Source organism: Notothenia rossii, assembly GCF_949606895.1.
Source record: "Notothenia rossii genome assembly, chromosome: 1".
NCBI lineage: Eukaryota > Metazoa > Chordata > Actinopteri > Perciformes > Nototheniidae > Notothenia > Notothenia rossii.
In genome coordinates this window covers 31,328,373-31,400,461 of record NC_136912.1, presented here as the reverse complement: position 1 = coordinate 31,400,461, position 72,089 = coordinate 31,328,373, and the positions used below count along the sequence as shown (strand labels likewise).

Genomic DNA, 72,089 nt, shown 5'->3' with positions numbered 1-72,089 from the left:
TATAAAACGAAAAAAGCGATCATGAAAATGTTTCCAATAAATGAAGAAAATTATTTTTGAACACTTTGTTGTTCAGATATATCACATATTTGTAACTAAATGATACATGAATTGAAACAAAACACGGTATAAACTGAGGAGTGACTCCCGTGAGGTTCATGTATTTTCTTCACTCCGCTGGGAAACAACTCTCATGTCAAGAAGCATCAGATCAGTGCATGCACTGCATCGTCCAATCAGTGAGCGATACACAGTCAGGGGGCGGGGCGAGTGTCTGAGGATTTCATCGGAGGATGGTCTGGTGGTTCCTCGATTATCGCTCCTCCATTATCACTCCTCGATCCTTGATCCTCCGGCAAAAATAAGGCCACTGGGACGCTACTCAAGATGGCGCAGACAGATCAACTTCCGGTGAGACCGAGACAGAGGAAATGAAAAATAAAGAGGCTTCTCAATTCTTAAATTTCCCCTCCTCGACTCCCCTCCTCAACTCCTATCCTCGAGACTTAGTCCCGCCCACAGGAGATGCGAGCGGAGGACTGAGGAGGGGAACCGAGGAGAGAGGAGGGGAAGCAGCAGGCAGTTAGAGAAATGAGAACTCCTCTCCTCTGAGCGGTCATTTTAAAGAGACGTCCATTAATGATGACAGGAGGCACAGCAGCACTCTGTCTGATGGACAGGTGTGTTGGGTATGCCTGTTATACTGAGTGATATATATTATACACACTGCTCTGCTTTCTGCACGGACTATCGGCTACGCGATGAAAGCAGTTTCTAAAATAATATCCAGGGGATGCATACAGAGCTGTCGTTGGCTGAGATAAGTCCGGCCGTGCGTCACGCCTCCGCCGTTCCCGGAAATGCATCAGCGGAGGAGCCGTGGAGGACCCATCAGTGTCTCCTCGGTTATAGCTCCTCCAGAGAGCCTCCTCGACGCTCGATCCTCGGTCTTCGATGTGCATTTAGAGAAATTAGATGTCCTTCAAAATGGCGCGCTGAAATTCATTTCCGGGTCACTACCGGAGGACCGAGGAGTCGAGGAGGGGACATTTGAGTATTGAGAAGCCTCTTTTATGTCAGTGTTGTATCTACAGCTTGTTTCCACTGCCCCCTAGTGGGAAAAACATAAATGCATTTGCTTTCTTTCTGGAAGGCCAATGAGGAATTAGATTCTTCCTCTCGCGCCTGAATGCTAAATAAGTAGCTACATTCAGGAAACGGTTAGGTTAGACTAGCCAAAGTGACTTCTTCCGACATCTGATTAAAAAAATTATTTTTAGCGCCACCCTCTCATCCTTTGATTGTTACTTCTGGTCCCAACATTTCTAGGTGCAGATGGCCAACAACCAAGATGGTGATGACCAAAATCCAAAATTCAAGGCTTCATAATTTAACTGTACAAACCAATTGGTTGTTCAGTCGTTGCAGTAAATACATTGACTCTAATTACCAACATCTTCCTTTGCTGTTGTCTCAATAAATCTTGCTAAACATTTTGTACTGATCCCTCCTTATTGAAATTCTATCAATATCCATTTGTTTCTCTATCTGCCATTGCAAGCGACTCTATAAACACTTAGCTCTATACCCATTGGACACCCAGTGTCTTATTTCTGTGTTTGTATGGAGTTCAGCACAGCGGGGCATTATTTCAAATGTTGCATGGTTGCTTGTAGATACAACTAAGTATCTCAGCTTTGATTGTTCACGCTAAATATATTAATGTCTCCAAATGAATGTGCTAATGAATATTTTTTGCTGGTAAAAGCTGCATACAGCACATTGAAATTCTGACAGCGTTCCATCCATGTGTCTTTCTCTTGCACCAAAGGCCGCCTACACTAGCTTACCTATTCCCACTGTGTCATCTCTTCATCCTCAGGCTAACCAACAGTGGAGGTCAGTGAGGATTTCTCTCTCTCTCTCTCTCTCTCTCACACACACACACACACACACACACACACACACACACACACACACACACACACACACACACACACACACACACACACACACACACACACACACACACACACACACACACACACACACACACACACACACACACACACACTATCTACCCCTTTTTATTCTCTCATTTTAACAGTCTCTGTGCAGCACATCCACATCTACACAGCTCTCCTAAAAGTATGCACTGCACACCTATCAAATTAAATTAACACAAAAATATCCCTCTTACGTTATCACTTGACTGACTATTCACCCACTTAATTAATCATAATCAGAAAAGGTATCCGCCTAATCAAAACATGTGTGTTGTATCTGGCATAATCCTCAGTATCCTCATATGCTCAGCATAGTGTGAAGGGTGAGACGAGGAGACGTTAATTTGGGTTTTGCTTCTTGTTTCATTATCCTCAATCACTATGAAACATGACATGAGACTACAGCTATAGATTCCATAGCTCGTTTGATCAGACAGTGCTGACAGATGCATGAATTACTGGCTCCGAGTCCAGAAACGACGGCTTGTTTGTTTGGTTAATGTGTGTGGTGTCGCTGTGCCTTGAAGCCAACTAATATAAACCTCATTAGAAAAGTGTTTTCATATTCGCTGGCTGTGTAGAACATAGATAACCGAGGCAGTGCACACATTTCACACAACATTTCTGGGAAGCCATGCGAGATATGCAGCGCAGTTGAATATAATGAATAATTTGGCTTCCTAAATTAGTCAAAACTTTGATTTAAAACCACACGCTTCACACAAAAAACTATTAATTTGGCACATCACTATGCTGTGTTTGTATTAAGTCAGGCCCACACCTGGTCTGAAGGGCAGCTTTAATGACTGCTCGGGCATTAATCGATACTAGTAGTGCTGCAAGCTGATGTTAAATATTTAGCATTCAAAGCTTGTCCCAGTGATGTACTAAGGAAAGGTCTTAGTATATAGAAGCCTTGTTCAAGCTTCCTCCAGAGTGTCAGCAACCATGCCCACCTCTTTTGTCCTCGTCCACACCGTGACTTTGTTCAAGGACTTTTACAACTCCGGTATGACCAACTTCTCCGCACACCAGATTTCCCTTTGTCTCCCTCCTCCTCCCCTTTCGTCAGGCTCCGTTGATCGTACAGATGACAGTATGGACTTCGGCACCAGTGTATCAGAACCAAGAGATGAGGAGAGCAATGAGGGAAGGGGGAGGAGATAGGAGACAAACCAGATGGATATAGAGAGAGAGATATGGAGAAAGAGTGTCACTCCTTCCCAGAGCCTTTTTAATACCATAATGTCTGCTTTTACTGCCGTGCCCACATTTTGTACAGCCCCTAGGTTAGAAGCTATGGAGAACTTACTACGCAGGCCTGAGTGCTCAATGATCCACAATAACTTTTAGCATAGCAGGAGAGGCAGAGATACCTCGCAAAGATCAGAAAGGGCCAAAGTGAGGAGGGTTCACCTGGTTGACCCCGTGCAGAAAGGAGGGAAGGAAACAGGCGGCATGTAGAGGAGGGCAGTATCACACACGTGTTCAAGGAGAGATTAGGAGGCCGATTTCATACTTGGTGTCAAGCGGTGTTAAGATTCACAGAGAGAAAGATGTGTTTCGGAAGTCAATGCTTACAGTATGTCGTGTCTTGGTAAAACTGGAATAAATATTTTTAGCTAGCCTCTCTAAAGTGTGACCTTCAATCTACATTGTTTAAAGATTAAAGGTCATGTTGTATGGATTCAAATGTTACCTTATTTACACAAGTCTAAAAATGTGTCCAAACTGCGAAAGCAAATCATTGATTTTATTGGGTGAGATGCTATAACACTAGTAAGTTCCAAGGCCTATCTGATACACATCCAATTTAATTCATGTGTCCCCGTAAAACATGAAGCATGAAGCTTAGTGATGATGTAGCTACTTGACCTCGCTGTGGTTTACTGTACAGTACAATAGACCTGCAAAACGGGAACAAATCTGTAAACATATTGTCACTTCTTAAGTGCAAATTCTACACATCCAGCAAACCCAGGGCAATGTTAGCTTTCATTTGAACACATGTTCACTCTCGGTTTCTGGTCTTCACCAACTCCTGAGGAAAAATCTGTCTCTTTAGCTGCTAAATATGTCCACCAACTAACCTTGTCTTTGACCATTTATGCTGCTACTGTAAATAGCGTATGAACAGTGAGTGGACAAAACATTAAAGGGGACATATGCAACTTTTAAGGATCATCCTAGTAATTTTGGGTTTCTAGAACACGTTTACAAGTTTTTATGTAGTTGTTGTTTTTTTTACAATTATTTATGTTATACTCTGCCTGAGAATACACACAATCTATGGAGATTACACATATTTGCCCTTATATGGTGCAACTTCTGGAAAAGTGATTCTTAACTCTAATAAGCCTGCATGTGACATCGTAAGAGGTTATAGGAATCTGATTGGCTTGTTGATTCCCATTTTTTGTACAACAAACATTTTTACTGGATTTTCCTATTTCCCAGTTTGGGTTGGTATGCACTACAGAGGATTGACACATACTTGCATAGATTTTTTTAAATGTCGTATATTATGTCTCCTTTAAAGCTGCTGACCAAACATCTAAAAACAATGAGCTGCTAGTTGTTAAAAAGCTATTCTAGCTGTGGATATGCAGAGTCTTGTGATCTGTAGGATCATAACTACGAGCAAGGTTAATATACATTTCATATACAAATATTTATGCAGTTTTTGTGTAATAATCAATAAGTTAGTGCAGTTTGATGGAGCAGATATGTGCCTTTTACACCCTAGGCAGAGCAGGGTTATATAAAACACAGCTTATATGATATCATCCTTCATTTTAGGCTCCTCATGCCATCAAAGGTTAGCTCTGTCAAGACTGTTTGCTATTCCTCAAAAGTACAAAATGACATGTGTTGGCTCTTAGGGAAAATATGCTTTGCCTCTACGAGAAAACACAATGACCGCGGTGATTAATTGAAATAAACTGATTCTGAAATATTGCTGTTATAAAGGCTGGTGTGACTCAGCCGTATGAGTACAGCAATATTCTTCTTCTGATTTGCAGTATGAATGATGCAAGACTTGTAATGCCTTCTTTGCACTTTTGATCTCTCCGATTAAATTATTGGGGCCGCAGCCACCTCAGCTGTCATCACATCTGACATACAGTAAGTAGGCATTAGGTTTCATAAAAGGCTGAAATGACACACCCCTTGCTCTGATAGAAGCTGGCACTTACAGTCCGTCTGGGTAGTGTCTACACACACACACACCAGCTCCCACAAAAAGCAGCAAGTAGATACTATTACAAATCATCCGCGCAGCTGCCAGTCTTCTCATCCTCACCTATGAATATTAAATTCCTCCTCTTTGGCCTGCTCATCAAACGTCTGTTATAAGCGGCCACAGAAGGTGTGCTGCGCCCCTCTCCGCCTCCTTCCTCCTCTGCCCTCCTCTCGGCCGATGCATTATGACTGGTAGAGGTGACTCAGGCTGGGCAGAAAGCCACTGGAGTGTGGGGTGACATGAATGGAGGGGGTTATTTTAGGTGACACACTGATGAAAAACGAAGCCACAGACGAAGGACTAGTCATAATGCTGTATCGAATTTGGATAAGACTTTCTAGTAATTTGCATTTAAGGGCCTGTTCACACCAACGTTGTTAAAGGGGCCCTATGATGCTCATTTTCAGAAATTTGAAATCTCATCATGTGATACAGATTTTTGCCGTTTTCTTGTGAATGTGGAAATGTCTCATAACACAACAACTGCTTCACATTATCTGGTTTAAAAGGCTTCCACTAATCCACACTTTGATGGGTAATTCTTATAAGCCCTTAAGGACCCTGGAATCACAGACTGTGCTTCAGAAGTGTTGGTAATGACAGCGATGGATACATGTTGTGAAACAGCTGGTTGCATAATATCAAAGTAGAATGACAGTAAATGTTGTCTTGTCTGAAAACAAAATTCCCAGACAGTTTTATCAAGAAATATAAATAAGTATAGAAAATAGAAAACAATGACTCATGCTTACAGCAGGCTGAAGTCTGTTATGAACTTAGCGATGGAGCTGCTGACCCTGATGTGTGTTGTTGTTCTGTCATTCCTCAGGTCGCTTCAGACAGACGCTGAGCTCAGTGGCTCAAACTAATTGGCTGCTGCTCATCAACACAAAATGTCAGGAGAGGAGCCAGCGTCATGTCACAGATCCTGACAAAAGGCGGTGTATTGAACGACAAGCTCTCAGATAACAGCCCTCAGCTTCAGAGGAGTGGACACAGGGTAGAAGGGAGGTAGCCCCTCTAGGGCAAGATCCACATAAGCAACATAAGACAGCGCCATCTCAAATGTTTGAGAAAAGAGAGAAAAGGAAAACACTTACAATGCTGAGGATAAAATAATGATGGGCAAAGCTTAGGATCACAAGTTCACGTTTTAAGGCTAAAAAAAATTGAATAATGAAAAAGAAAATAGCTGAATTTATTTTTAAAAGACCTAAAAGGCAAAGATATTTGAAGCATCTTATTTTCAAGGGAAGTTATTTTAACAAGAAACATTACTATAATTATTATCATTACAAGAATTTTCATTGGATTCTTGTGAATGCCATGTGAAATGTTTTGTTAATTTACCTAATTAAGATTCACTGGCTCACGCACAACAGCATGCTCAGCAGCAGTAAACAATGTCAACATGTCCCATGAGTATAAGCCATTGTCACACCTTCAGAGCCTCATGAGAGGCGTGACTGTTTATTGCAACAACAAAAAAATACAGGTTTGTTTTCCTTTGTTTTTTTTTAATGCCAAGTGTCCAATTGTTACCATCCCGTATGCCAATAGCTCAGTGAGCACTGCCAGGGGTCTATATAAATGTCTCTTTTGCTGTTCTTTCACCTAACTAAAATATGTCAAAAATAGGCCACATCAAATCATTCCAAGGGAGATATATGAAGGGTTCCCCAGTTTATTGTTTTTATTGTATGGGTCCTTGGCTGAAAAGTAATTGGGCACCTCTGGTTTAGAAAACCCCAAGAAAGAAAATCATGTGAAACAGAGGTTATAGTAGAGGGGCGGTTTTAAAACTGTAAATAAAAGGTAAGCACTTCTCAAGAATAACAGAAACAGAAACAATACTATTTTTATTATGATAAAAATATGTTGTTAGCTTATTTTTGAGAGGCATGACAATGGCCAACGGCAGGGTCTTGAGCAGCTTAAGCAAATATGCTAGCACGTTCCTGGTTTGACATTAGTATTCAATAAAAAGTGTCCATGTAGCCTACTGAAGGTGTGGCTCCTTGCCAGCTTCACTGAAAGTTAGCTAACACACAGCTATTTTTATTTTCATCTCAATCTTTTTAGAGCTAGCTTGTAAACAATCTCATATATTTCTCTCCTAAATACTAGCAAACACGTTCAGACTAACCAAGTGTGGGCTAACAAGCAACCACAAAATGCTAAAATTAATATATGATTTACTTACATTCCCAAAACAGCCAAGAAACACAACTTCAATGTGATGCTCAAGTTGCTCTCTAACTGGATTTGCTGTAATTTGCTAATACGTTAGCAACAATAAAATTGTTCCTTTGAGTGTATTTTAGAAGTATTTTGTATTATTTCTGGCCCTTGTGGTCAGAAATTGACAATTTCTAAAATGACATAGCTTGAAAGAAATGTGTAGCCTAATAGCTAGCATTAACAAAACTATCTATAGATCCCTAAGCCTTGCTAGGTCAGCATCAAAATGAAGGGGCACAAACTGAAGCCACTGCTTTTTGTTTCACTGCAACAACATGTCAAAATGTCTGCAGTGAAAATTCCAGTTGCATCTTTTATTCAATATGAAATTACTGTGGTTGTTACATTGCTGATGAATGCCATATTGGCATATATATAGTTTAGGCCACACTTACCTGATCTAAACGTTAATTTAGAGAAGCTTTGATTTTCATCTGATGCTGTATCTTCAGCAAACTACTGAACTAAGAAAATGGTATAATGATTTTGGGCTTAGTTAATTAAAATCGTTGCTGTCTGCTGACACATTTTACATTATGGACAGCAAAGAACCGATGTGAGGCAAAGCTCTCAAAACAGAGTGCAGAGAGATAAAAAGGTAAACTTTGTGCATATAAGAACAGCTAGATTTAGGCTTAAAACAATTGCATTGGCCCATTTTAAACAACCTTTCTTCAACCTCTCTTCATCAACTATCAGCGGGTCCTGGGCCCTACATGTACTCAAAAACATGTTATACTATATGACTCAATCTGATATCTACAGATTTTCAACAGGTAGTCCACTTTTTTTTAAATGAAGAACTGAATGTGTATGAGTCCTACACTTTAAGACTTTAAGGATTTACATTTCTTAACATTTTATGATATACTGTATATAAATGCCTTAAGTTACACTGCCCCCCTGAGGCAACATTACACAACCGTTCATTTCCTTTGAGTCAAACTTCACTCATATTCTGACCAGATGACAAATACACCCCACTTCCTTTCTCCTCCCTCTCCCCCAAACTAATTACCTCACCCTAAGTGTGGTCTAATTGGAAGATCTTTCAACTCAGTAAATAGTCAGTGGCCTTTTATCTTTCAGCTAAATCAGCCTCAACTGTGAACTGATGAATTAACTACCAAAAATAATTGGGGTCCAAAGTTTTCTCTGTCATTAAACAGCTCAGCCGTTATGAAATTACCATGCTGTCTTTTAAAGTCTGTGCCAAAGATGATCCTTTGTTGATAAGTTTTGTTAATTTTCCCTTCTGTGGATGTAAGTGTTCTTAAATGTAATGTTGCTCTATAAAAACACTTGGCAGACTTCATTTGACAGCTCAAAAAACACAAACTTTGTCTACCCTGGGTTAAAAATAAAAACAATATTCAGTTGCCAGTTACTTTGGCATTAGGGCAGGTATATCTAGATACTTTCCAAGGTTTGACATAATTAATTGTGCTTCTTTTATAGCAAGCAACGATGTTTTGAAATCTGTAATCAAAAAGCTCCACCTTCCTGCCGTTGCTACGTCTTTCAAACGGTAACAACGGACTATTTTTCTTAGCGGATGCATGTCAATTTAAATCAATACATACTACTATTTTTTAAATCAATAAAAACATTTTCTAAATCCATAAAAGCATTTAAATTAATATTGGGAGTCATGTCGTTACTTTGTTGAGAACGTGGCCATGTAATAAGCGGGATAATGTGCAGCGACTTGGTCATTATGGGTATAAGAACACCCGACAGGCAGATCAGGATCTTGATCGGCATGAAGGTGTTCTTTTACCCATAATGACCAAGTCGCTGCACATTATCCCTTACATAAAACTTTGCACAAGTCACAAGGTTTGATAATAATAGAGAATTAAATGGAACTAAGGCATTTCCTGCCTTGCCAGAGCGATTATGGAGCGTGAACTTCTGACAAACTAAAATTATGAAGAAAGGTTTAAACTTGCAGCGGGATTACTGCTGCTTTTGTTCTGCGTGTAGAAAGGACCCACGTGATAAGGCTGCTGATAAGTCATAATCACATGGTTCCCACGGTTATTTTAAGGAAATTAGAAAAGTTCTCCTATATAACTCTCAGTGCCATGTAAAACACTATTACATTTAAAAATGGGTTACAGTTTGGACAGGAGAAGTAAGGATGTCCTTTTAGTAGAAGGCTAGGAGAAAGTTAAATCGTCACTTAGTAAACAGTAATTGAGAATACATTCTTATAATTATTTCTTTGCAGTAGCTGCAGGACCTTTTGAAAAAATATTCATGAAATGTATAAGCTGATGAGGATTCATAGATTAATTTTGAAGCTCTGTTTATAAACAAACATAAGCGAGATATATTTTGTGAAATTGTGGGTATTATCAGCCCGACAGGTGAATTTAATCATTGGTGTTCTATCCCGGAGAGGATTTACAAAAGAAGGATGAAAAAAGTTGACAAAACACACAGTAGACTCTCTGTACAGAAAATTACAAAGCCAGAAAGAGGAATCTAACACTGATCAGTTGTGCCGGGATCTCATGGTCGCTGTAGATAATTGCAGACCTTTTTTACAAAGGCAGTACAAAGGCGACGCACTAGCAGCACACAGCAAAGCAGTGAAGTGACTCAACTATCATCAGTGCTATCTTGTATTTTGTAAAAACATGAACAAGGAATAAGCAGCAAATTTCAATAGTCTAATTTCATATTCATATAAAACCACACCATTTAAGTAGTAAGAGGGCCCAAAGAGCTATCATTTCAAAGTACTCTGGATGATAGTTTGAGCTAAAGCAGATGGAAGAGTGGCTGGTGAGTACTGGGATGTAGTATGTACATTGTACCTTCTTACAATGTGTATTTTTCAACTCCCTCGTCATACTGAAATGGAGAACTTTACTTCTTTACATACAAAGCGAAATGACATGCAAATGTAGCAGTCCTGCTCAAACTGGTGGCAGAAGCGAGAGGTGACTTTGTATCATCTGGACAGGCCATGTTTAGTTGATTAATTACTTTGCTCCAGTTTTATATTTAGGTAAGCGTGACACAGACCTTTTGGCACAAACACTGTACTCTTAACTATGCACGAGGGATATTTCTCCTTACTAGATATGCTAATTCCCGCTATGTTTAGCTAATGAGAGGACAGGAGAAAGAAACTCACCAGGCTTTGAGAGACAGAAGCCGCTGACTGACTCGCTAAGAGGTTGTACACTCCTACTTTCTTAGGTTTACTGCCATCTTGGAAAAAACGTCTTTAACGTCTTTATTTGAACATCTTCTTTAATTATTTTAGGGGCTGTCCAAATCCTCTTCAAGACATTGGTACTGGCCTACCATGCTGCGAGAGGACCGGGTTCTTCCTACATCCAGGACATGGTTAAACCATACACTTCAGCATGTGCACTTTGCTCTGCAGCAGTGATACAGCTTGCTATTCCCCTGGGAGATGGACCCAGAAACCCCTCAACAAAAACACGCCTGTTTGCTATTCAGGCTCCATAACGGTGGAACGGGCTCCCCATTGATATCAGATCAGCAAAAAGTCTACATATCTTCCGTCTTAAACTGCAAACACACCGGTTTGGCTTGTATCTTGGCAAATATATGAAGAGTTTAGCCAATTTGAAACTAGTGCACAAGCAATGGGTTTGGTGATGGTTTGGCTTATTTGAAGGAAAGTATCTGCATTTGTATTGTTGTTCTGAGTTTGTATCTTTATGGTTTATTGCTCTTTGGATAAGAACACCAGGCTAAATGATATGTATTGTAATGTAATGTGACCCAGTAATAACATTTTTTTAAAGTAGGCTACTAGTTGCTGAAATATATTTAATATGTCACACAAAACCCTTAAAAGCTGTGATCCCTGGAGGTTGAGGCTTTCCCTATCTTATATCATTAATATACTATCTTTATCTATCATCCTTAAAGAAAATGCTTAAGAAGGGAAACACCAAAGTCCAATGAACGTGCCTCAGAAGCAGCTGAGTGTGCAGAGGAGCTTGCAGGCAAACAGAAACAGATTGTGTGCATTGAGCAGCGAGTGAGATGGATGCAGCACCAGAAGGTTCAAAAACACTGGCTGAATAATGCGTGCTTCCTGAGAGCTGGCGCTAAATATCAATTATGAACAGCAAGCTGGTAATTACCAATTGATTTCCCTGCAATCGTATGAGAGTAATTTCTGAATAGAAATGTACAAAAGGTTGGAGGAATCAGTTTATAGTCAATGACTTGACTTGATTGCTTCCATCTTGTAATGTCTCTAATTAACCTTGAATGTAATAAATGTTGCAAGGGATGAAAGAATAACTATGAAAGTTATTATTGTCTGTCTTTACCTCCGCCTAAGGGAGACATACCTGTCCTGAACAAAAGATAATACATACATGTTACCTTGTTGAACAACTTAGTTTGTACTAAATCACTCAAATCTGTTATATTTCAGCATAACAATCTCAAAACCTAGAAGTATAACATATTTTGGATATTTTCTGACAATCAGTCGGAGATCTGTTGGCTGTTTTTAATATTAAAGCAGCAATTTCTTTATATGTATATATCATTTGACTTTTTACCTTCAGTTTGAAACTGTTTTGTTCCACCTTGAAATCATCCTGGAAGGAGTGGGATCAAACCTGGTCATTTATTTCTATAGAAGGGCATCTAAAGAGAAAGATTTCACAAAAGCAAAAATTAGATGCAGAAATTATAATATTTATACAAGAGGTCAAATGATATGAAATCAAACCCCATTTTTAAACTCTTTATCGTATTCATTTTTTTTTACAAAAAATACCCAAACAACGTATTTAGATTTAATTATGTTAATTCCATGGTGGTTAAGTGGTAGTGGCAGAGTCCACAGACTTCCCCAAATATAATCAAAATGTAATGAATTACTACGTGGCCCTGAAGTGCAAGACACCACAGCATTTCAGAAAACACAACAGCATTTCAGAAAACACTACAGCATTTCACAAAACGCCAAAGCATTTCACAAAACACTACAGCATTTCACATAACGCCAAAGCATTTCACAAAACACCACAGCATTTCACAAAACACAACAGCATTTCACATAACACAACAGCATTTCACATAACACTACAGCATTTCACAACACAAGAGCATTTCAGAAAACACCACAGCATTTCAGAAAACACAACAGCATTTCAGAAAACACTACAGCATTTCAGAAAACACAACAGCATTTCAGAAAACACTACAGCATTTCAGAAAACACAACAGCATTTCAGAAAACACCACAGCATTTCAGAAAACACAACAGCATTTCACAACACAAGAGCATTTCAGAAAACACTACATTTCACAAAACGCCACAGCATTTCACAAAACACAACAGCATTTCACATAACACTACAGCATTTCACAACACAAGAGCATTTCACAAAACACTACAGAATTTCACAAAACGCCACAGCATTTCACAAAACAACACAGCATTTCACAACACAAGAGCATTTCAGAAAACACTACATTTCACAAAACGCCACAGCATTTCACTAAACGCCGCAGCATTTCACTAAACGCCACAGCATTTCACATTGGACGGAAAGGGTATTCCTTTAGGGAGAACACTTCTTGTTTGTGACTGGACAGAGCCAGCCAGAGAAGCACTGCTGTGATTGGTTGTTTTTGCTGCCAGTCAAGAAATTATGCTTCGTGATTGGTCAGCACCCGACAGCGCAACATGTCCCAACCAGAGCTCTGGTCCCAACCATACTGTATATAATATTATTTTACTGTAACTTTGGAAGTTGTGTTACCAATGCTTACTGTTTATTTCCTATGGGTAAATTGTGTACTTTTACTCCACTACATTTACTTAATAGTATACCTTTAGTTACTTTGCAGATCTGGATTAATGGTGTGAAATATTATCAACACTTAAATCAGACTCTAGTTACACCTGGGCCCCGTCTCAGGTCGGTTAAATTAAATCCTTGCTTCCCTCACTTGCGTCGTTTCCCTGTGTTTAGTCCGTCCCTCCAGGGAAGCATGGAGGGATGGAAGGAAACCAAGAGAAGCAGGGAAATGAGTTTTAAGAGCAATGGGACGTCCTTTTCTCCGGAGCGTCCCGTGAAGCGACGTCCGTTTGTGATGACGCCGCACAGCTGTTTGTCTGACAGCAGCTCTGTCCCCGTTATTTTCACAAACACCCCTGCCACACATTTACTGACACAAACATGTGTATCATCTGTTGTAGACCCCAATAAATAAAATCAAATAGGAACTCATTCTCAAAAAAGATAAACGCCATTCTTAAAATGTATAAACGAACAATAGTTTGATTAATATTGATTAGAGTGCACAATAGAAATACAATAATTGAGAGAAGAAAAAGATATATATTATCTATCAAAACCCAGTTAGATTAACATTCATTGGATTGCACACTTTGTTTGTTTGTGTGGATATGTAGCACATTAACATTTTAATAGCACTTAATGACTGACTGAGTGGAAATGACAGTAAATGAAAATATAAAACGAAAAAAGCGATCATGAAAATGTTCCAATAAATGAATAAAATGATTTTTGACCACTTTGTTGTTCAGGTATATCACATATTTGTAACTAAATTAAACATGAATTGAAACAAAACACAGTTTAAACTGAGGAGTGACTCTCGTGAGTTTCATTTATTTTCTTCACTCCGCTGGGGTACTGCTCTCATGTCAAGAACAAGAAGCATGAGATCAGTGCATGCACTGCATCGTCCAATCAGTGAGCGATACACAGTAAGGGGACGGGGCGAGTATCTGAGGATTTCATCGGAGGATGGACTGGTGTGGTACCTCGATTATAACTCCTCCATTATCGCTCCTCGCTCCTCAATCCTCGTTCCTCCGGCAGTATTAAGAGCCATGGGACGGTACTCAAGATGGCGCAGACAAATCAACTTCCGGTGAGACCGAGGACCGAGAAGCGAGGAAATGAAAATAGTCGACCTGAGACAGGGCCCTGGAGTAAATTCACAATCTGCCCTGCAGTCAGTGGCGGCCGGCCCATAGGGGCGCTAGGGGCGCCGCCCCACCTCTTCCCACATACAAAAAAGAATATTAAAATAAAAATGTTTAATGAACAAGGTAAATATCATACAATTGGTATCAGTAAAATGTATAATCTACAATAAAATCTTGTTTAAAATTGTGTTACGATGTCTAAAGTTACTGATCAGTCACATGTTTCCTGCCTGGCCTTGCCCTTGGCATTAGTTTATCATTACGGGGCGCTGCCCCCGAGCCAAACAGCAGCAACCAGCACGTTGCAAAAGTCTCAATAGTAAACTGTGCCGCCGAAAAATAATTTCAGCCAATCAGCGCCGTCAAATATTTTGGTCACGAGAGCGCTAACGTTGGCGCCCACGTTGCTTACGTGCGTTGACGTGAGTTGTTTTTTAGACTAGTGAGGAACTGGGGTAGTATCAGTGTAGGCGGAGCCGTGACGTCATCCTCAATGAGCTCCCCAGAAAAACAACACAGCTGTTAGCTCTTAGCACTCAGAGCTCACAGCTCTTCATATCTGTTCAGAAACTAGACAAAAGTTAAACAAGTACAAACCACATACTGTCTGTGTCATGGCGAATATAGTCGCTGGTTTATTTATGTCTGTATAGACCGTTGTTGTGTGTGGACGGTTGGAGCATTTACAACGTTAGCTTAGCCAAATCTCCATTAGAAAACACGCATTTTAAAAGGTTTTTCGCCTGCCGTCTGTCTGCAGACTTGTCAAAGCATTAATTCATGGTTTTTACTATCCGGTATCAGTATGTTGTTACTTCGGCATCATTTTGAAACGTGTATTACAATTAAATCACGGTCAAATATGTTCATCTTGTTGTAGTTGTAGCCCCCTTGACAGCGATTCTCTCTCTAGTTTAGACTGCGGTCAAGCTAGCCTCCACTCGGAAAACCTAGTCAAGCCAGCTCTCACGTGATATTGCGGTGCGCGAATATCCTATGCATTACGGTAGAGTAAAAAAAAAAAAATCCTCCCTCTGTGTTTAGATGAGAATAAAACGAAAACTGTCCAGTATCAAAGACTCATTTCACTTCGGGGTGATAGCAGGACATCCCATCTAGTCACTCAGGAAAAATCAGGACATTCTGATGTAGAGTTTCAAAATAAAAGACCTTTGAAATCTCAATTGTATGAGTTATCATCCATGTTTTTAGATGAGAATAAAACAAAAACTGTCCAGTATCATAGATCCATCTCACTCCAGGGTGATAGCAGGACACCCCATGTAGTCACTCAGAAAAAATCAGGACATTCTGATGTACAGTTTCAAAATAAAATACCTTTGGGGACAGGGATGATAGCTCATATATGAGACTTCAAAGGTCTTTTATTTTGAAACTCTTCATCAGAATGTCCTGATTTTTTCTGAGTGACTACATGGGGTGTCCTGCTATCACCCTGGAGTGAGATGGATCTATGATACTGGACAGTTTTTGTTTTATTCTCATCTAAAAACAGGGATGATAGCTCATACAATAGAGATTTCAAAGGTCTTTTATTTTGAAACTCGACATCAGAAGGTCCTGATTTTTTCTGAGTGACTAGATGGGATGTCCTGCTATCACCCTGAAGTGAAATGAGTCTTTGATACTGGACAGTTTTTGTTTTATTCTCATCTAAATACAGAGGGATGATTTTTTTTGACTCTACCGTAATGCATATGATATTCACGCACCGCAATCTCACGTGAGGTGGCTTGACTAGGTTTTTCCGAGTGGAGGCTGTCTTGACCAGAGTTAGTTTAGCATACTCAGCCCGACTCAGCCTGGTTGTTCCTGGCCCTAGAACCACGATTTTATGGGGCCATTACATCACCAGAAGTCCCAATTTAAGGGGTCATTTCTCCCCCCAAAAATGTGTATAATAATATTTTACACCAGCCGCCACTGCCTGCAGTATACAGTCATTAAAACTACCTGCACTTTTACCAGCTTTGATAACACTTTAATGATCAATCATTATAATCAGAACATATTATTCTGAAATGGGCCAATTTGCATTATTAGTAGGCTACTTTTACTTTTGGTACTTTAAGTATATTTTGATGCTAATACTTGACTAGCACTTTTGAATGCAGGACTTTTACTTGTAACAGAGTATTCCTAAACTCTGGTACTTCTACTTTTACTCAAGTACATGATACTTCCTCCACCTCTGCAGTCAATGCATCAGAGGAAGTACAACTAAGTGTATATAAAGGCTATTTGAAACATTAACATTATCAGTGCAGGGGTTGACGTATTGACAATGAAACGAAGCTCACAAATATAGTAATACTGCACAGTTCATTCAAAGGTGTTGGACCTGATGAAGAATCAGAAGCCATTACTGTCGTCTCTCTTAGTTCCCGCCTTTGTGTCCCATATTTATTTGTTGTGTATTTCGCGAAGGTCGTCTCAGCTTCACCCGTCTGTTGGAGTTCGTTCGCAGGCGTCGCGAGTTGTTTTCTCCTTCTTATCTGCAGTGCACCCCCCACACAGCCCCGGGAGCACCCCACCTCAATATGAGCGTTATGTGTCCTGTTATCCCGATATTGTACGTTTAGTCGCCCAAGTAAAATTAGTTTGAACTCATGGAATCTCATAAGCAACATTAAATGCATAACCGTACTGAATGTCAGTTTAATCGGCTTCCTCCAATCAGAGAGAAGCTGGAGTGACGTCACTTTCACCTATGCTCAGGTGTGCTTTAATGGTGCCTCAGAAGAAATAAGAATGCAACCAAAACCACATTTGAATTTGAAATATTAACTTAAGTTTTTTTCTTCGTCTTTCTATATTTTTTTTAAACCTTTTTTGTACCCGTGTACCCCTAATGTCAACATGTTACGTGTGTAAAATGTATGATGTTCATTTATTTTATATTTTCCTTAATATATATATATAATTATTTTTAATCAAATGTTGGCTCAGCTTGTACACAAAGAAGGAGCACATTTTTAATAATGGAAATGCCATATTGTGTGTTTTTGCCCCAAAAAGACTTTCATTAATTTAGTTTAGGACATTATGTGAAGGTTAATCTTGTCGGTACAAATAAGATACCATCTTGTACCTAATACGAGATTCATTTAGATTTTGTCCAACATTGCTCCCACAAATAATTGATTTCCACCTTTCCCTTCAGGGCGTCCGGAACATAATCTATTATATTTTTCAACTTACTTTTCATACTGAAATGTGTTAAAAAGAAACACAAAACACCCAAGATGCCAACATATATTAAAGCAGTGTGGGAAATAACTTCCTTCTGGAGGGCACATTGGGATTTTAGCCTTTGCAGACCATTTAAATGCACAAAAACGCATATAACACACTACAGGAAAGGGAAATCCCCAAGAAGCATAATAAGGCCCCTTTAACTCAGAGGATAGACAATTATTACAAGGTTTTTTTCATGCCTTAAGGTACACTGCCCCCTAGAGGTAAACCAATAAAACATTCAATTTCACAACCTTCCATATCTTTATTCATTATCTCAACATTTTTTTTACAGATTCTGCTCAAATATGACAAATAACCCCCCCGCCCCCCCTTAATAAAGACTAATTGGAATATCTTCTAGTTAATAGTCAGTGGCCTTTTCATCTTTCAGGAACACAACTGAGAGCCGATTAATTAAATACAGAAGAATTATTGGGGACCATCATTTTCACAGTGCATTACAAAGCTCAGCGGTAGGAGCTTATGATATTCTGTCGTAGCTCTCTACGGTATGTGGATGTCAGTCTTCTTGAAATTAAGGAAGTTCTTTTTAAAAAAAAAAACACACACCATTTGAAAAAAAAAACACTTCTGAGAGGCATTCCCCAGCACACAAACTAAGTAATCATTCACATCTGATTAGACATTATGTTAATAAATTAATCAACTATCTGTTATCTGCTATAGTGCCCTACCAACCCGCCCTACCAACCCACCCACCCACAGAAAAAAACAAAATTCTCTATTCAAACCCAAATTTCCAGCATCTATCGACCACCGCTTTCCTGAGCTGAAACGGACAAAAAGTCGACCTTGCGTCACGCTAAACAACATATAAGAGGTGGAGTGCATGGCAGTAACTCGTGTTTTCTTTTTAAAATATATATAACATGACGGACAATGGTATGAAGCTTGTCCACGTCTTTTGCTGTCTTTTGAGGATAGTTAACAGTTACACAATCCCATGTTTGTGATGGAATTATTTAAGTCAATTCAGCTCGATTGAGTTTATTGACAACGGGGTCAAATAAGGGTCAATAAGCATAATTAGAGTAAATGAAATTTGAAAATGAATACAAGGGTTTATTTCTAGATGGAGATCTCACAATCCTTTCACAGGCTCTAAATTATATTGACCTTTTTTTGTCCTATAAAAAGGTAATATTAAAGTAGACAGTTTAAATATCCTCTTTGTCACCGCAGTGTGTAAATACCCCTGTGTTTCGTCTGAATTGACCCAAACGCTGATAGGTGACAAGTGACCATCCCTGGTGTCCTAAACTCTGTTAAGACTGATATCAAAAGCATTCAAGTGCCTTCAAAACATAAGCAAATGATTTTCGTTGACCTAGATAAATTACAAAGGTATAAAAATGGCTCATATTCTATCACAAATATTAACAATTTTCTTTAGACAATGAGTGCTGTGGAAACAATGGAGGAAAACAACCTGTAAAACTTCAGTCCAGTGAATCTGATGTGCGTCGAGTGGTTTTTGTTGGTCTTCACACGGGGTCAAATCACATCTTTAGCGCACCCAATATTTCTCTAGCATCCTGGGGTATTTATCTTGTGAACTGGGATCAACTGTGAGCCAACAGTTAGTAAACAGGCAGTAACCATGGTTGCAAGTGTAATATTTAGTGGGCAAAGATGTGGTCTGAGGTGAGCCGTGGTTCGGTCCTTATGTGCGCCGGGCCTTCTGTCTCTTGGCCTGACGTTTGGCTTCGTCCAGAGCAGCGTTGTCCGCGCTGACCTGGGACATGCTCCTTACTCCCTGGATACGGTTCACCAGCTGTAGCAGGAGGGGGATTACCTGCAACGAGAGAGCAAAACATGTTCTTACTTGAAAAATGTAAAACGCACAGTAAGTATTTTTTTGTATAGCAGTCTTCTGGTTAGGATGACTTCAGTGTTTATCGTTCAGGAGGTTTTCTACCGGAAGCCGTATTGTTTGCAGAGGTCTTCTCTCCAAACAAACAGACTCAGCTTTTGAATATGGTAAAAAAATATGAATAAAGCAGTGTCAACTTAGAAATCAGTGTTTCTCTCATGCAGTTTGGTGGACTACGAATGTTTGGTAAGCTTGTTTTTCTGATAACTTAAGATCAAGACGACAGATGATTGAAATATTTTATCATGTTAAAATGTATTGTTAAGAAAGACCAAGCACATTGTCTCTGGAGTTGAAGTATGGGTTACATTTTTTATCGTATACCTCAATATCAGTATTGCGACAATAGGGTTGACAATTGGTGCTTTCATACATTTATAAAACAAAAATCATTTGATTGTAGAACGAGAAATAGACTATAAAACCACAAAGCGATACATGAGTTATATGGCCCCGCCCTAATGCAGGAGGAGGCAGGGGCGGACTGGCCATCTGTAGAATCTGGAGAATCACAGAACGGCCGGTCGCCAAGGGCCGTTGAAGGCCGGCTCGGTTCGCTGACGGCCGGCACGGCCTTTAAACGGCATCATTGAAGTTGCGCTGACAAGCGACAGAGGTCCACCGTTTCCCCGCAGCGAGGCTCCCCCCCCCTGTTGACAGTTCATTAGCACCCCGCCCCTGGGAGGAGGTGAAGAGGAATAAGTACCTTCTCGTGGTTGTATGCTGCCAACAGGAGCAGCAGGGTGAGGGGCAGAGCGATGTACGAGCCCTGGGCTACATCCTGGTCAGGCACTTTACGCTGTGGGGAAGCACAAACACACAATCTGAGATGAGACAAATACAAGAGAAACTGTGACACCATATAAGGGCAGACGAAGGAGAAAACTAATTAAATGAAGGGGAGGAGGGGGAATATTCTGAGTAAAAGCTTGGAATAAAGTTGGTTATTTAAATCTCTGAAAGTAAAGTTGTTTTTTACAAGAAGGAACAACATATATTTTTTATTCATCTCCAATAAACTTATCTTTTATTAATGAATCTTATCTCTAAAATGTTAAGTATTTTCTCTGAATATTACCCCCCAGGAATATATCTCGCTACATAATAATAGTCAGGTATCCGGTAGTTAAAAACTGGATATTTTTATACAACAAAAAACCCAAGTTTAAATACTCCGCAAGTAAAAAATGTCTCCTTACAGTGGGGTTGAAGGTGAGTGTGATGTGCTTGTGGTAACCGTTGGAGGTGAAGGTGACCTGAGGCAGAGTGAAGTCAAACTGGAAGCGGGACAGCGTGGAGTGCAGTATCAGCACGTAGCTCTGTGGAGGAGGAGAGGAGACTTTGTAACAAACAATAACAACAACAGCAGCAGCATGTCCTCGGTCTATTCAGTTCAGACAAATATACAAACATGTCAACATTAAGAAGACTGAGAAGACTTAAGAAATATCAGATTTGAGGTTTTAGCACCAAAAAACGATCTTGAAAATGTTCATGATTAGATCGTTTTTTCAATATACCGTAATTTTCAGACTATAAGCCGCGCCTTTTTCCCGATTTTTCGACCCTGCGGCTTATATAACGGTGTGGCTAATCTAAGGATTTTTACAGGTTACAGTCCACCACCTTTAACTCTATGGGCTCTATGGCCGGTCCGCGGACCCCCACCTTTAAGCGGCGGGCTCCAGCAGGAAAAGCTTGAGGCCGGAAAAGAGTGAGACAGGTAGCGCGCAAAAGTAAAAGTGGAACCGAGAGTGGTACGAGAGACAGAACGAGAGCAACACAGACAGACATTACGAGAGCGAGACAGTTTGTCCCCGTACCACTGGTTGAAAACCACTGCTGTAGATCACTGCCGGTACGTGCGCTGGGAGCGCACCGTTTAAGTTTGAAAGTTGAAAAGTTTGTGTGTCTGAAACGCTATGTGATACAGTACAGTTTACACAGCACAGTACATGTTCTGTAGCTACTATTGCACTAAATGGTAACACTTGAATACGTTATGCAAATATGCAACTTGTTTGTTGAAATGTTAATAAATGGGAGCTTCCTCAAACAGCCATCTCTTTCCCGACAATCCCCTCTGTGCACGAACTCTTACATATGGTAATTAAACATTAAAACACCTGCGGCCTATAGTCCAGTGCGGCTTATATATGTACACATCATTCAATTTAGCTGCTGCGGCTTATATTCAGGTGCGCCTTATAGTCCGAAAATTACGGTAGTTATTCTTGAAGCCAACACTGTTGCGGTTGTATAACCATGCGTTAATACATTCGGGAGTCACAACCCCTTTGAGATGACTGGTTTGACTATCAGAATTTGATAATTTTGCTCCAATAAGGTTTTGAATAGTCTACAGGACTGTCTCAGAAAATTAGAATATTGTGATAAAGTTCTTTATTTTCTGTAATGCAATTAAAAAAACAAAAATGTCATACATTCTGGATTCATTACAAATCAACTGAAATATTGCAAGCCTTTTATTATTTTAATATTGCTGATTATGGCATACAGCTTAAGAAAACTCAAAAATCCTATCTCAAAAAATTAGAATAGTTCCTCAGACCAAGTAAAAAAAAAAGATTTATAACAGCAAAACACAATCAAACATTTTAAAATGTCCATTAATGCACTCAGTACTTGGTTGGGAATCCTTTTGCACGGATTACTGCATCAATGCGGCGTGGCATGGAGGCAATCAGCCTGTGGCATTGCTGAGGTGTTATGGATGGCCAGGATGCTTCAATAGCGGCCTTTAGCTCATTAGCATTGTTGGGTCTGGTGTCTTTCAGCTTCTTCTTCACAATACCCCACATATTCTCTATGGGGTTCAGGTCAGGGGAATTTGCAGGCCAATCGAGGACAGTAATGCCATGGTCAGTACACCAGTTACTGGTGGTTTTGGCACTGTGGGCAGGTGCCAGATCATGCTGGAAAATGAATTCCTCATCTCCATAGAGCTTTTCAGCAGACGGAAGCATGTAGTGCTCTAAAATCTCTTGGTACACAGCTGCATTTACTCTGGGCTTGATGAAACACAGTGGACCAACACCAGCAGCTGACATGGCTCCCCAAACCATCGCTGACTGTGGGAACTTCACACTGGATTTCAAGCAACTTGGATTTTGCTCCTCTCCAGCCTTTCTCCAGACTCTGGCGCCTTGACTTCCAAATGAAATACAAAACTTGCTTTCGTCTGAAAAGAGGACTTTGGACCACTGTGCAACTGTCCAGTGCTTCTTTTCCTTAGCCCAAGTCAGACGCCTCTTCCGTTGTCTTGAGTTCAGAAGTGGCTTGACCATGGGAATACGGCTATTGTAGCCCGTTTCCCGGACACGTCTGTGAACAGTGACTTTTGATACCTGGACTCCAGCTTCAGTCCACTGTCTTTGAAGCTCCCCCAAATTCTGGAAGCGACTCTTCTTCACAATGCTGTTAAGGCTGCGGTCATCTCTCTTGGTTGTGCAGCGTTTCCTGCCACATTTCCCCCTTCCAACAGACTTTTTGTGGATGTGCTTTGAAACTGCACTCTGTGAACAGCTTGCTCTTTGAGAAATTTCTTTTTGTGTCTTACCCTCCTGATGGAGGGTGTCAATGACGGTCCTCTGGACAGCAGTCAGATCAGCAGTCTTCCCCATACTTGTGATTTAGTTTACTGAACCAAGCTGAGTGTTTTTCAAGGCTCAGGAAACCCTTGCAGGTGTTTCGAGTTAATTAGACGATTCAAGTGATTCGTTGAACACCCTACTAGTATACTTTTTCATGATATTCTAATATTTAGAGATAGGATATTTGAGTTTTCTTAAGCTGTATGCCATAATCAGCAATATTAAAATAATAAAAGGCTTGCAATATTTCAGTTGATTTGTAATGAATCCAGAATGTATGACATTTTTGTTTTTTTAATTGCATTACATAAAATAAAGAACTTTATCACAATATTCTAATTTTCTGAGACAGTCCTGTATGAGAGGAGCACTATTAAATGTATCCCCAATCCAATTAGCATAGGGCTAACTGGAAGTAAGCCGACTAAGTTGGCAGAAATCTCTTCTTTGGATTTGGCAAGTCATTTTGGCCAACAGAAAGTGTTGTATATTTTTTTCATTGACCTATTCTGGTTAAAACAATACAAACAATTTTTAAAAACCCTATAACATTTATTTCATTCACTTAAATATTTTTTTTTACACATTCATTGTTTTTTTTCTTCTTTATATTGTATTCATTTACCCACTGCTGCATAACCAAGTGCCCCACTAGGGACAAATTAAGTTATTTGTTTTTTCAGAGTTCAGTCCTAAGAAGAAGAATATTAAAACTGTAATGTACTACAAACATTGATCCAGCCCTAATTTGACCTAAGAGCAGAAACACAAGCATACCTCTCCATCTCTGTCCAGCGGAGGGAAGTTGAAGAAGAGGGACTGTCCTAGAGAGATGCTGTTGATCGGGTTGTCCATGTTGTCACTCTTGTAAAGCTTCACCTGGATAAATAGAATGGGGGTAAAAAAGAAAAACGTCAAGAACTGTAACTGCACATTCCTGTCATTCATGAGCCTTGGAGGGGAGTTGCCCATATGTTCAATAAAAATTACCAAAATGCATTAGCCGCTTTCACACCAAGTACTTTGCCGTACTTAGTGCCCAGCACTTAGTGCCCCATGGAACTAAGTACAGACCGCGCTCACACCGGAATAAGTTCCCTGAGGGAAGATTAAGCAAATGAAGCCGCTGACGTCACTTCGTCTTCTTCTGCTTTGAGTTTACTGGCAGGCCGCAAACCACTTCATGGCGTATACTGGCACCCGAAGTCCCCGGCCGGAAGACACCGGAGTTGGAGACTGGCTTCAGTAGAAATTGGTACTTTTTTCTCCCCAGGATAGTACCACCTCTCTAGCAGGCACTACAAATGGGGGTAAAAGTTCTCTGAACTAAGTTCACTTTTTGGTGTGAACGCAAAATTCCAGGCACTATCGGAACTAAACGGAAAAAGTACGGGTCAAAGTGCTCCGGTGTGAAAGCGCCTATTGAGAAGATAAGCCCAGCAGTGCTACCGATAGTGTTGCGAGGTGTTCAGGGGACGTGTGGACGTTTCCACTGAGGTCAAACTGATTGATTTGTCTGAAGGCGATGATGTTGACCCCTTCAATGTCATTGCTGCCGACCTGAGGGGGAAACAGAGCTTAAATCAGATACAACCTTAGAAAATGCCAAATGTTAACTGTGGATATAACTTAGCACAAGTCACAAGGTTTGATAATAATAGAGAATTAAATGGAACTAAGGCATTTCCTGCCTTGCCAGAGCAATTACAGAGCCTGAACTTCTGACAAACTAAATTATAAAGAGAGGTTTAAACTTGCAGCGGGTTTACTGCAAGAAACACAAAAATAAAGCCCCATGTTTTCCAATCAGTTTCAAGTACAACTAATCAAAAAAATGCAGTTTATTTCAACTACCCTAAAGCCGTCAGTTATTGCAAGAACACAAAACATTATTTTTTCATGAATCAGTGATTCTAAACATTTAAAAAACGTACAAAAAAACAGTTTGCAGCTGTTAATGAGCTCCTGAACATCACCAATGACCCATTATTGTATCCTGACCAGATTATTTCTACTGTGTACCTTAGGATGGTAAATACAAATTATTGAGTATTACAAACAGTTGTGCTTACAAGCCTTTAACACTTTAGCCTCTCACCTCTACTGCTCTGTATTGTGGTAAGGCCCTCTCTATGTGGTCGTTGCCTTCAGCTCGCAGCTGAATGAGATATTTGCAACCCGGCTGAAAGAAACAAAACATTATAGTTAGAACACAGTGAAAAGGCTTGAAAGAAATAGCGTCTGTACAGCATTTCAGACATTAAATCAGTCAGTTACACCTGCTCAAATGGGGCATACACATTGTGTTAACAAGATTAGCTCACTTTTTGAGAACCTAAGTGTGTTCATTTCGTACTCACCAGCAGACCCCTGAGTCTGAAGCGCCCCTCTTGATCGGTGACGGTGTCCTCGCTGTAGATGCTACAGTCTGCCTGTCCCACCGCCTCCACGGCAACGTCTCTCTCTGCGTCCCCGCTCAGAGACTGCACGGCTCCGTAGCAGCTGAGGACGTATAAACACTCATTAGACTTATGCTGTGGACATGATAGGCTCCTATTATAAACAGCATCGAGGCACATGTGCATACCTGTAAGCAGTCTTGATGCCAGTGATATCGATACTGAGGTTCTGACCCTCCTCCACTGCGATCATCTGAGACGCCGGCTCAAAGCGGAACTCCTTCATCATGGGCTTGAAGTAGTACTGACCGGGACTCTGAGGAGAGGGAAGCAGAAAAATAAACACATTAGATAGAGATCCCGTCAACTAGCAGACTGTGAGAGCAGATTAACACACTGCTGGATCCCTACCAGGTTATTGAAGGTGAGCAGGCCGGTGTCCTGAGTCAGCAGGTTGGAGCGAAACTGTCCCCCACTCAGAGACAGTAGGACACCTGAAAGGGGAATACCGTCCTCTGATCTGATCTGCAGCACAGAGGGAAGGAGAGGACAGGTTATAGATCTCACTTCAATTAACTAACTGATCGATTTCTTCAGCACTTTATATTTATACCATATGAGTTTAAATGAATGATAGAAATTTGACATTTTTGGAATGTTAGAAGTTTTAGATGTGGTTGACCTAGTCATAAAACCAATACATTGGTTCAAAGTCAATGCCAAATTTGTTGCAACTGGTAGGTACACAGTTTTTTTCTTCTCAGCATCCTACTGTAGGTAACTAATGGTTTTCCATCGACACGGTAAAATCCCAAAAGAAAATAAGCCAATTACAAAGGACAACAAAATGTTTTATTTAAAGAGCAACTTCCAGGTTAAAGACACCTGTGAATAAATGTGTAGGAAAATGATGAATACACTAGATTTTCCCAAAAATATACAGAAATATACACTACAGTGACATCTGACGTCGTTTTTTAAGAAATGTTCACTTCCGCATAAAAAAGCCTCGGCACGTGACCTCCCGCGTGTGACGTAACACGGGGGACACAAGGGGGAGAGCGGCCGGTGTAACGTATTAATAAACATGGATCCCAATGCTAGTTTCGACACAGAAGAAGTTGAACATGAATATTCGAATGCATATGACGGACCACAACCTTATAATTATGAGCCTGCTAGGCGTCCAAGAGACCAGGAGCAGCCAAGGATTAGAAGAAATAACGGCCATCGGAGAGAAATTGAGCTGTGGTGTGAGGAGAACCAGTGGAGAACTGGGCAGCTATCTTGGTGAGTGACCGGTGTTAGCTACAGAATGTTAGCTAACGTCAGTCACATCACAACATTGTGAAGTTAGCTATCATATATCAGGCTATAACTAAAGTAGTATTGATAATATAGTAACGTTACTGGCAGGACTGTTGATACTGATCCATAACAGAAACTAATGCACAAGTATCAGCCGTATCTCGCGTTACCTAATGCAACTCCACACTACGGTGCTGTGTACCGGAGGGGAGACGCGAGATACGGCCGATACTTGACGATCTGGCGGAGAAAGGTTGTGGAGCCTCCGTTGATATGTCGTTGTAACAGCTTGATGGAAAGCAGGTGTGTAGTCGGGGAGGGTGCACAGCTGATTGCAGCAGGTGAGTGGAGGTTGAGCCGGGAGCCTGGAGTGACAGCCACCACGCACACACAAACAACACAGGCAGGGGGAAACAAACAAACACAAAGGAGACGGCTGGAGCAGTACAGCCACCACAGCGTTACCTAATGCAACTCCACACTACGTCTTACGGTGCCGTGCACCGGAGGGGAGAGAGAGAGAGAGCAGCGAAGGGGGGGAGAGAGATGTAATACGGTTTCCTGATAAAGCTGTGGAGAGTATGTGCTGCAGGGAGGTGGATGCACAACGCGCCCAGGAACGAAAGCTAGCTCCGGTCCTTTTCCCGTGAGGGAAACTGTGGACTCGATGTCCTGACAGGCTGGTATTTGTGCAACCTGCACAAACACAATACTGCACCATGATTACAAATGGTGAAATACAATTTAAAACTACCGAAAAATACCAGCTCCTTAAAACACAACCGCTCTACTCAACGCAACTCCACTATACCCGCGGTCAGAGAGCGGAGATGTGTCCCCTGCGTGATGTAATATGACGCGTTTGACGTATGACCTTAAAAAAATGCAGTTTTTAAGAGCAGAGCTCAAAATTGCTCCTTTCCCTCTGAATTCTTGCCCTTATGTCTCGTAAAACATATCAACTCCTACATTCACTTTTTTAATTGTAATTTTCAAGCAAGTTTAAGGATAAATGTAGAAAAAAAACAACCTGCAAGATGCTCTTTAAGCTTACAGATGATGATACAAAAATAGATATTAGGGAGGGAATTACAGCCTGTTGAACCTCCTAACAAAAGAATAACAATATTCAAACTTATCTAAAGAGTGTATGTTGAAGTACATTGGATTTACTGTCGTCTTTACAATTGTGAAATATAAATACAATTAAAATGTACCTTGAAGGTGACTCCAGCCAGAGCGAACGCCTTGAAGTCTCCCACGGTTCTCTCCACAGGACTCAGGACGAAGCCTTCTTTGCTGGCACTGATGTCATACTGCCGGTTGCTGTGGAGCGGACCCACACTGAGGAGAGAGGGGAGCACAGCGCTGGTTAGGACTGCAGGTCTAGGATATATTCTATAAGGTCACAATACTTCAAGGCCATCTATGCCACTTAGTTTACGGACATAACTGATACTCTTTTATTATTAGCCATGGTTTTGTACTGGTTTTTTCCCCGTTTCATTTTTTTTTTACCCGCTATTGAACTTTTGCTGTAACACTGTACATTTCCCCGCTGTGGGACTAATAAAGGATTTCTGATTAAGGTTGAACAGTAATAATGCATCGTTTGGTTCTCAGACCTGTATGCTCCCATCTCATTGGTTCCCACAGTAATGAGTGGTGCAGCGGCTCCTTTCTCAGTGATGGAAATCTCCACACCCTGCAGCTCTGGAGACACTTTGCCCGCCAGGAAGAGCCCGGCTCGCCCTGCGATGTCCACCAGACGACCCGGACAAGACTCTGTGGAGGGAGAGGAAGTGACATTTAGGTATTACAGAATTTGGGATGTTATTCATCGGTTTTCCGCCTGATGAGTTATAGTTAAATAGACATTCACTGTGTGTGTGTGTGTGTGTGTGTGTGTGTGTGTGTGTGTGTGTGTGTGTGTGTGTGTGTGTGACCTTACCTCCAGTAATGGTGGCCTCTACCTCTGGAGGATAGAACAGCAGTTCCTTGGATGAGGGAGTCACTGTGATCTTTTCTCCAGCCCTGCACAGATCAACAGAATATATAAGCTCACTGCATCAACGCTTCACAATAGATTCCTGCCTGACCAATCGCAATAGCTCATGTGCCATCTACTATTTGCCAGAATACGAAGAGTGATTACGTATTAACCCCAAAGTTAGCATTGCAAGGGCTCCCTCGACAAAAAGCAATGGGATTTTCCATTAACTTTTGGAGTGTTGCAAAAAATAAGATCTGTGGCAAACACACGTTTATGATACTTGCATGTTCCTTCAGCACGATAATGTCCACATTCTGATAAAACTTTAATGATTTTTTAAGTGTAAATTAAATCTCAAGAAGTATAAAGCTAACATTAGCCTATAAAATATTAAAATGCTCAACGTTTTACTGTGATATCTTGTTTCAACAGTTACTTTATCGTTATTGTTTGTATAATTATTTTTATTCTATTTCATCTTTATTTTTTACCTTGTGTGAATCCTGTTTTTCACTCTGACCCTGTTGCTGCTATCTTATCTTGTCTTAAACAAACTCCATCAGGGTTGCACGACTACTCGTCAACACAGGTGAGCTTAAAGCAGACTTGTTTTTGGAATGTTTAGTATTCTCCTTTAGTCGCTTGTTAGCATCCTCTGCATTTAGATACTGTTGACTTCAAGACTAAGGAATCTTAAGTGCTAACTCCTAGCCAGCCTTACCTTGCCCAGTAGGAGAACTCGTAGTGGAAGGGGCCTGTCAGGTCGTCGGCCTTCTCTTGGATGGGGGGGCTGTCGTCCCTGGCCCCTCCCTCCTCCTCGGCGGCGCGGCGCTCTCTCTCCTGGCGCCGCAGCGTGATCTCCTGCAGCTGCTGCTCCAGCCGCTGCTCCTCCAGGCTGCGCAGGGGCCCCAGCACCAGGGCCGGCTCACTCTCAATAGACGATCTGAAAAGATGGAGAATGAAAAACATTTGTAAGAGGATGCGCAGCAGTAGCTTATATTAGCACACAGTGTAGCCACGCTGGGTCATTACTTGATAGTAACGGTGACGTCCAGGATCTTGTCGGTGGTGATGAGCCCGGTCATGTGATGGCGCACTGCAGTGAGGGTCAGGATGCTGGGGGCCGAGCTGTTGGACACAGGTTAACAACAGTCAATTTATTGTATTGCATAGAGGGAAAACACTGAAATAAATACATGGAAATCCTCTCATTACTTACGTATCGTACGTGTAGAAATCCTGCTCAAATTGATGGCAGGAGCGAGGGGTGACTTTGTAAACACCTGGAGAAACATGTTTAGTTGATTCATTACTTCAGTTTTTATTAAGGTAAGCGTGACACAGACCCTTTGGCTCCAAACACTTTACTCTAACGATACTCGAGGGATATTTCTCCTTTCTAGATATGCCAATTCCTGCTATGTTAAAGTGGACCTATCATGCTATTTTTAGGCTATAGCATAGGTCGCATATAAAAATATATAAAAAACATGTCTATGAAGTGTTTTGCTCAAAATACCAAACAGATCACCCATTCTATCCATGCCTCATATCCCTCCATTTCACTTCCTGTTTCAAAAGTTCTGATTTTGGGTATGAAGTTAAAAAAAAAAAAAAAATGATAAAAAAGGAGGGGGCTGAGCTCATGCGGGACCCGGTAGCTACTGTCTAAACTAAATACTGCCGTGATGAAACGCCATATCATGGATTATCAAGGATTATGTCTGAAACAGTATGGAGCTCAAAGGCTTTCTCTGTTGCCGGTTATACCACAAGGTGAGTTCCTTTTTATTTCCTGCTTCTTCACACACATGCTCTGTGCAGTACAGGTTAGCTCTGAGTGTTAGCGATGCTAATGTAACGTTTCTGATAGGGCAGTGGGTGTAAAGCCAGCCTACATTTCCAATATTACATCATATCGGACGCAAATCTGGATCACCTCCGTTGTAGCCCCATTTTTAAAAGATTTGGGTACTGAGGAAAAGAGAGAGGGTTTTATTTTCTGACGCTCCGTGAGTTCCCCGACACACCGGGGACACATATTTATGTATAAAAGACATCAAAAAGTGCATTTTGCACGATAGGCCCCCTTTAAGCTAATGAGCGGTCAGGGTAAAGAACCTCACCTGGCTTTGAGAGACAGAAGCGGTTGACTCCTTTAGAGAGGTTGTACACGCCAACGTTTTCGGGTTTGCTGCCATCTTGGAAGAACTCCTATGCAGAAAAACAGATGTAATTAGAATAATTGTGGAGGTGTCACCATCTGATACACACACCAGGTACTGATTACTGACCAGAGTGATAGCATGGGAGAGGGAGCAGCGCAGGATGTAGCCAATCTGTCTGAACTCCACTCCCACCACGTCCGAGTCCAGCACCTCCACCTCCACAGACTTATGCTTCCAGCACCACTCCTCGTGAGTAATACTCACTGAAAGGGGAGAACGAAAAATAATCAACACATAGAATAAAAGTAACAGAGAGACATGTTTGATGAAAGGATTTAAAGGTGCAAATCTGCTCCAAATAAATAGAGGCTTGCATTTAGCATTTTATATTTCCTGCTAGGCTACACATATGCTGAATTCAACTGCTAACGAAAGCTTCTACCAGAGCTACTCATTGATTGAAGTGACACAATATTTGTATTTCACATTCAAATAAACATAGAAATGATTTTACTTTCATCTTCTGCCAATATATGAATGAGGGCTGCACAATATATATGTAAAAAAAAAAACTGACACGAGCACATTTGTTTGGTACAATATAATGAAATATGTAAAAATACTGAATCGAGTCCTGACCTTTGTATTTCCCTGGTAAAACGTCCTCAAAGGAGAAGCTGAGGATGTCGTTGCTGCCGGACAGAGCTACCGTCCGCCTCTCTCCCTGCCGACTCACTGGCTGCAGAGTCACAGAGAGGTCATCGCAGGACGCTACAGATCAACCAGGGGACACAGGAGACGGGAAAATATGAACAAACAACCCCATAAATATTTAAGTGGGACGGGAGCCACTAAGACAAAGACAGCACTTATACTAGAATTACAAATTCAGTGTATATTACCAAGCCTTTACCTAGACAGTAGACTTTCCCAGAGACAGAAGCCATGAACTGGGTGAAGAGTAGGTCTGTGAGGGGCCGGTCCACAAGGGAGACTTCCAGGGCCTGAGGCTGCAGAGCAAGCCCTGCCTTCACCTCCGCCTCGGGGAGAGACACCTGCAAGACAACAGAGTTACCATACTGCTACATAGGCACTGAAATCAATTACATCGCTAGGATACACTTCAAAAGACAAACATTAGATATCTTAGAGTCAAGTGTTTGAGGTTAGCTTTGTGTTGATTTAGTCAGGGACCAGTTGCTGCGAGAGTCTTACATGGACACTGTAGTCTCCGGGTTTGGCCTGAAAGCAGAAGGCCCCCTGGGGGTCTGAGTCCACGGTCTTGCTCGAGGCCTTGTCTTGGCCCTGCTGAGTCAAAGTGACCTTGTAGCGGCCTTGCTGCTTCATGCCCTCAGGCAGGCGGCTGACGGAGATCTGGCCACACACACTGAACCTGTGGGAACAACATCAGAGGTTAGATCGAGCTAGGAAGAGCGCTGAAGCTGATATTTTTGATATTTCAGAACATGTGTAGTGCAGCTATTTAATATCATTGTTTACAGCGGACAGGCCATGCGTACCCTGCTGTGATGATGTCAGGAAGCTGGGGTGTGTTGGGGGCGATCTTCACTGTGATTGGCTCGAAGAACATGAGCTCCTTGGTGACACGGATGGTGTAGGTACCAGCCGTCATGTTCTCCAGGCGGAAAGAGCCTTCCTCCTTGCTGATGACTGAGGGACACAAGAGCGAAAGACGTAAAGTGAGAACAACGAAATGCACACAGGGGTAGACATTAAGGCCGGTGGAATTGTATTATCACTGGCCCTACCATTGTAACCACTGGCCCGGAGCATTTGTCCACCAAAACAAAAAATCGACTAATAATGAAGAAAATGAACACATTTGTTGCAATAGTAATTTATGAACTAACTACATTACTACTTGTACTACAACATTTGAATCATCAGTTCTTCCTCATTTTCCTCAATTGTAAATATTTGGTTTATTAAAATAATGATATTGTGGTCATTGTTAAAAAATGTCTGCTATTATTATGAGTATTATTATTTGTATAATGCACTTTCTGCCTTCCTGCCATTAGGAGTTATAAATGTAATGGCTATGTAATAGATTAGAACCTTCATTATCCTAAACTTCTGGGACATTCCGCCAATACCTTTATATTGTCTACTCTTCACTAGGGATGCCAGCGATTATTCGATTATTCGTTACAGTCTCCATAATCGAAAATTATTTTTAAAATTCGATTTTATTTATAGATTTTTTAATTATTATTCATGGGTTTTTTTTAACGGGACGATGGGCGTCGAATAATCGATTATTATTCGCCAGGGCTGTCCGATTTTCAATTTTGATCATGGTCAGTTTCTGGCATCCCTACTCTTCACTTACTTGTCAGCATAGGTCGGCATTGATGTACAGAGCCGACAGAAGACCTTGTTTATATTGGCATCATATTGAGAGGGGCAGCGACGCATCATAAAACCAGGAAGTAAGCTGCTGGTTCCCTAGACAAAAAGCAATGGGATTTCTCCATAGGGTTTTGGAAAATAGCTGGAAATGAGGTCTGTGGAAAACAAACCTGTTTGATAAATGCACGTTATGTTCAGCCGGATAATCTCCACATGTCTACCCTACTTTTAAAATGTTCGAATCATAAATCTAATCGATAGATTATAAAATGGTTTTAGGATGCGTCACTGCTAGAAGCCACTAGAAGCCAACTCCATCGATCAAGCTGGCTGAAACCTTCTCTCCCTCTTCTTCTCATACTCCCTGTCACTCTCCTTTAACTCCTCCGGTGACTTTCTTTTATTTGAAGATTGTTTTTTGACCGGCGCTTGGCCGGTTACCGCTGGTATTAAAAACATTTTGGCGAATGGTTAGGTGGCGCGATAGTCTGTAGTGAAGGACACGGGAGCCTGCTCGCGCTCCGCTCCGCAGCAAACAGCTGTTTGCTTTTCACCCAACAACGACAACCGACTCACGGAATGCTATGTTGTAGCATTGATAAACGAAACAATTTAACTAAATTGCAAGTCAAAATACCAATACCACAGGACAATTTTTTTAAAGCAATATTTTTAGTGGCCCGAGCGGACAAGTGGAAAGTACGCTATGCTGGCCCGGGGTGTCTAAATAGTGCTTCCGGGCCAGCGGGCCATTTATAATGTCGAGCCCTGGCACAAATGGAGCACTTCCGCAGTTGGATGTTTTATTTAGTGCTTTTCGGGAGTTTCTTTGTTTACCTTTGATCTGGTTGTTGAGGGACACTGTGGCATCAGGGACGCCCTCCCCCCCATCACTGTTGAGAACTCGGCCCGTCACAGAGAAGCCCATGACCCGGAAGATTGGCTGCAACAGAAACAGTAAGGCATGTGGTATAACACATAAAACATATTCATACTCACAAGATAATGACAGTTATATCTATATGTAGATATATTTTCACTCTTTACCTCCAGTTTCAAACTGTTGTGTTCCACTTTGAAATTCATCCTGGAAGGAGCGACATCAAACGTGATCCTTTCTCCTCTGTAGAAGGGCACCTTAAAAATATGATTTGCAGAATTTAGAAGCAGAAATTTGGATATCAGAGAAAGGCATTACCATTTCCAATACAGTTCACGATACGATACGATAATACTTTATTTGTCAGATCGAGTCTGAAATTTGACTTGCGTTACAGCAGCTCCATGTTCAACATCAACAGACAAGTGTCCAGACACAATACATGAAACACAAACAACAAAACATTTAACATAACAGCACAATCAGTGAGAGAAAACATGCTCAAAGAGCCTTCAGCGTGCATTTGATCTGGGATTTAGCTCTGTGTTTACTGTGAGGATTGACTGATGCACGAAGGAGTGCTTCAGTCTGACTCTATTGAAACGTGGGACCCTGTATCTCCGATTAGATGGTAGCACTTCATATTCACTGTTCAGAACATGGTTTGGGTCAGAGATTATGTTGTTGGACAGCCTCACTAGGTTGTTATGATAGGCTGAGTCATAGAGTCTCTGACAGGGCTGAACAACAATCTTTGAGCAGATTTTTAACAGGTGGAGCAGTTTTGATTTTAAAGCTGCTGACAAACAGTTTGCAGGTCAAATTTGCAATGTCCTGAAATAAACCCCAATAATGATACTCTTTATGGTGGCCCTTTATGTATTGCATAATATGTATTATAAATAAAGTGATTAACTTTCCATTATGTAGTTTTAGTAGTTTCACAGCCCTTCAAAATTCTCACTGGGTGTGTTCAAGTGCACTGTAACATTTCTGACTGTAGCTGCAAAAAAGGTTTGTTGTAGTACTTACAGCACTTGTCGGAGTGAAATCGTGAAGGGGACATACGTACAAAAGTTTTTTCTTTTTCAGTGCTTGTAAAACAAGAGAACAGTTCTTTTCACTGAGCTGCCTAGTCGAAAAGCCATTCAGGTCTGGCTCTTCTCCTATGTCTACATTTTGAATACCTCTAAAGAGGCAAGAATAAGAACTTGATAAGACCTTTTTCCTAGTATTAGTGTAACCTTAATGCTACACAAGTCATTTTAAGGAGGACATCAGTTAAAAAAAAAAAAGCCCTGATACAGAGGTAATGACTTATATCCAACAATTGTAGTAATTAAAAAAACGAAGTGAAATTAATTAGAGACATATTAGGCCTTTTTCACAAAGCTCACCACGGTGTACTCGCCGCTGGCCAGCGAGAGGAAGACGAAGGTTCCATCTTCCCTGGAGAGAGCGCTGCAAAGGTAGAGCAGCGAGCTGTCCCCAGGATCTGCCCCCTCCACTGGGGATGTGTTACAGCCGCCGACGTCCTGAAATCACACGGATAGATATGATGCAATCTTACCTCGTTGTGCCGTTTTAAATCCAACCAAAACTTCCAAAACATTCCAGAGTCACAACTGCTCACTGTTTAAAAATGTGAAATGGTTTACCTCTTTCTTGACTGTGGCCGAGTACAGGAGGAACGTGACCTCTTTCATGGGCTCGCCATCACTGCGGACCTCCCCCGAGACGTCGTAGCCTCCGACCACCAGATTCTCGGCAGCGGGGGCGTTGGCATTGGAGACCACCACTGAGGTGGCACTCTGTTCAAATAAAAAAAATTAAAAATCAGCATGAGAGTTACAGTAAGGGTCTGAATAATGGCGACTACTGCTGTGCGTGTGCGTCATTAGCTATAAACCTGCTGCACTGACAGGGAACCTAATCCGCTGAGCAAAAGGTGATTAATGAAGTATTACATACAGAACTAAAGAGAGCTGATGTGTTCTTCACTGGGAAGGGCCGTACTTTGGTACCCAGTGGCGTTTTAGCACAGTATTTGTCTATTTCCTATGATGTTATTACTGATGTTTATGGAGTGGCTACATGCTAGCATAGCCATGATCTTTCTGAACTTTAGTCAGACAACAAGAATTTGTAAAGGTTTCATACACTTCCTCAAATCCGCTTGTTACCGTACAGATCTGAATACATAAATTCAAGATTTTATTTTAAAAATAGGCATTATGATGTTATTTTGGAATCCTTTTGATCTATTATTTTTGGACAATGACAGGACGAGGACTTTGTGCCCGATTTGTTTTGCAGACTTTTGTCTTTTCATATAGCCAAAATCTGTCAAACTGATGCAAGTTGCGCAAGGAAAATATTGAAATAAACATATTTGAGTCCAAAAAGCTACTTTAACTTCTTCTGAATGATATTGTCATACAATATTAGAGGCTTATGGGGAAGTTAGCTAGCCTATCACTCTACAAATCTTCTGCATTGACCAAAATGTTGACTTTCTGTGTCCAGTAAATTAAGAACATATGAATTCAAAAGCTTCTAAAAAATGCCATGGGAGACATCACATATGACACATTTGTGTTCAATTCAGTCTGTGCTGTTAATAGGACCATATGAGATCTGAAGTGAGTGTACAAACCTGCTCCAGAGTCCAAGAAGGATGGGAAGCCGTGATGTCATAATTTCCAGGGAGTACTTTTAAAAAGGTGTACCTGGGTAAGGAAGGAAACAAAATGAAATGGCAAACAATGTAAGAGGGATCAGCTTAGTGATATAAAAATAAAAAAAACATAAAAAGGTGAGAGTACTTACTTTCCTCCAGGCTTTGTGACGACGCTCTGGAGTTTCTCCTCTGTTCCCACACGGGTGAGTTTCACTTCTACTCCAGCAGGACCCAGGGGATGGCCTTTACTGAGAACCTGAAGAGAGAGATGCTTTATGCTCTGAATTCATTCCTACAACTGATAATAGTAAAAAAAAAAACGTGGTTAATTGATTTTCAACTTGTTATTTATGGTGGTTTCTTTGTGCATATTTATGAAAGGAAGGTGGGCTTAGTAATTGATCGAATTTCGATTAGCGTTAAGACTTCCAGCATTATACAGAGACAAGATAATCGACATGAAGTGATCAGTGTGCGCATTCCGTTGTGCAATGAAGCTATCATTTAGTCTTGTGTTATTATTAATCCAGCGCACCTTTCCTTTACAAAGGCTTCTCTTAGAAAGAAGGTCTGAATCAATGTGTTTATGATTTAATTGTTGATAAACATAAAACTCTTCATAAATCTGGGCTCTTGATTTTACCCTCAAAGTGCACCAGATTGTTGCTTTTTGTGTAAAAAAAAAGATCTCCAAACTGTACAAAAATAATTGAGATTAGCAAATTGCAAAAAAAAGCAGAGCAGCCAGTCATGCAGAACTAAACAAAGACTGTTGGATGTGTGAGGAGCTAAATCCAAGCACTTTTTCAATTGTTCTTAAATACAACTCAGAATTGTAGGCGTTAACCTTTATTTTCATGCAGATAAGCTTTCTTAGTCAAGAGAAAATTATTCTGATATACACACAGGAAATTCTTCAAAATGCTCACCGTTCCTGAGACCGAGAAGCCAGTGAAGACAAAGTTGATGTCTTCCTCTTTTGTACAAATGTCACTCACTCCATCCACATGGAGGTCAACACTGGTGGGCTCTGGTGAGAGTTAAAACCCAAGAAGAAAAGTTAATAATGGACAAAAATAAATTGAAATGAGAAAATAAATATTGCAAAGAATCTAGACCGATCTGTCTTTGCATTTCCTGGAGTACAAACACATGAATAATATGTTTTGAGCTGTGAGTTTACCGAAACTCCATCCAAGAGGAGGCTCGATCTTTAAAACAAAGTCCCCCTATGTGAAAGAAACAAGTGTAAAGGTTATAATCATCATTGGTAAATAAAATGCATAAAATGCTCAAATGTAATGAATATCATACCTTGTCATACAGGGGGATCATAAAGTAGCCATTGATTGGAGCACAGTCCGTTTGATATTTCAGGGATCCTTGTTTGGTGTACAGTTTAATCTTTGTATGAAAGAAGACATCATTAAATAGTGTAGTATATTTTAACAAATAAATGCCTTAAATACAACTTCGAATGGGAAATTGGTTAATTCATTTGTATCAGCTGTCATTCACAAACAGACCAGCATATCTGGGATTAAGTTAATTTCACCAATTAGGGGAATGGCTAATCCAATGGAGCCTGTTAATGAGCAGGGATTAGGAATAGTGACAAGAAACTACTTGTGCACAGACAAACAGGTTTTTGTTTTTTAAGTTTATGAGTAAGAATTGTAACACAAATAAACTGTAAAAGGGCTAATGTATCAATGCTAACATAGTTTTGCAGTCAACCGCAACTGCGTAGAGAAAACATCCGAATTAGCAGACTAGCATAGCTGCCAAAATGAAAATGTTCCCTTTAATTTATTTTAGTAAGCAACAGAGATACAACTTTTACAAAAAGTAGATTGAAGTTGTGTTCATTTCATTCATACTGTCATACAAACACATCTCTGGTTCCGCCTAACCTTTAGCCTACTACGATAAACCAGCTAACGGTTAGCTAGCCGCTAGGTAGCTAGCTATCGGAAGGCTTGCACTCACCTCGATCAGAGAGTAATTGATCTCCACGTCGGATTTCACAAATCCCCCGCATGCCACCACTATGTCATCAGAGGAAACGGTCAAAAACTGGGAATAGGTGATACATAATAACACCCAAATGGCTCCCACGTCTGCCCGGATCGTAATTCTCAACATTTTTCGGCTAACTGATCTCTCGATGAAACAACCAACCAAGCAACAGCACGCTGCCTCCGGTTCCGTACCAGCTGAGCTGCTGTCAGAGGCCGAGCGCAGCGCCCCGGGCAGCGGCCTCTGTTGGCCGGAGGTGGTATAACAGGCCAAAGAAAGAAAAGTACAGGGCACAGAAGAAAAAAGCCAGTGGAACCTTTATATATACAGTCTATGAGTGGAGCACGAAGATTATTTCACATAACTTTTAATTTATTTATTTTCCAGTCACCACAGTCATTTACAAATGCTTCATAATAAAGAAAAACAGTACTTATTCCAAAGACATAAACCTTATTTTTAGTAATATAGCACTGACACCCATCATCCAAAACATGCTATAAAACTAATTCACAGTTTCGAGTGACCTTTTTTGTTAGATCAAGATTTACTCAAAACCAATGACAGCGATAATTATGCAAGTAAAACATATGCTTGTCTTAGAATAGTGTTTATCACAGCCCTTGGGTAAACTTAACTTTAATCCATTAAATTGTATATTTCAAGATATAAGTATCTTGAAATAAAAATATATAGTATATATACTCCTTTGGTACTTCAATGTATATATTTTTGCTTGTTTGTTTTGTTGCTATATATATATAAAATGTAATATGAAAAATGTGACAGTAATGGTAAAATGAAAATGATTACAGTTTGAAACGTAGTCGTGTTTTGCATTAATATACAATCATTATTGATGATGAACAGTAGATGATGACAGACGATGCCCACACTGTTTTGTAAACACACAAATTATAAAAAGTAAGAAAACAGTAGTGTTAATACATTTAAAGTGCATACACTCCAGTGGTTATAATAATGCAAGTCCTTCTCAGAAGGAAGAAATGACAGTACATACATCAGATTAAAAACACCACAAATGATATTGTTTTAAAAATACTTGAACATTGCATCCACGTAAGGGTTTTATAATAATCAGATTATCAACGAAAGAACACACAAAAACACACTACATTAATGTAAGCAGGTCCAGAGAAGCTCCGAAGTAGTGTTTTCATAATAAAAAATAGAAGATATTAATTCAGTTTTCAAATCCAGTCCGTCCAGTCTTGTTGTTTTTGGTCTGTATAAGCAGGTAGTGCGTCACACATGTGTGGAGGAGTCAGGAGGTGAGTGTGCCAGGAACACACTTTCATTGAAATTGTTGGAGAAGCTGGTGTGATAGCTGGGGCTTCGGGGCTGGGATTTGGACCCCGGGGATTTGATAGCAGAGAGCCTCTGGGCCTGGCACAGCTTTTGGATCAGGAAACGTTTGTCACGGCCCTCCTGGGATACAAAATGACACAGTTAGTAGGTCCAATTATGGTTATTACTCAAATGACAAATGGCGAGATAGAATAAACCAGAATGGTGAAATAGAATTATAAAATGTATTTTGCAGAAAACCTACCACTACCAGCTGCTCCCTTAGTTGGTTAATAACTCTCTTGTGAGCTCCAGCTAGTGCAATCACATAAAACATGATCAAACTGTTGGGGGAAAACAGGAAGTTGATTAAACTTCAACCATAAAGAGTAAAGAACACTTGTTACAACTGTTCAAATGCTGATGGAAACACGTACCATGTGACAACAAAGAAGGAGACAGCGAAGGCCTCTGATGAGAGAGCGAAGAGGAGGGTTTTGATTCCATGGGGTAGCTCGGATACTGTATTTGGCAGCACCTCCCAGGAGGTGGTGTAATTAACGAATGGTCCACAGGCCTGGGAAGAGTTTATTCTGTGCAACAAAGGAAGAGTGAATGAGGATGTATGCCAAACAAAATGGAGGCAGCAATGAGCTGTGCTAGCATTCTTTAGGTCAGTAAAATGCAGAAGAGATGAACGACAATATATCATGTCAACATGTATGTTTTACATTTAAATGCACAAGTATACAAGAGAGAAGTATAGACATGATATATAATGAAACAGACTGAAAGTGTGCTCTTAAATGTAATAACACATAAAAAAAAAAAGAGTCAATCAGACACTTAAAAAAAACAAGAAAAAACAAGAAATGCCACTTTCAATGCTTAATCATCAGTGGCCTAAATTACCATGAAAAGCAATGTAAAAGGATATTTTTTAAACGACGGCTGTGCAATACGGAGAAAATCTAATATTAGTATATTTCTGATCGGATACCCCAATATCGATAATGCAACGGTATTGTAGGGATGACTATTCGTTCTTTCAAAAAACATTTAGATTATAATAAATATTCATTAGTAACATGAATATAATGGGTAAAAGCAAATAATTGAACAGCTAGAACAGTCCGTAAAGTTCAGAAAACTACCTCACTTTACTGTAATGCAGCCATTATAAACTGGTAAAGTCACATATCTAAGGAGCCCTGGAGGGTTCATAGAGAGAAAAATAAATAAAACGAGGCCACGTTTTATTAATTTGTGCGCGCAAGATGTAATTCGTGGCCTCAATTTAAATAAAACGAGTCCACGCTTTATTAATTTGTGCGCACGATCTACTTTCTCGTTCGCACGAGAAACTTTCTTATGGTTAGACACATCGAACTGCCCGATTATTACGCCATATTATTAGTTTTATGAAGATGTCCGGCCGCCAGGGCGTGTGTGTGTATGTTTGTGTGTATGTTTATGTGTGTGTGTGTGTGTGTGTGTGTGTGTGTGTGTGTGTGTGTGTGTGTGTGTGTGTGTGTGTGTGTGTGTGTGTGTGTGTGTGTGTGTGTGTGTGTGTGTGTGTGTGTGTGTGTGTGCGCGCGTGTGTGTGTGGGCATTTGTTTTAAGATTTTATGATAGTGGCGTTCGTTCCGGTGCACTCCGACAGCATTTAGCACTAGCCTACATCGAGATTAGGTTAAACAAACTTCTTTCACTTGGGAATACACATATGGAGTTAGCCAGACGTGTGTAAATTACTGTTCATGGTAATTTGAAAACAAATGCCGGTGTCGGACACACACATACACCGAACACACACACTCACACAGAGCCGAGCTGAGCACAAACACACACACACACACATCATGTAGCATTTCACGTTTCCATCGCAAAAACAACTTCCTGTCAAAAGCGTAAACTCGCCTTCAAAATAAAAGCATCTAAATAAAAGAGGAAGTTAACCTAAATGACATATACAACTGCAACGAAAGTAACAAAAACAATGTAATATCCTTTTCAGTTTCACAGAACACAAATTGGGTTATTTACACATCATGCACCCTGGTGACCGGATATCTCCTTCATATAACGAGTACTAGGGGGACTAATCGGGCAGTTCGGTGTGTGTGTGTGTGTGTGTGTGTGTGTGTGTGTGTGTGTTTGTGTGTGTGTGTGTGTGTGTGTGTGTATATACATGTATACAATACAGTATAGGCTACTATACTTATATACTCACAATAATTTACTTTTTTTTTTTTTTTTTTAAAACGTAGCAGCCTCGATCTCTATTCAGCTGTTCAAAAGATAAACACAGTGAAGGCGCTGCTTAAAAGACACAGCTCTCTGCGCGCACAGAGCAGATACTGTGAGAGTCACGGACATGAATTCATAGATCAAGGCAGACTGGTTCACAGACTCTCCTGTTTTGCGAATCCGGTGCTTAAACAAATACCTCTACAACTCTGGGCGAAATGTCCCTAAAATGAAGTCCGAGTTTGAAATATATCTCAAATAATGTATGCACTGCCATTTCCCCACATAAACATAACAGTCTGCAGACTGGTAACTTTCTCGTTCGCACGAGAAAGTATATCGTGCGCACAAATTAATAAAGTGTGGCCTCGTTTTATTTAAATTGAGGCCACGAATTACATCTTGTGCGCACAAATTAATAAAACGTGGCCTCGTTTTATTTATTTTTCTCTCTATGAACCCTCCAGGGCTCCGTACATATCTAATATTACAGTATTTAAAATATCACAGACAGCATATTGCCCACTTCACATCAAAATGCAGCAGGGATTACACTTCCAGAGCTAAACAGATTCACCAATCGGTTTAACCGAATATTTTTTGGTGTAGCTCAGTAAATCACACTAAACACAGAACCTGTTGTTCACTACCAAGGTTTTCTGTGTAACAACATTAGCTTCACTTCCCCTGTCTCTCCTCTGCTCGGCGTGGAGAGGGCCCACAGTTGGTGAAACACGAGAGCAGAGGACATTAATGATCGATGCAGCAGCGATCGTAAATCTGTAGTTGATACACTGGTCAATAACAATGCATTACTTACTGTGCCACACTGAAAGAGACGGGCAGGCAGGCCAGAGCCAGGCCTATCAGCAGCACTACCAGGAAGAAGAAGTTAGAGCTTGAGGCTCGGAACGGACGTGTGGCTGGACGGCAGTTGTTAATCAAAGACACCTTCAAACAGGAATCAGAAATGTCAGAAAACAATGGAAACTTCTAGAACTTCTGAATATGATCCATGGAATAAAGTAAGAAATATCACCTTTTTAATATAGAAGATAAAGAAGTACTTTATCGTGCAGATGGCAGGCAGCATCGGGCTGTAGAATGTGCCGATCCAGCAGATGGTCTGACCGTAGACGATCTCCAGCACGTTCTGAGGGATGGAAAACTCCTGCTGGCCAAACCACTTCGCCAGGCCGCAGTCACAGTGCTGCACTATCAGCCTGGGTAGCACAGGGCAACACATGGACAACGGGTTCAAAATGACTAAAGAAGAAAGGATGACAATGACTTCAACATAAAAGTGTTCAAGACATTTGGAGGCCAAAGAATAAAATACACATATATTGCGCCAGCTGTGCAAAGAAGACAACGTGGAAACAGAGTTGGACTGTTTGACAGAATGCACAAAACTCCAACCAATCCGGACACAATATTTCTCCAAATTTAAAAACAAACATCCGTAATTTCACCACATGACAAACAATCCAAAAAATTCCAATCCTGTTAGGAGAGCTCAAAGAGACCTGTCTGGCCGCAGAATATTTATTTACCTGCTTCAAGGTAGGAGCAGTGAGTGACCACACACGCACTTTTTTTTTTGCACGTTATTGTTGGCATGTACAGTTTGTTTTGTGTTTTGCTGTTGTGCCACATTTATTGGTGGCATGTTTGTTTAGTGTTTGTTTTTGCTCTGTTATAACGCCTTGTGTTGAATGCTTTGGCAATGCTATGTGTAATAATAATAATAATAATAATAATAATAATAGATTTAATTTGTTAGCGCTTTTACAGGTGCTCGAAGACGCTTTACAGATAATAGTGAAGAAAAAAGAAGAAAGGAACAACAAATAAATATATAGTTAAAGTTAAAGTCAAATAATACAAAAACAATCACACATGAAAAGCCAGATTGAAGAGGTGAGTTTTTGTGAGTTTTTTGAAGGTGGTGAGGTCGGTGCAGTCTCTGATGGGTTGTGGGAGTGAGTTCCAGAGGGAGGGGGCAGCGAAGGAGAAGGCTCTGTCCCCCCAGGTCCGGTGATTGGTGCGGGTGGGGATGGATAGGAGGTTGGCTTCTGATGAGCGGAGGCAGCGGGAAGGGGTGTGGTGGTGCAGCAGGTCTGTGTTGTAGGGGGGGCCTGGTTGTTGAGGGCTTTGTAAGTAATGAGGAGGACTTTGAAGTTGATTCTTTGACGGACGGGGAGCCAGTGGAGGTTCTGGAGGATGGGAGTGATGTGGTCTCGGGAGCGGGTGTGGGTGAGGAGGCGGGCAGCAGAGTTCTGGATATGTTGGAGTTTATTGAGGAGGTTGGATGGTATGCCATAGAGCAGTGGTTCCCAACCTTTTTTGACTACTGTACCCCCAAAGCATTTCAATCCAACCTAAAGTACCCCCTACTACGCAATCAATCGTGATGATCCCCAGGATATATTAATAGTGTGTGTGTGTGTGTGTGTGTGTGTGTGTGTGTGTGTGTGTGAAATATGTGTGTATGTGTGTGTGAAGTGTGTGTGTGTGTAGCTAAGGTGAAACCTGGGAGTGGAAGAAGGAGAGAAGTGACGAGGAGAGATAGAGAAGAGGAGGATATTTTTGTCTGTGTGACCCAATGCGACAATTAATGTGACACTTAAATCATATTCAATCATAACTAATCATATACATTATAATAGCCATTGTTTAAAGACTTGTATCCCCTTTTTCACATTTGCTCTGCCAGAGCTTGATCTTCTCCATGAATCCACACACTTTGTCATACAAGCTAAGAACATTTGTGTCTTTACCTTGAAGAGAGAGATTCAGCTGGTTGAGTTTGCTGAAAATATCAGAGAGGTATCCCAGCCGAGCTACCCAGTCAGCGTCGTCGAACATAGCCACAAGTGGGTGTGTGTGCTCCGACAGAAATGCCCTCACTTCATTGCGTAGCTCGAACAGCCGCTGTAACGTCTTCCCTCGGGATAACCAGCGGACGTCAGTGTGAAGCAGGAGCTTTTTATGTTCTGACCCACCGTCTTCACAAAGTGACTGAAACAGTCTATGATTCAAAGGCCTGGACTGTATGAAGTTGATCACTTTTACGGCATCATTCAAAACATCGTTTAACTCTGGACTCATTCTCTTGCAAGCTAATGCTTCTCGGTGAATCATGCAGTGCGTCCATGTAACGTCAGGGTTTACCTTTTTTATGTGGGCCATTAATCCATTTACTCTGCCGGTCATCGCCGCAGCGCCGTCTGTGCACACATGAGAGCAAGATTTCCAATCCAGCTTGTGTTGAGAAAAAATGGTCAATAACGTTAAAAACGTCCTGTCCGGTAGTTCTCCCCGTGAGTTTCTTGCAAAACAGAATGTGCTCGTTCATCTCCAAAGTGTCTTTGTAACGCACAAACGCAATCAGTTGTGCTTCCCCACTGACATCCGTTGATTCGTCCAACTGCAAAGCGAACGTACCAGACGCTTTACATTTTTCCACCACTTGGTCAATAATATCAATTCCCATGTCGTCGATCCGATGGCACACAGTATTATTTGACAACGGCACTTTCTTCAGGACATCAGCTGCTTTCTTATCGAACATGGTTTCTGCGAGAATTATAGCAGCAGGCAAGATTAGCTCTTCGGCTATGGTAAATGGCTTTTTCGAATTAGCAACGAGTAGCGACACGGCATAAGATGCCTCCAAGGCCTTGGTTGAGACCGATGTCGCTTTCTTTAGTTTTTCTTGCCTTCCCTTAAATTCAGCCAGCTTTTGGTGGAAAAACTCTGCAGGCTTGCCCACACAGGCGGGATGTCTAGTACTAAGGTGCCGATGTAAATGTGATGGTTTCATGCTATTATTAGAAAGCACGGCGCCACAGATGAAACACATTGGCTGCGGTGGCTCTGTATTTGTGACCGTAAACCCGGAGAGCACATAATGTTCACCAAACTGACGATTCTTCACCTTCTCTGTTTTCATTTTCTTGAGAACGGATTCTCCTGATTCAGCAGTATCACCTGTGCTGTTGTTTCTGGATGAACCAGCTTGACTCAGCCATTGATCCATAATGATTATGTTAACAGAAATGTTGATCTCAATAAACACCAGCGCATTCACTTGATAGGATGTTGATATTTTGCTAGCTAGCAAGAAAACCAGCGCGCCACTACAATGATGATGATGATGATGTAACACCTGACCGTCCGGCGGGAAGCTGAACGCCGCGCCAATAATGATATATAGCCAGCAAATTATTACTTAATTTGAATGCCCCCAATTTTGGTTACATTATTACAGATTATGCATTATTCATTATTTGGGTACAGTTTTCCTGTAAACATTTTAATTAAAAAAAATCTAAAATCAATTTTTTTTTTTTTTTTTAACTTTTCAAAATCTTTTCACGTACCCCCTGGGGACCACCCATGTAACACTAGGGGTACGCGTACCCCCGGTTGGGAAACACTGCCATAGAGGATGCTATTGCAGTAGTCGAGTCGTGAAGTGATGAATGCATGAATCAGGGTTTCAGCAGCAGAGGAGGAGAGTGATGGGCGGAGACGGGCAATATTTTTGAGGTGGAAAAAGGCGGTCCTGGTGATGTGATTTATGTGGTGGTTGAATCTGAGCTGACTGTCGAAAATGACTCCGAGGTTGCGGATGTGAGGGGGGGAGATAGAGTGTGGCTGTCAATGGTGAAGTTGAAATTCTAGATGTCTTTGATACGGGATGGGGGGCCGATGATGATGATGTCTGATTTGGCACTGTTCAGTTGGAGATAGTTTGTTTGCATCCATGCTTTTATTTCTGAGAGACAGTTCGTGAGAGTGGAGTGTGTTGTGGGGGTGATGGTTTTTGTTGAGATATAAAGTTGGATGTCATCGGCGTAGCAGGGAAATTGAAGGTTGTGGCGACGAATTATTTTGCCAAGGGGGAGCATGTAAAGGATGAAGAGGAGGGGGCCAAGCACCGAACCCTGGGAGACGCCTTGGGACAGAGGAGCAGTGGAGGAGGTGCAGTTGTTGATGTTGATAAACTGATGTCTGTCGGTGAGGTAGGATTTCAGCCAGGAGAGTGCAGTGTCGGTGATGTTGAGTGATGATTCGAGGAGGGACAGCAGGATGGTGTGGTTGATGGTGTCGAATGCTGCGGTGAGGTCGAGGAGGATGAGGATGTTCAGGTTGCCGGAGTCAGAGGAGAGGAGGAGGTCGTTTGTGATTTTCAGAAGAGCTGTTTCTGTGCTGTGTTTTGATCGGAAACCGGATTGAAATGGCTCAAAGAGGTTATTGGAGCTGAGGTGGGATTTTAGTTGTGAGGCAATGACACGTTCAAGTATTTTTGACAGAAAGGGGAGATTTGAGATGGGCCGGAAGTTGGACATGATGTCAGGTGTGAGTCCAGGTCTTTTGAGAATGGGTGTGACAGCAGCCAGTTTGAGAGAGGGGGGAACTGATCCAGATCTGAGGGAGGAGTTAATGATGGTGGCGATGAGCTGGGAGATGGCAGGGAGGCTCTCTTTAACAAATTTGGAGGGCATTGGGTCAAGTGTGCAGGTGGAGTTAATTCCAGTCATGAAGTGGGACAGTTGCATGGGGGTCACAGGGGAGAAGTGGGACAGGGGCTGTGAGGTGAAGGGGGGGAGCCAGGAGAGGAGGTGGGGGGTGCTGATGAGGGTGTCAGATTGCTGTAAATGTTGCTGATTTTGGTTTGGAAAAACGAAAGGAAGGAGTTGCACTGTTCGGTCGTGAAGGACGAGGTGGCGTTGTCACAGGGTTTGAGAAGTTTGCTGATGGTGGAGAACAGACGCTTGGGGTTGCTGGAGCCAGACTGAATGAGTTGTGAGTATTAATTAGACTGGGCTGCTTTGAGTGCATTACTGTACTGCTGGAGATAGTCTAATATGTAATATGTGTAATATGTATGTAATATGTAATATAGTGTAATATGTGGTCATGCCAATAAAGCCACTTTGTATTGTATTGTGTCAACAAAACTAGAATAACAGTTTTATTTAAGAATAAAAAAAAGATGTTTTGTCTTTATTGATGAGGACTTACTTTCTGGGAAACTCCACAAAGACGGTGACTGCAAAAATGATGATGAAGTCAAAGATGGTGAGTTTGTACATCTCCTGTCCAATGCGGGTCTCCCAACACTGTGGACAGAAACAGAGGCACAAATCAAGAAGATTGGAAGGAATCCTCTCAGACACATCCCAGTATCAGTTCAGTTTCAACCACCATATGTTACAGAAGAATGGAGTTTATACTAAAAATTGAAATGGAGGATTCAAATAAAATGAAATTTGTATCATCACACATTATCACTGCACCCACTCACATTTAGATTTTACCCATCCTGGTATTAGGAAGGGATGGAAGCTACAATATATATGAAGTGCCCGAGGAGCAGTGTAGCAGTCAGGAGCCTTTGTTTAAGGGCACCTCTCTAGGTACAAGTCCATCCTCTGAACTTAGTACAATTGGAGCTTTGAACCTCAAGTTCTCAAGCAAAGTCTCAAGGGACAGAGCTAAATGATTGACCAAAGAATTACCAAATAAAGTGATCACTTAGCAATCAAGAGCTTATGTAAATGTAAAGTAATATCAATTATTTTAAAACTAAAATGGAATCTTAATAGCTTTAAAACCCCTTTGATAGTTGCAAAAAGAACTTTGATCCACAGGTTTGCATGTCGACATAGAGATAAAAACGTGTTTTTTTCCCAAAGAGTCATTGTTCGTTGTGTTGGGATTAAGGGAAATGACTCACAGAGTAAAGCACGTGGTTATAGCCACAGAGGCAGGGCTCATTTTCACATTTAGTGATCTGAGACCAGAGAGAGAAGAGCAGAACCCCGATGCTGGTCAACCGCATGAAGACACACCTGGGGAGAAAGGACAATGAAAGAATGACGGAGCGTAGCTGAGTAAGTGTTTCACAATAGAAACATGTCCACACAGCTACAAATGTTCCTAAATGCATCGCAATGAGTCAGTTTGAAAAGGAGACGTCACACACACACTCAGGAGGTGAACAAACTATTTTCCAAATCACCAAAGTGTTTAATTTTCCCCCAAGTTGAACACAATCCTCTCATTACTCTAAGCATTGAATCTTTGCATCACCTTTTAAAGGCAAATATGCCACTTTAATATAGTGTTTGTCTCCTTATAAAATTATTTTTCAGGCAAACATCTCCATCAAGAGAAAAAATGAGAAAGTAGATGAATGGAAGTCTGCAGTACCTCATGAGAGTGAAGCGGATCTCGAAGGCAGGCGAGTAGTCCTCGTAATTGATTATAGCCGAGAAGAGGAGGGGGGTGATGAAGTTAGCCAAGGTGATGACAATTGAGGGGAGATACTCATAGATGAGATCCACGATGAAATTTTCCTGCAACCAATGCCAGAGAAGGATATCAGATCAAAGATTTTATTTAAATGTCATCAACTTTTTCTCGCAAATTTGAAAGAAAGAGCTTAGCTTTTACAAAATGTTTTAGATAACAAGGAGAAAAGAGAAAACAGTTGGTTAAGTAGCAACATGCAGACATTTTGACAGGAGGATAACAAATGTTTGGAGTGGTGGTCGGATTCCGTTACCTTTTTATTATCAATCTGGACTTCCTGGGAGAAGATGGTGGCTAGGTAAATGCTGTAGAAGCAACCCATCAGCACGCCGATGACGAAAAGGTTGAGGATGAGGCGGATGAGGTAAATCCGGCACCTCTGTTTGCGGGTTCGATCTGCTATTTTCTGTTTGATCCTCTCCTCCTCCAAATCTGTCTGAGGATAGAACAGAATAAGACATTTTAAAGGCTGGCAAACATTCAGCGGATAGATAGAATAAACATTTGCAACAATGTATTAATCAAACTAAATACACTATGTTATAAACTAAAAGTGTCTGCAGCAGCATCCATCCAAAGTTGAATATCAATTTGGTGAAAGGCACTAGACGATAAGACATCCTGAAGAGTCAGATATCTTAGTTATACTTGTCAGTAGTTTATAGAATAAAATAAAAAAACATTCATTTTACTCAAACACATACCTATAAATAGTACAACCAGAGAAACTGATAATGCTGCAGTGGTCTCTTAAGTTTTTCTGGATGCCGTACCCCCACTTATTTGGAGCATGATCTTTTTTTCAATAGTCTAATAAATATAAAATCATTGCCAGTGTTATCAGTTGCAAGTGTGCATTTGTTGTAATAAAGATAAAAACATAATACATTTCACAGTAATTATAATAAAAACTAAAAACGATTTCCTTAAAAAATATATGATTCGTCATCACGCTCGTGACCCCGCGGCGAGCTGGGGGTGTGTCACTGACACACCCACGGCGAGCCCGATTTTGCGGCAGCTCTTTCCCTCAAGAACGCTAACGAAAAAGCTCTATAATGGCAGGCAAACTTTTTTTACTTGACTTCTTTCTAAAAAGAATATCATTCACAAGAAGAAAGAGGCTAGCAGCACCGAAGCTACAAGTGAAGCTGCTACTAGTACATCATCAGAAGAGCCTAATCAGAATAATTTCGAGTCCAGATTCAATGTTGTTTGCATAAGTAGGCTATATTATTCGTTTCGTTTATTTAATAAGTACATTTCAGGACAACTTTGGGAATTTTGTTTGTTTGTTATGAGTTAGAGAGAGAGAGAGAGAGAGAGAGAGAGAGAGAGAGATTGAGAGAGAGATTGAGAGAGAGAGAGATGCTTAGCTGCAATACTGTAGCTTATGCAACTTAGGCCTATAAATTGTTTATGTAACTTATGTGCCAGTGTGTCCATGGTTTTGAGTCTGTGTGTGTGTTGAGCGCAGCGCCGTCTGCTTTTTGCAGTACAGTAACTAGAGTAGGATTAAGCATACCGGTAGTTTCTGTGGACCTGTCTGCCCGTGTTGTGAGTGCACTGCGTGCGTGCGCACGCACGCACTTGTGTGGCATTGTTTGGAGCCAATTAAAATAGCGTTCCCCCAGTACAAAAATCCCCACTACACCACTGCAGATGCCCTTATGTTATGTCTCAGTTCATGTTTAAAGGGGTCCGATTATGTTTGTTATTTTGCATTTTTCCCTTTCCTGTAGTGTGGTATATATTGTAGGTTATTGTGCATGTAAATGGACTGTAAAAGCTAAAATCCCTGTGTCCCCTCCAGAGGGAGTTTCTCTCCCACACACTCACCCCCTGCCTGAAACGCCTCCATTGGACTCCTTTGTTTACTTCTGTAACATAGTAACTTCACTATGTAACACTCACACCTTTATTTGCTGGCGCTCCAACAAATTGTATGTGATAGGCTAAGGGGCGGGAGATCTATAAGCGGTTGACCAATCACAACAAAGCCGGCCAGCTGCACAATAATAAAACAAGTTCAACTAAAATGATGAACAGTTGGAAGAATCACCCTGAGCTCGTAGAGCAGACTGCTCCTCTTGAGCCGCACTGCGTTCTCGTTGGTGATGCAGAAGTCCCAGCCGGCGAAAATCTTGTTGCAGAAACTCTGGAAACGATCCTCATCCTGAATCAGGTTACGTTTAAATCCTGTGGCAGACCTTGAAGAAAAGTAATCCAAAGTGAACATCACTTCCAGAGACTCAAACTAACTCCACATGTTTATTTATTTAATTTTCAGTACCTTTTAACAATCCAGATGAGACTGAAGAACAGGTAGGCTATGGTGACCAACAGGTAGGCCAGCGGCAAATTGTAAGTGGAATTAGAAAAGTGGATTTTGTCCGCTTTGTAGTAGCCGTAGAAAAGATAAGTCTGTTCCAGAAAGCCCTGTTGATAAAGCACAAAAGAAAGGTGAGAAAACAACACATCCCTTTTTCTTCCGGGGGACTTGTACATGTGAAGTGTAATGACTTACTCCTCCAGACAGCAGATCTGTAATGTGCTCATGAAAGATGACCAGCCCTCGCCGAGCGCTGCTGGGATATACACTGCACTCACTTCCTGTAGCAAAAAACAGGAAAGTATAAGACTAATGCCTGCCTTGTTTTAATCTAAACGTTGAAAGTGTCCTCTCACCTAAATTCAGGTTGTAGGTGATATTCCCCGAAACGTTAGGAGCTATGATGATGGGTAACATGACGAAGCTGAACATGAGCACAAAGATGATCAAGTTGAGCATGACCAGGAAGCGCAGGAAGGAGAAGTACGACAGGATCCCTGTGCCGAACATCCCTGGGAGAACAAGTGGAGAGGATTCAATTATCAAAACAAAATTGGTCCATTTTCTGTGTGCAATAGTATGTTAACATGTTGGCCATCATGAGAGGAAATTAATAAAAGTCAAAGGACAATTCATCTGAGAGCTGCCAAAAAGATGTTTTTACAGTTTTCAATTTTATTTTGTTTCTAAAACATAATATTGCCCTGAGTATTTGGAAGGTGCTGTCAGCTGTGTTGGTTTTAAATCATCCTCTTTTGTTAGAATTCATCTCTAAAAGTCTGTCATTAAGTTTGACACACATGCAAAACAGAGTTGATTTAAATCAGTTTGGATCAGATTCACCAGAACATCTATTAGGATAGTCACCCCGAGCTTTCTTAAGCTTTGGTCGGAAAGAAGCTGGTTTTATCCTTTGTTATTACAATATGGCTTTTAAATCTGTATGTAAGAATGAACTTTATGAAATATGCAGATCCTGCATGTTCTGAATTTGTATCTTCTTAGTTGCACTAATGTAAGTAGCTTTGGATAAAAGTGTCAGCTTGATGAAATGTAAGGTAATATGAGCTCATATTTCATGCCTCACCCTCTATGAGGTGGATGTCGCCCCTCCAGAGCTTCAGGGAGCCCAGCCACTGGTGAACATCGTCCCTCAGCCTCCTCAGATGCCGGCGGGTGCTGTGCTCCAACTGTTTCAAACTGCTGAGCTCTCGATCTTCCTCCAAGCGCTGTGTGCTAAGAGTGAAACACATTGTTGCTACATAATACCCTTTAAACATAGCCAGTAAAATAAGAATGTAAACACTTTCAAAACAGCGTGTAGAGACAGTGTAGACTAGAGTGATATTTCTCCTACTTGTCTCTCCGTTTCTCGGCCATGGTCCTGGGGAGTTCCCTGATGGGTCTCTCCTCCGTCTGATTCTTCTGTTTCTCCTCACGCCTGCTGATGGTGCCCACGCCCCATTTCCCACTGCCAGAGGAGCCGATGCGCCCTCGGGAGCTGCTCCTTCGCTTGGTGCCAGCCGTAGACGACTTCCTGCGGTACAGCAGGGACTGGTAGCTGGGGAGCTGGTCCAACAGTGGGTTACTGCTGACCCTTCCACTACGATCAGTGTAGAACACTTGGAAAGGTGGACATAATATGATTGCAGAGTTATTACTTTGGATAATGGTTATGATATAAGGCTGCAAGATTTTGAAAATAAATATTCTTTCATCACTGGATTGAATTAAAATCATTTAGTGACTGATGCTGATTGCTCCAAGAGAAAAAAACAATGCTGCAAAACATATTTGTGGGCATTATAAATCCATTGATAAAGCAGCAGTGTTACTAATATTGCTCAAAATCAGGATAGTCCCATTCGTCACAATAATGACCTATCCATGTCAACAGCAATGGGTAATCCCATGCCTTTAATGATACTTGAACCTGCCATAAGTACATTTCTCGATGACAATAGTTATTAATACAAACATTATGTTAAATGGATATGTTGTTGAGGAGGTAGTTTGTGGATTCTTTATTTTTATTCTCTTACAATGTTATATTGTATCCATATAAACTTCAGTGGGATCGAATTTACCTGGGTTATGTGTCAGTGTAATCAATGCTGTGAAAAACTACTACCACTTCTATCAAATCACATGAGGATGTTATAATTTCGTAAGAAAATAAAAAATCTCCAAATGTTAGAAATGACATGCAGGGTATCTATAAAACCAAATCAATATGTTTGATTCAGTACAAGATTGTAGCTTATGCCTGTTTATAAGTGAAAACATTAATATTGAGACAAGGTGTTGCATTTTCTCCAGCAACTAACACTGGAGTTAGGTATTTTCCTCCCTTGTTCTGCTTATCCAGCTTCAGAGAATGCCTACCCAAGAAGCAGACTCAGCAATACATGCAAACAACGTAGTTTTGGTAAAGAGAGTCAGACGAAACCAAACAATACTTGAAAAGTCCATAACTTATTCCAAAAACCCTTTAACAATACATCAGCTAACCTGTCATAGGTGTTAGCCTGTTGTTAGCGATTCTTTGACCTAAGTTTGAGGCTAGCGTTACTAGCTTTGTAGCTAATGCTGCGGTATGTTTAAATAGACCCAGCTCACTTATCAGTAGGGATAGCTGCAGATACAAGTATAGCATTAACTTCCTGTTTACCTGAGTCGACCTCCATTGTTTCCTTCTCCGAATAACAATAGCTATTTGTTGGATAATATTAGCTAACAATTAACCGAGCAGAGTTAGTCAACTGGGAGTTGGAGTTGACTCCGCTGTCAGACTTCCCAGAGACCACTTCCTGGATGTGGATACAGGAGCAGCCCGGAGCGCACTCACTGGAATCAGTGGGGCAAAAAGTACTCAGATACTTTACTTGAGTAAACGTAGAAATATTATGGTTTTAAATACTCCATTACAAGTAAAAGTCCTGAGGTCAAAATGTTACAGTAGAAGTATAGACGTATTATGAGTAGTAGGCCTACTCATTGTGCAGAATGGCTCTTTTAAAATGTTATTATTATTACTGATTATTAACCTGTTTTTTTTTATCACTAACAAATATACATAATATGTTTTCCAATGTTGTAATTTGTCAATGCAGAACATATTTAGGATATTCTGAGTTTTGTGCTACTCTATAAATGTGTGTGTGTGTGTGTGTGTGTGTGTGTGTGTGTGTGTGTGTGTGTGTGTGTGTGTGTGTGTGTGTGTGTGTGTGTGTGTGTATACAATACAGTATAGGCTACTATACTTATATACTCACAATAATTTACTTTTTCATATATCATTATATTGTACAAACATATTACTTAACTACAACTTTCAAATAAATGTAGTGTAGTAAAAAGTACAATATTTCCCTTTGAGTGCAAGTATAAAGTAGCAGAAAACGGAAATACTCAATTAAAGTATACATACCTCAAAATTGCACTTGAGAAAAAGTACTTAGAGACATCCACTACTGACTGTAAATGTATTGTATTTAAATGGCATGTTATTGTATATGTTCCTGTTTCATTCAGTGTTTTTATTACTGGTTTAAATATATATATATATATATATATATATATATATATATATATATATTTACATTAAATGGAATCTTTGTTAATAGTTTCAATCCCTCATCTATATGTAAATGTATGTTATTTATAAAAGAGGAAAATGAATTAACTTGTATGAAGTTATTAAAGGGTACTGAGCGTTTTATTAATGCTGTTAGTTGGAACACCCTGAAAAATACATTTAAAATAATAATGGTTCAAACTGATGCAGCACAATGAAAGTTTAACTGCTAGATGGGTCAAAGTCAAACCTCAAAAAACTGCATCGCACATTTCTCAAAATGCAAGTAAATACCACCTTTTGATACTATCCCATGACTAAACTCCGTTCCCAACTAAGTTTGAACTATGTCAGAAGTATTCAGGATAATGCAAGTAAACAAATCAATAATATATAGAACATTTTATTGCAGACATTTTACATAATTATACTTTGAAAAATCAAGATCTTATAACAGTGAGCAACAATGCATGATATATCTGGCAAAGTTATGCTGCCTAAGGAGACTTGAAGTGCATGTTGTTTAATGTTTACGGGAGGGGAAGGAATTCCCCTTTTAGTTAGTGAGTGCATGGGCAACGGTAATAACATCCATTTTGCATGGGCACTTCCTTCTAAAGGAAATTTAAGTTGTTGGCAGGTTTCTTTTCTGTCTCTATATTCATTTTTCTTTACTATCTTTTTACCACCACATGGGAACTACAGCAGATACAGCATGGACTCTTGGACATACACTGCATGTCCTAATAAGAATGGCAATTACATTTTAACCTTAGGGGGTTTAATTATTTTTGTCACATCACAAAGTGTCCACATGGGATTTACTTAACCCACTCAGAAGCAGTGGACTTTTACCTTTATGAGCTCAGCGCTTCCTGGTACCCAGACAGTGCTTGGTTTTATCTCACGGACGGTGGTGCTCAGGCTGATTCACTCCTCACGCTTGGTCAACACGGACAGCAGAAAAACTAGAAGACATTTATTTCTGCAACCCTCCAGCATTTTGTTCGGACTTTTCGATTGTATTATTTTCCAACATCACCACAACAAGGTAAGCAGTGAGAAAAAGTAGTTTATCAAGATTTTATTTAATTATCTGGACAGCATAGTATAATCTATGATAAACTACTTTAACTCCTACACTATTTGTAGTCCTGCTAGATGAGATTTTTTCTTTCCTATTTCCATTATTGATGTATCACACTGCAGTTTTAATTCAGATCTTCCTAGTCTGCCGTCCTTCAGTGGCTGTAGAACCATATACTTTCCATGTGATGGAAACCAAACCTAATGTTTGAATTAATGATGACCCGATGATGATGGGACCAGGGGATTAAATAACACATCCTCCCCCCCCCCCCGACAATGTAGCTGTCACTCTGTGCACAGAAAGGCACTTGGTGTTATGCTACTTGTTTACTGTGAAGCTGGCATAGGAAGCTTCAATACAACACTCAATGAAGGACTATTCTCTTATCTTCCTCATGATAACTTTGCACACTATCATAGTCATCTTAAGATCAAGTTTTTAAAATGCACTAGGGACGGGACTGAACAAACATCAACATATCAATAGAGCGACTGCTTCAGGGTGAGCTAAAGTATCGCTGTTGTCTTCACAGAAGAGCGAAAGGATCAATTTGAAGGATCTCATGACAAGTTACAGTAATGGAGGATTATTCAACCCTGCCTACCATGACAGCGAGACTCTGGAAATTGATAGAAGGTTTGTTGCAATATGATAAAATGTGTCTTCAAATTTGCATCAGTGAACTATTTATTCTGAAAAATGTGTTTTACTCTTTTACATACCAAGCGTGTATTTCAGTGGGTGCTGTTTGCACTCAAAGGGCATGTCATGTACTATAAAAGAATGAACAGGATATCTTCAAGGATCAAGCAGCATATGTATATGTATATAACTCTCTTCTGTTAAACATTACGGTAAACTTTAAGAGACAAATACATTGGTGTGTTGGTCTCTACTCAGAAGCCTTATCCTGCACTTCCTTGTAGGATATTATATCACCTCCTTAAAAAACGCTCAATATTAAGCATATCTATGACACTGATTATAATCATCAGTTGAAATTCCAGTTCCTTCCTTGAACTGATAACCTCAGTGCTCTTAAGTGTTATAAACACAAACAGTGTGACGTCAATGTTTTTTCTTTATCGTCACACATTTGTTGTATAGGTCTTCCAGCAAAACCCCCCTCCACACTAACCCCTACGCCCGGGGTGAGGGTGCAGATGGACATTACTCCACTGGTCACATCAGCAGTGATGATGCTTTAAGGAGGGTGCCGCGGGGGGGTTGGCAGGAGGAGAGCTGGAGGGGGAGGGAAATCCTCCCCATGGGCCACATCTCAACACGCCCTAGGAGTCCTTCATGGCAGCATGACATCAGTGAGTGGCCAAGCTACATCTTTTGGACTATGGGACAATAGTAAAGCTGGGATAGGCAGTGTAAGGGAAACTTCTGCAGCAATGGAAAGTTAGGACTCAGAGAGACACGAGGAGAGTTGGAGCTTTGATGTCAAACACGGATCTTTAATACAAGCATTGGCCGGAGAAATTCACATCACAAGTCACACAGTCAAAGGTTCTGAATGCACTGGTGGGTTGCCATGTCAAATCTGACCAGCCTATCTCTCGATAGACCTTTTAACTAGTTTACAGAGAGTTAATGAGCATATTGGGGCGTTAAAACCTGGAGACACTGAATCACTTATCAGGCTCTGTGACCGAGAGTTGACCGGTCATAAAACTGGTAATGTCAACAATAGCTGAGACTTCCCATTCCTTAAGACAGATAACAGACTTAGGGTTGGTCGTAAACGTCAACACACAGAAAAGGTTAGACTCCTAGGAGTAAGACCAAATTAATCCCTAACAGGCCGTATGTTTTTTTTGGGTCGTTTGACAAAAATAAAATTATAACCTTGCAGCATATTGTAATTTCAGTGGTCTCAATGGAAACATAGATTTGCCTTGTTTTCAGGCCTTCACTAGTTTCTTCTCTCTGTTGATGAAAAAGGGTGTTTCTTTTGGCTGTTCAATAAATGCAGTTGCATGTGTGTGGCCCTTTAGATATTGATAGCATGATCCAACGGCACAAACCCTTTTAGCAACCTAAAAATGTACAGACTTATCCAAAAGAAAGTCTGACAATTTTCTCTTGCACTTCGAGATAGAGAGAAATATTGTTAAATGTTTAGCCTATTGCTAACCGTAGCAAAAGACTTAACTGCGGCTAGCACCCAGCAGCTTGTGGCTGCATTTCACATCTAGCTCACATTAGCTTACAGCTGCAATTAGCAGAAGGCTTAACAATTAGCAACATTTTCAGTCCAACATGAAAGAAGCTAGCTAAAACCTCTAAAAAATGATTATCATTTGAAAAGGCTCTGAAGGCCCACACATTTAAAACAAAACAGAAAGGTAGTTCTTATTTAATTGTGGCTTTATAACCCTATTCAAAATCATCTGAATGACGTACAGTTTACTGTATATATCTTTTTCTTGTTAATGGTAGGAATGGATGCAGAATACTGCAATATCAATAGAATTACAATACGCTGAGAGCTTTCTTTGGAAATGTTGCCTCTTGACGTCAAGAAAAGTCTGCCTATCCCAGCATCAATTTATGACGTAAACACATTCTTTTTTGTGCATGACGACTACGGCTATGTCATTTGTCGTTTTGTTTCTATGTGCCTCTTTGTGTTGCTCAGTGACAAGTTTGTTGAAACTTCTACTTAACCTGCTCTCTTTTATTCAGATCACAGTACCTTCCAAATCCCACCTGACTCTCAGTATGATCAATTACTTTCCATCCGCCTTCCTTCCACAACATCAGGTAATGGTTAAACTAAATGTACTCCTTAGACAATAGTTTCTTTTCACAGTTTTGTTGCGCTCTGTTGCCATGGTTTTGCTAAACACACAGTAAAAGTGGTAAAGTGCATTACAAGACGATACTTTTTAATAAATGTGACATTCATGTTGACCTGTTGACTTTGATTATCAATCAAGTTAGCTAAGTACTGGATAATCATTAATGAAAGGTCTGCAAAACAGAACAGTGACAAGGAAGTTTGCAAAGAAAATGAAACAGAGGGAAAGGGGTTGTGGGGAAAATATCGTCTTAATCTGAAGGACACAATATAAATGTTTTGGAAACGTCTGTTTAGAAAGTGAATATTTGGGTATGTGTGACCCATGTTAATCACGCTGTACTGTAACTAAATCCCTTTAGAATGAATCTTCAGTTTAAGGCAGCCTAATTCTGCCATTGTGATAAAAACAAAAGGTCCTGTGACTCATTCTAACGAAACCTTCTCACAATTTAATGTCATAATATCTTGAAATAACAAGAAACATATTTTGATTAGTATGTTAGCAATGGAACTGAGAGCATTCTAGCAAGCTAACGTTTAGCTCAACGCATAAAGTGTGACTCACAGAGTGAAATTATACTATAATTTAAATGTAAAAGACTTAACGTTAACATATTACCTGTGAATAACACTAGTCTCTTGAAATACACAGTTGGCTCAGTAGTCAGTCTGCGGTGCCAACAGTAGGCTATGATAGGTTTAATCAGGAGTAAAGATAAAGTCAGTAGTATAGCACCAGAAAAGCTCACATTGCTATCAGTTGTACTTTGGCGGTGCACTAACTGAAGGTAATAAGTTCAACGTTTGTGTGCTGTAATTAATCAGGAAAAAAATAAAGAGACAAAGTAAATCTCAGTCAAGCTGCGGTGGTAGGGTAAATGTTTGCATGTGTGAGCAGCTGCAGGTTTTACATTTAAAAATGCAGACCCTGATAACTGTCATGCTGCTCCTGTTTTTCCCATATGTCCCGGGCAACACAAGTTTGCCTGTAGATCTCAAGTTTATTTTGGCAATCACAGCCGAACAACATAACTCAATGGGCATCATTCACTAATAAGTATGTTCTTAATTAAGTCTGTATGTCAGATTTATGACATCTTCCTTAACCAAAGATGTGTTTATGCCTGTGTTCTTATTATGATGGATCCCATCGGCCTCTTACAGTGAAGCGTTTGTAATGTAATGTTTATTTATTTGAAAGGTCCATAATGATTTGTTAAATAACGAAAATAATTATCAAAAAATATAATAAATGCTAAAGAAATATGATAATTTGAACTGAATATTTCAAAAAACAGAAAAAACTATTATAATATATAAAACAGACAAATAAATCGCAATAAGGAATTTTCTTTTAGAACGATTGGTTGATGAGGCACATTATTGTCTTCATGTTTGCGTTCCTCCAGGTAACATGACGATGAGAAGGAGGGGAATATCAATGAGACGGATGAGCATGTTTCCTAACGGTGATCCTAACCACGTAGCCTTCACAGAGGAAGCCATAAGGAACGAGATGGAGAATGGTAAGAGCTTTTGAATGTGGAGAAGAGTGACATCTAATCTACATTCATACAACTTTTACATAGAAAATGTTTGTCATCATGTGTGTGACAGAGGAACAGAACCTGGTAAAAGAGCTTGTTGCCCTATCAACACGAGACAGAATTTGGGCGATTCGGGACCTTCCAATGAGCTTTGATGAGAAGAAACAAATAAGGTGGGTTTTTCACTGAGAAGAAGATGTTAATTAGCTTCCTTGTTAGACTATTTCTAGGCACAAAGCACAACCTTTACACCCTGCTGGGAACCATAAATATGGAACGCAAAGCCAAGATACAGTGTTGCAATATTGATCACTCGAGGAAAAGTGACAGAATTACACACTGCTCTTGTTTCAGGGCACACTACACAAGAAACTATTGAAATGACAGAAAGTCCAAAGGTTTTTTCGCCACACTACAACATTATATCATTCTGGCAGATCGTCTAGCTCATCAGGAAATATAGATTTTCAAGACACTAATGTCATTATTGTAACAAATTAACTAGATTTATGATACTTCGTAATCCGCTTATCAATAATAAATAAAATGTGTGATAAATAATGAGTACAAATGTAAAGTATGATAATACCTTTCTGGTCAAGATTATGGATTGATTATGTTGACAAAAATAATAATAAGAAAAATATCACCAAAAACGTGTAAAATGTTCATGCTACAGGAGAGAACTATGATATAAGGATCAGATTATTACAAATAAAACATCACACTAAATGTACAGACTTTAAAATGTTGTTATCTAGCTGATGATTAACCTGCACTGCTACAAAGCCCTAAATCATGTTTCGTTTTTATTACTTTAAGAAATGTTTTAATAAAGTTGTATAGAGTAGGTTAAAAAAATTACTCCTACTTCTAACTATATTCTACATTTCTTCAACAGGAGCCAAGTGCTCGCATTCAAGTCTGCCAAGAAATCTCGCCAGTTCACATGTTTTACAGACTGCTCTGAGAACATGTCACTGGTAAGTAAACGACATGCTGCAACGCCTTACTTAAACAATTAAACCATCTGATTCATCACCTATGTGTTTATTCTACACAGTCTTTCCGCAGGTGCGGATATGGTATAAAATCGGCCAGGCAGACCCTGGAGCTGTGGCAGGGCATCATGAAAGAGATCGGTGGCACGTTTGGCACCAGCGTGCTCTCCTACTTCGTGTTCCTCAAGTGGCTGCTCATGTTCAACATTTTCTCCTTCCTGGTGAACTTTGGCTTTATCACCATCCCGCAGCTTGTTTACAGCCCCTGGCCCAACATATCTCCGAATGTGAGCTTCAGAGGACTTGAGATACTGACTGGAGCAGTAAGTGGAGGCTCCCACCACAACACATACCTGTAAAGCCACATCTATCCAAATGGTCCAAAAAACGTTTCAATATTTTTTTACTAAATCAAAAAATTGTATGTTCACATGAAATTATTATGTGTAAGGTTACATATGACCCCACAGTGATATATAACCCCACAGCTTAATCAAACCCCATAGTGTTGTTTAAATATGCAAACATGCAAACAACAAAGTATCTTATTTATTATGTGCTAGTTTGCATGAATTCCCGGAACAGATATCTGAAAGATGAGAGACAGGTTCAAAGGTGTAGTTTCCTTATGTGGACATATTAGAATTAAAGGTTTTTACAGAGGTTACTTTGGATATCTCTTTGTCTTAAACCTCTTAAGCCCCAAGCCTGTTTTTCAGGTTTCAGGCTCGAAAATGACATTCCCAGAACAAATGACCATATCTTCCCTTCTAAAAGGGTTAAATTAATAATCTTTTTTCTCAAAGTAATGATAAACCTGTGAGTTGGATGTAGAAAGTCAGAATCAATATAGATGTTTTTTATTTTAAAGAAAATTCAGATTGAACATGGTAAAAAACTGTAAATTATTTTGTACTTATAGTGAAACTAACCTTGGATGATGGGTTAGTAGACTAAAAGCTTTAGGAATCCAACGTACAACATATAATAAGTACCTTGTATCAAGATTGATGTAAAAAAAGTTATATTTTACCTTTTTAGACAGATTTAGCCAAAAAGACCTCTTCTGGGGCCATTTGGGTGGATTTTCCTCATCTCTGGCCCCCCTTCTTCGATTTTGACATGTGACATCTCTTTCTGACCGTTAGAGCCAATAGAATCGAAGAGAAATCGTCACGCACACACTCATGTTAAAAAAAAAGGTGGCATCTTTGCGCATTCAATCTTGCTACAGAGCTTAGGATCTCCCTGCTCTGATATTTGAAAACGGAATTGCAGTTTTATTGCTTATAGATTATTATCAGAACATTTCAAAGGGGACACAGTCACATTGGATATTAACCTATGGATTAACTAAAGCATCGTTTTTATCGTTTTAATGCCATTGAAGACCAGTTTTGACCAGACAAAACCAAGGTAAGCCATGTTAGCGTTTTAGGCTACCTGGCGCCACATGTTTTGATGTACGTTTTTGTTGGTAACGTCGCGAGTTTGTATCTTTCAGTGTTGAGGTGAGCATCGTTAGATTCTGTGTCTTTACGATCATAAACGATGTGTTGGATGTGCAGCTAGGATAAGTAATAAGGGAGCTAGGAGTGATTTTCGGTGCAGTAATAGGTTAGCCTTTAGTTCGCTCGGGGCTAATTCAGAGGGTCAGTGTTAGCATTGTTTTTGAGTTTTTTCCCGTTATATGGATATCAAATATTCATAGTTTATTAAATATTAAGGTTCCTTATACGTTGTTTCCTGCAAATTACGCGATTTCGGCCCCGGAATCGGGTCCGTGGGGCTTAAGAGGTCCATAAATCAGAAAATAGTGTCAATGGTTATAAAAAATAAATAAAACGAAAATGTGCCATGTTTTTAGGAATAAAATGTTACACAAAACCGATATCTTTATATTTAAAGATAAATATATATATATAAATATATATGTAAAATGACACGTATTAGACACTACAGGTTAATAGGCTATGAAGAACAACTAATCCAGGTTTCAATTAACTTCCATAGTTGGTTACTTACATTTGGACAATTATCTTTGTATAAAATATTCTTTAAACGCTAAATATTGGTACATTTAAGAGACATTCACAGACAAGTAGTTAAATACACACCGTAAAATGACCAGTGTGGAAAAAACTATGTTTTTGACATTGTCTGGCCTTATGTGAAGATGCTCAATAAATATGTATTTTTCCCAATGCAATATAAATGTGTTTTGGTTTCTCCAGGGTTACTTCAACAACACTGTCATGTACTACGGGGGCTACAGCAATGAAACCAAGGTGCATCTAGCGGAGTACAACATGCAGTTGGCTTATTTCTTCACCATTGCAGTCTACATGGTTCTGTGTGGAATTGCACTTATCTTCAGGTCAGTCCAATTGTCCATAAAACTATATAATGTAGAGAACATTTTACATTTCCTTAAATTACATTAAATTACATGAAGTAGTTTCAAATGTACGTTGCCTATTTTCGTCACGCAGCATGGCCAGCTCATTCAAGACAAACTATGTGCTAGCTGACCCTGCTTCAAACAGTGCATGGCAGCTTCTGTGCAGCTGGGACTTTAATATTACCAACGATAAGGCAGTGAGACAGCGCAAAAACAATCTACGAGTGCAACTCAAGGTGACTATTACTGTGTTAAAATATATCAAATAGGAGCAGCTCTCAATGCAATGTTGAATATATTAAAGGTGACCTATCATGAAAAATGCACTTTTGTACGTCTTTTATACATGAATATGTGTCCCCGGTGTTCCAGGGAGCTCACCAAGTGTCAGAAAACACAACCCTCTCTATTTTCCTCCATACCCAAATCTCTAAAAAAGGGGCTGCAACGGATCTGATAAAGACTGATCCAGATTTGAACACTTCTGTACAGTCACAGAAGTGGCGCTACGGCTATTGGGCCAACTCCACCAATCAGGAGGAGACAGCCACGGACATTGCCGTTCGAAAGCGCTGGAGACGCTGTAGTACATATGCCAGGCCTGTAGATGGTGCTGTTCTCACAGAATCAGCCCATGAAAAGACAGTGTTAAATTGAGGAATGGCTAAAATGCATGATCTGTTTGGTATTTTGAAAAATAAAAAGTATAAATATGCCTTATATAGGTATGGTCCTACACTATTGTATTCAAATATAGCATGATAGGTCCACTTTAACAAATGTATTGCCAATCTAAGCTTTTAAAGATTTTTTCACAATAAGCATTCAACAAACTTCAGACCATTAGTTATCTCAAAGGTTAATTACTGTTTTAAAACACAACATGCACCTCGTAATTTTTTCAGGAGTCCATGTCAGAGAAGGCCCAGAGGGAGTGCCTTACCCTCTCTGAAAGTCTGAAGCACTTTGGGGTTTATCTGGGTGCCTGGCTGCTCTCCACTAGCCTGGCTGTCGGCACTGGAGCTAGCATCTATTATCTCTGCCAATTCGAACAGCAGGTACACAAAACTAAACTGAAACTAAGTTTTATTGTTAAATTGGATTAAGTATTCTTTGTTTGATTTAGACTACATAGAGGTTTCATCGTCTGTACGAGTCTTATTGTTCCATTAAACCAGTATTAACAGAAAAATATTTTTACTGATCCCTTTGTCTCCATGCTCTGAGAAAAAATGCGTATCATCGTACTTTATGGCATGGTAATTTAAATTCAGTATCAGCATGCGTCATAAGATTGCAAATTACTTACAGTTATATGCCGAGTTATTTACTGGCAGTGCAGGGTTTGATTCATTTCTTTGCACACAGTGTTGTCCGTCTAGCACTATGTTGAGCTGACCTAACCCCTTATCTATCTGTTATCTTTATAGCGGGCAACAGATTCTGCCAACTGGTCTCTGCTGCAGGAGGCAGAAACTCTGCTGGTTCCCTTTGTGGTGTCTCTGATGAACCTGGTCGTCCCGCTCTTCTACTCCCTCTTCAACAAGTTTGAGCACTACTCCAGCCAGCGCAAACAGATCTACGCACTGGTAGTCAGGTCAGACAGCAGAGACAAATGAATTTAAAGTGCATAAAATTGAGAATTTTAAGTAGTAGTAGAAATAATTGTTGCGGAATACACTTTTTTGCTTTCTTGCCCAGAATTAGACTTGAAGAATGATACCACTCTTGACATATTTATCCGTTCAATGCAAAGATGGAGTCAGCAGTTGATTAGCTTAGCTTAGCATAAAGAATATATAGGGGGAGAACCAAAGCTTGTTGTTTTTTTTTCAGTCCTTATGCTTAGCTTAGCTAATATAAGCTAAAATAAGCTTACTGGCCGCTGACTCTGCAGCTTCATATTTACCGTATGCATGGGGCAGTTGTATCAATCTTTCTCTGAAAGAAAGAACATTAGCATAATTCCCAAAATGTTCAAGCATCAATCTTGAATAAAATATTTGTTTCTCTTTTCCCACTTACAGAAATGTGTTACTCAAGATGTCCATTCTGGCTGTCTTGTGTTATAACTGGATGAATGTGGTGGCTGTAAAGTTTTCGGTATGTTTGACAGGGTTCAACCCAAAATTGTGTTGTACCAGTTTCCATCGCTAAAGACAGTCATTCATGAACCTAATGTTTTTCCACAGTGTTGGGAGTCCATGGTAGGACAGGCTTTGTACCGACTGGTCATTGTTGATTTCCTTTTTCTAATGTTGGGATCCTTCTTTGGAGAGTTTCTTAGCAAGTGAGTGGCTTTCGGTTTGTTTGTCTTCTTCACAATCAAATAAATGGGGTTGGTTAACCTCACATGTAAATCATATGTCTAATTTCTCCTCAACAGTGTGATTGGGACCAGATTACTCCCACGTCTGGGGGTTCCAGAGTTTGACGTAGCCAGAAATGTCCTTGAACTGATCTACGCACAGACTCTGGCCTGGTAAGAGCAATACATTCAACACTTACCAACTACCAGAGTCGGGACCAAGTCATAGTTTTGCATTTCAAGTCAAGCCTTCAAGTCTTTGCACTGAAGTCCTGAGTCCTAAACTTTGAGTTTTGAGACACAATTTGTACTTTCCCAGTTGTGCTTTATTAAGAGAGTAAATAATATATGAAATATACAAAGTTTGTGAATGCATTTAAAATGTGTATTTATTTGCTCAAACTAAATTAAAGGTGGGGCAGGTAATTTTGGAGAAACCAGCTCGAGTGCGCTAGAATTTGAAAATACACAGCCGGAAGAAATCTGCTATTTCCTTACAGAGCCCCTCCTCCAACACACACGAAAGCGCACATGACCAATGAGGGCACGAGATAAGTTTGGGCACAGATGGAAGGCTGACAGGGAGGTAGGCCATCCAGTTATTTTAGCCGGGCCGGCTCAGATGATTGGTCGTGCTTTTTACAGTACTATGGCTTCCGCAGATGAAATTTTTGTATGGACTTTTTGTCAAAGCACTTAAGATATTCATTGCTATCGGGATGTTAAGAGCATTCCGTGGAATATAACAAAAAGTGTATCTCGAGCCGGTTTCTCAAACTCACCTACCCCACCTTTAATAGTATTCTAGAGTAAAAAGTCAAAAATTAAGCCAAATGTTGGTGTTGAAATCAAAGTCAAGTTACAAGTCTTGATTTTTGTCGAGTCGATATTGAAGTCTAATTTTTGATTCACAAAGTCCATATCTCTGCTTACCACAGGACCTAACAACTCAATGAATTTAAAATCAAGATTTGTGTTTTTCTCCTGGTGTCAATGCTCATTTACTATACATAGTTAGCTAACTGTGAATTTTTCCCCCCATAGGATTGGTATTTACTTTTCTCCTCTGCTGCCTGCCATCCAGATCCTCAAATTTTTCATTTTGTTTTACTTAAAGAAGGTAAATGACACTTAATTAATAGCCTTGGTGATTGTAAACTGAACTGCTATGATGACAAACAGCCACAGGGAGATACAAGGCCACCGCTGCCCTAGTTGCTCTTTTTAATGTTTTGCGCTCAGGTTACGCTATTTGTGCAGCTGGTTCAATATTTGATTCAAATCCTTTCATCACACTGACAGCATGCTTTATTCTGTGTTTTGGAAAGGACTTAGGTATTGGGATATGTGAAGTAAACAAGTTGGTTGCAATGTTCCAGGCAAGATCAATCAATGTCAGAGTAATTTAATCCAGAACGATTGGTAATTTGACTCAGGATGGATCTGGTGTTCTTGAATGTTTCATGAACATGCTGAATGACCCTTGAAGCAATACTATTCAAAGCTCTGATGAGTTCTTCATGTTCTCTATTATGGAGTGAAACAGATACGATGTGCAGGCTGGTTTCGTAAACTTAGAAAACATCATTATGGTAGTGCAATAATAATGAGGGAAAAAGTGTTTTTGTGTGCCATGTATTTGTTCATGTGTATGAGTGTTTTGTTACCACTTCCCCAGGTCAGCCTGACCCAGAACTGCCAACCTCCGAGGCGGTCAGGCAGAGCCGCTCAGATGCAAACCATCTTCATCGCCCTGCTCTTCTTCCCTTTCTTCGTGGGAGCTGTCTCTATGGTTGCGTTCACCGCCTGGAGGTAAGAGGACATGACCTACAGCCTGGAGTCAAAGAATATCATTGTACAACAACAAAATGATAACAAAACTATAACATAGCCTTGGTACACAAACCCCCCTAAAAGGGTTGATTGGTTTTGTCTATCTTGTCTTGCTCTGTAGTCTGACCCCCTCAGAGCATTGTGGTCCTTTCCGGGGACTCAACAGCACCTTCAATGTGGTCGAAGTTTGGATGGTATATCTAGAGGAGACCTCTAGTTCTCAATGGGTGGTTTGGATCTACCAAAATGTCATCAGGAGTGAAATCTTCTACTTTCTTATCTCACTCATCATCATGTAAGTTGATTGTGCAGGTGCCATGTTGCGTATGTGGTGTGTGTCACATTAATTGAGATGATGCATAAAATATAAATTAAAAAACAAGAGAGAAAAAATAATCATGTCCTTAAAGGGGTCCTATAATACCAGGTTCATTTGTATTTTGTGCTTCTGCTCTCTACTGTGACATGTCTCCATGCTTTAATGTTAAAAAACATCTTAATTTTTTTCATACTGCCTGTGCTGCAGCACCTCTTTTCCCCCTCTGTCTGAAAACAGAGCCCAGTCTGCTTTGTCTCTGATTGGTTGGCTGGCCGGCTCTGTTGTGATTGGTCCACCACTTAGAGATGTCACTCCCCTTAGCCTATCATATACAATAGAGGTTTCTCAATACTCAAATTTCCCCTCCTCGACTCCTATCCTCGACTCCTCTCCTCGAGACTTGGTGCCGCCCACAGGAGATGCGAGCGGAGGACTGAGGAGGGGAACCGAGGAGAGAGGAGTGGAAGTAGCAGGCGGTTAGAGAAATGAGAACTCCTCTCCTCTGAGCGGTCATTTTAAAGAGACGTCCATTGTGACAGATGTGTTCATGGCCACTTATATATATTTACTTTGATTCATTCACAGTGCGGTATAATGAGACAATAACAGGCTACAGATGCGGACATATACACACACACATATATTTATATAAATATATACAATTTCAGAATCAAACAAGTGAGAGCACTCTCATACACAATCAGAGACTGGATATACCCCCCCCCCCCCTCTCTCTGGTCGCTGAAATGGGGAATTGAAATTACGGGACAAAAGTTGTACAAGTATTGAAAGTAAGCATCGGACACCAAACCAACGGAGACCAGTCTGTCCGCCGCATCTACGCACTGTACAACACACATCTGCACACTGTACCACACACACACCTACAGTACACACTGTACCACACACGCCTACAGCTCCTAAAGCATAATCAGGCTACAGCCGTTGTGTATTTTATTATGTGAAGCACTAAATGGTCTTAGAAAAATATCGACTCTTTGTTTGTAGATATCTACTAAACTAAAGCAAATAAAGAGAGTAGGCCTGTTATACTGAGTGATATATATTTTACACACTGCTCTGCTTTCTGCACGGACCTCACAGCTGTTCTCACTGTAAACATCGCGTTGCGATGAAAGCAGTTACTAAAATAATATCCAAGGGATGCATGCAGAGCTGTCATTGGCTGAGATAAGTCCGGCCGTGGGTCACGCCTCCACCGTTCCCGGAAATATATCCGTGGAGGAGCCGTGGAGGATGCATCACGGCCCGTCAACACTATGGCCCCGTCTCAGGTCGGTTAAATTAAGTCCTTGCTTCCCTCACTTGCGTCCTTTCTCTGTGTTTAGTCCCTCCCTCCAGGGAAGCATGGAGGGACGCAAGGAAACCAAGAGAAGCAGGGAAATGAGTTTTAAGAGCAATGGGACGTCCTTTCCTCCTGAGCGTCACGTGAAGCGACGTCCGTTTGTGATGACGCCGCACAGCTGTTCGTCTGACAGCAGCTCTGTCCCCGTTATTTTCACAAACACCCCTGCCACACATTTACTGACACAAACATTTGTATCATCTGTTGTAGACCCCAATAAATAAAATCAAATAAGAACTCATTCTCAAAAAAGATAAACGCCATTCTTAAAATGTATAAACGAACAATAGTTTGATTAATATTGATTAGAGTGCACAATAGAAATAAAATAATTGAGAGAAGATATATTATCTATCAAAACCCAGTTAGATTAACATTCATTGGATTGTACAATTTGTTTGTTTGTGTGGATATGTAGCACATTAACATTTTAATAGCACTTAAACGACTGACTGAATGGAAATTACAGTAAATGAAAATATAAAACGAAAAAGCGATCATGAAAATGTTTCCAATAAATGAATAAAATGATTTTTGACCACTTTGTTGTTCGGATATATCACATATTTTTGTAACTAAATGATTCATGAATTTAAACAAAACACAGTTTAAACTGAGGAGTGACTCTCGTGATTTTCATTTATTTTCTTCACTCCGCTGGGGTACTGCTCTCATGTCAAGAACAAGAAGCATGAGATTAGTGCATGCACTGCATCGTCCAATCAGTGAGCGATACACAGTAAGGGGGCGGGGCGAGTATCTGAGGATTTCATCGGAGGATGGACTGGTGGTTCCTCGATTATCGCTCCTCCATTATCGCTCCTCGCTCCTCAATCCTCGGTCCTCCAGCAGAAATAAGAGTCATGGGACGGTACTCAAGATGGGGCAGACAAATCAACTTCCGGTGAGAACGAGGACCGAGGAGCGAGGAAATGAAAATAGTCGACCTGAGACAGGGCCTACAGCTTCAAAAAAAGCTTGGAGCTGAGCGTGTCTGAAGCTTGGAGATTTTATTCGAGCACCGCGACCAACAACCAATCACATGAATGTCCCGCCCCCGGCATACAAAGCAAAAAACCCCGGGGATTTTATGCGAGCAATATATATATATATTAAACTCCCCAAACAGGCGAAAACCTATCAGTTTCACCCACTGTCTCTGCCACCTCCCTCCATGCCTGGTTCCTCCGGTTTGTATCCCGGTAAATAGTTCTGGTCGTAAAGAACCGGGTGATTTGCTACCGTAATTTCTCGTTTGGAATATGAGGAAATGAACTGCGGTCTGGCTCTCCCAGCTTGCACGCGGTTTGATTGGCTAGCGCTTGAACTGTCAGATTTGCATAAACGGGATTTGATTGGCTGACGCTGGCTACTCCGGCGTCTCCGGCTGCAGAAGTTGAAAATTGTTCAACTTCTGCAGCCGGAGACGGCGGAGACGGACCGCTATGCTACCCACAATTCAGTTCGACGAAAAGCGAGGCAACGTGACGTCACCCCATTCAAAGTGAATGGGCAGACGCGTTGGAAAACGTTTTTGAAGGTGTCGAAGCTGTAGTGTGGACG

At 40.5% G+C, this 72,089-nt stretch overlaps 3 protein-coding genes across 4 annotated transcripts in view; 1 reads left to right on the top strand and 2 right to left on the bottom strand.

The window, feature by feature from the left end:
- Positions 1–18,248: 18,248 nt before the first annotated feature.
- nomo (nodal modulator) lies at positions 18,249–39,265 on the bottom strand. The gene is made up of 31 exons (XM_079642417.1): positions 39,027–39,265; positions 38,352–38,441; positions 38,221–38,266; positions 37,967–38,067; positions 37,187–37,293; positions 37,014–37,086; positions 36,016–36,168; positions 35,755–35,892; positions 34,525–34,614; positions 34,315–34,420; positions 32,625–32,775; positions 32,320–32,497; positions 32,018–32,159; positions 31,744–31,875; positions 31,231–31,367; positions 31,063–31,150; positions 30,156–30,219; positions 29,969–30,064; positions 29,658–29,879; positions 28,895–28,977; positions 28,569–28,728; positions 28,161–28,287; positions 26,047–26,160; positions 25,824–25,951; positions 25,597–25,738; positions 25,335–25,418; positions 24,686–24,796; positions 24,014–24,115; positions 20,822–20,941; positions 20,329–20,421; positions 18,249–19,544 (listed from the first exon to the last, which is right to left on the bottom strand). The coding sequence occupies exons 1-31, from the start codon at positions 39,180–39,182 to the stop codon at positions 19,413–19,415; spliced, it is 3,666 nt and encodes a 1,221-aa protein (XP_079498543.1). The 5' UTR covers positions 39,183–39,265; the 3' UTR covers positions 18,249–19,412.
- Positions 39,266–39,407: 142 nt separating this feature from the next.
- Positions 39,408–55,125, bottom strand: tmc7 (transmembrane channel like 7). Its single transcript, XM_079667461.1, has 16 exons — positions 54,944–55,125; positions 53,630–53,894; positions 53,360–53,508; positions 52,629–52,784; positions 52,468–52,553; positions 52,234–52,379; positions 52,003–52,150; positions 50,194–50,376; positions 49,839–49,984; positions 49,363–49,477; positions 48,648–48,745; positions 43,654–43,837; positions 43,435–43,565; positions 40,802–40,957; positions 40,630–40,708; positions 39,408–40,505 (listed from the first exon to the last, which is right to left on the bottom strand). Exons 1-16 carry the CDS (start codon positions 54,957–54,959, stop codon positions 40,323–40,325), a joined length of 2,241 nt encoding a protein of 746 aa, XP_079523587.1. The 5' UTR covers positions 54,960–55,125; the 3' UTR covers positions 39,408–40,322.
- A 1,627-nt stretch (positions 55,126–56,752) lies between these two features.
- Positions 56,753–72,089, top strand: part of tmc5 (transmembrane channel like 5) — a 17,160-nt gene continuing 1,823 nt past the window's right edge. Inside the window, exons 1-18 of one of the 2 annotated variants that reach the window (XM_079689952.1) lie at positions 56,753–56,900; positions 57,472–57,575; positions 58,047–58,258; positions 59,634–59,711; positions 61,161–61,277; positions 61,369–61,471; positions 62,200–62,281; positions 62,362–62,622; positions 64,534–64,676; positions 64,792–64,936; positions 65,606–65,758; positions 66,131–66,297; positions 66,728–66,803; positions 66,893–66,990; positions 67,087–67,182; positions 68,053–68,128; positions 68,687–68,820; positions 68,963–69,136. In XM_079689952.1, the coding sequence (XP_079546078.1) occupies positions 57,502–57,575; positions 58,047–58,258; positions 59,634–59,711; positions 61,161–61,277; positions 61,369–61,471; positions 62,200–62,281; positions 62,362–62,622; positions 64,534–64,676; positions 64,792–64,936; positions 65,606–65,758; positions 66,131–66,297; positions 66,728–66,803; positions 66,893–66,990; positions 67,087–67,182; positions 68,053–68,128; positions 68,687–68,820; positions 68,963–69,136 (2,189 nt within the window). In that variant the 5' untranslated portion in view covers positions 56,753–56,900; positions 57,472–57,501. The remainder of the gene's footprint in view (positions 56,901–57,471; positions 57,576–58,046; positions 58,259–59,633; positions 59,712–61,160; positions 61,278–61,368; positions 61,472–62,199; positions 62,282–62,361; positions 62,623–64,533; positions 64,677–64,791; positions 64,937–65,605; positions 65,759–66,130; positions 66,298–66,727; positions 66,804–66,892; positions 66,991–67,086; positions 67,183–68,052; positions 68,129–68,686; positions 68,821–68,962; positions 69,137–72,089) is intronic. The other variant, XM_079689953.1, reaches the window with a different exon arrangement.

Excerpts from the sequence above, each read along its gene's own strand:
- nomo (XM_079642417.1), bottom strand. The coding sequence starts at position 39,182 with ATGTTGAGAATTACGATCCGGGCAGACGTGGGAGCCATTTGGGTGTTA. Across the intron at positions 31,876-32,017 it reads TGGGAAAGTCTACTGTCTAG|CGTCCTGCGATGACCTCTCT; the intron begins GTAAAGGCTTGG and ends GTTGATCTGTAG. Across the intron at positions 24,797-25,334 it reads CACAATACAGAGCAGTAGAG|GTCGGCAGCAATGACATTGA; the intron begins GTGAGAGGCTAA and ends TTTCCCCCTCAG.
- tmc7 (XM_079667461.1), bottom strand. Across the intron at positions 52,785-53,359 it reads CGACATCCACCTCATAGAGG|GGATGTTCGGCACAGGGATC; the intron begins GTGAGGCATGAA and ends TTGTTCTCCCAG. Across the intron at positions 50,377-52,002 it reads GTCTGCTCTACGAGCTCAGG|ACAGATTTGGAGGAGGAGAG; the intron begins GTGATTCTTCCA and ends TTCTATCCTCAG.